Below are 71,994 nucleotides of genomic sequence, written 5' to 3' on the forward strand. Positions count from 1 at the left end.
AAGAGCTGGGGAATGCGGATTTGCAATTATACACAGACGCGGCAGGAGCGCATGGTTATGGGGCTGTTTTTGACAAAAAATGGTCAGCTGGTAAGTGGCCAGCAGATTGGTATAGAAAAGGTTTTACAAAAAATTTGACGTTACTTGAATTGTTTCCTATCGTGGTAGCGGTGGAGCTTTGGGGAGCGGAAATGGCGAACAAACGTATCCTTTTTTGGTCAGATAATGAGAGCACGGTAATGGCCATCAATAAATTGACATCGAGTTCTCTCCCAGTATTAGCTTTACTCAGGCAGTTGGTTTTAAAATGTTTATCGTTTAATGTGGTTTTCAGAGCGTGTCATGTGCTGGGGGTAATTAAAGAAATTGCTGATGCGCTGTCTCATTTTCATTGGCTTCGTTTCAGGACATTGCATCCTCGGGCGGATTAGGAAGGATATCTTTGCCCTCCGTTTCTCTGGGACCTGCCGGAGAACAACTGACACCTCTGCTACAGAATTCAATGACATTAGCAACATGGAATTGCCATGGTGTTCGGAGACCGGCGGTTTGGATGATCGGTCATTCGTATATTTACTGGGCGGCCCAGAGGGCGGCATATCGCCCTGGAGGGCTGGATCTTGGCTTCAAGCAAGCCGACGTGTACTGGAGGGGTATTCAAGGGCTAAAATGGCTCCAAGTCCTGCCAGAGGTGGTTGCGGTTAGCAAAATGTCACAATCCCCGACGGTTTTGGTGATACACGCCGGCGGCAATGATCTTTGTTCGACTAGAGTGGCCGAATTGATTTCAATAATGCGTTCAGACTTTGACCGTTTTGCGGCTTTCTTTCCGGACCTTGTAGTGGTGTGGTCCGATATTGTGACGCGGGTTTTGTGGAAAAGCGCCAGGAACAACGCATCCTTGGAAAGGACTCGTCGCCTTTTGAATGTCAGGGTATCCAGACACGTCAGAGGAAAAGGGGGTGTAGTCATAAGGCATCACCAGTTAGAAGGTGATAACCGGGGCTTAATGCTACAAGATGGCGTCCACTTGAACGACATTGGGCTGGACATATTTCTTTCCGGTTTGCAGGATGCCATAGACAGGGCTTTGTTTTTGCTCCAGGGGGTGGGTCGGAGTGCGGTGTAGCAGTACACCGACTCCGTTTGGCGTGTTCGGAGGCTCTTGTTCCGTTCGTTGAAGGGGTATTTGTAAATACGGGTCACCTGGCTAAACAACTAAGACATGCCCACCGAGGAGACGGTGGCATGGCATGCGAGGTGATAGTCATCGGAATATCAATATAATATAGAATACGCAATGAACGGACAAAGTTTCCTTTTGTTTATAAAATTGTTAATAAAAGCTGTGGCCACCCCCACTTTTTTCTTCCACAAGATGACTCTGTGTTTATTTAATAGTGTTAAGTTAAGCATTACTCAGAAGCGGTTGCAAGGTACATGCAGTCTCATGAACAGCACAAGTCCAATGGCCGGGTTGTGACATTAACCCTGTGTGTGCCTGCAAACAGTGCTGAAACGTGTCTAAAATTATTATACTCAGAGCCTGTGACAGCATAAAATAACTATTGGAGTGAGAGAAAAAAAATGAAATGAAGGCAGTACGGCCATAGAATATAATAACTATTAGGCAATAATAAGGTTTATTAAAAGCTATATAACCCCAAAAAGTTGCTGAATAAGTACAAATGCAACTTCAAGAACACGGAGAGGGGACAAGAGCTAGAGACCACCAGATGGGTGGATGAAGCCCAGAGGTGTGTACCAGCACTCAGTCCGTGTATATGACACAGATAGGTGCAGCGGCGCACACCACCGTGGATGTACAGCAAATAACCTGTTAAGTGTGCAACATGGGGACAGCCAGGGTACAAGAGGACAACGCTTGCAACATAGTAGAATATAGTCATACCAATGAGCACACCAAAATATCAGTACTTAACCCCTTCCCGACATTTGACGTATCCATATGCCAAAGTCGGGTAGGGGAAGTATGGAACGGGCTCACGGAGTGAACCCGCTCCGTACGATGCCGGTGTCGGCTATTTGTTACAGTCGAGACTTCAGAGTAATGAGCGGCATCGCTCTCGAGCGCAATCCCGCTCATTTAACTTGTTAAATGCTGCGGTCAATAGCGACCGCAGCATTTAAATCGTTAGAAAGAGGGGGCATCCCCGTCTAACAGCTCATCGCGCCCCCGCAACGCAATCGCGGGGGGCGATGGTTGCTATGGCTGCCTAATGAAGGTCCCAAGGTCCGTCATCTTTGCGCACCTATTAAGCCCTGCCTCTGGCAGGGCTTAATAGTTGCCTGTCAGAATCACGATATACTGCAATACATTAGTATTGCAGTATATCGTGTCAGCGATTTAACGATCGCTGGTTGAAGTCCCCGAGGGGGACTAATAAAAAAAGTAAAAATGAGTTAAATAAAGTTTTTTTTGTGTAAAAAAAAAACCTTTTCCCATTTTCCCCCTAGAGCATAGTAAAAAAATAAATAAATAAACATAATTGATATCGCCGCGTCCATAAAAGTCTAAACTATTACAATACATCATTATTTAACCCGCAGGGTGAACGCTGTAAAAAAAAAAAAATTGTAAACGCCAGAATCTCTATTTTTTAGTCACCTAATCTCCCACAAAAAAATGAAATAAAATGTGATCAAACCGTGTGCACCAAAATTACATTATTAAAAACTACAGCTTATCCCGCAAAAAATAAGCCCTCATACCACTTAATCGACGGAAAAATAAAAAAGTTATGGCTCTCGGAATTTGGCGACACAAAATAATTTATTTATTTTTACACTTAGGCCCGATTCACACGAGCGTTTTGCGTGCGCAAAAGGCACTTAACAGCTCCGTGTGGCAGCCCCGTATGATGCGCGGCTGCGTGATTTTCGCGCAGCCGCCATCATTATGACACTCCGTTTGGATGTTTGTAAACAGAAAAGCACGTGGTGCTTTTCTGTTTACATTCATAGTTTGACAGCTGTTGCACGAATCACGCTCGTCCCACGGAAGTGCTTCCGTGTGGCATGCGTGATTTTCACGCACCCATTTACTTCAATGGGTGCGTGATGCGCGAAATACGCACAAAGAACGGACATGTCGTGAGTTTTTCGCAGCGGACACACGCTGCGTAAAAATCACACAACTGTCTTAATGGCCCCATAGACTAATATAGGTCCGTGCGATGCACGTGAAAATCACGCGCGTTGCACGGACGAATATCCCGTTCGTCTGAATAAGCCCTTAGATTTTTACTCGTAAAAGTAGTAAAATGTATATATTTATATATTTGGTATTGCCGTAATCGTATTGACCCACAGAATAAAGTTAACATGTTGTTTTAATTGCACAGTGAATTCCGTAAAAACGGCAAGCAAAAAAACATGGAGGAATCGCGTTTTTTTGCATTTTCTACCCCACAAATAATTTTTTTCCCATTTCCTAGTACATTATATGGCAAAATAAATGGTGCTACGAAAAACTACAACTCGTCCCGCAAAAATCAAGCCCTCATAGTACTATATCGACAGAAAAATAAAGACGTTATGGCTTTTGGAAGGTGGGGAGGAAAAAACTAAAATGAAAATCTGAAAAAGGGCTGCGGCGGGAAGGGGTTAAAGGGGAGCATACCAACTAATGGAATAGAGTCTGTGTGCAGGTAACCACGGGTAACGAGGGAATAATACTGTAGTAAATAAGTAAAACTAAAATCACATCAACACATCAAGTGCCGAACAATCTGTTTTATTATATAAAGGCAAGAAAAATACAGGCTGGATCACATCTTGTGAGCAGAACCATCATCCGTTCAATAAGTGACTTTCTTCAAGTGACAAACATGATATCTGTAAAGATAAAAAAAAAAATTACAAAAAATTGTGTGTAAGTCAATTGTTATAACAATAACATAAAAAGAGATTTCTATTTTCAATCTAACAAAGTATACGGATGATTAGTAGACGGAACCACGTGTAACGGGGCAGGCGGGTCCTAATGTACATCACCTAGAATGTATTCTGCGTTTTAAGCCATTTGGTTTTAAAGTATTGAGTTTACTGATCCATTGTAATTCCCTGGTCCTCAGAGACCTGGCCCTGTCACCACCGAGACATGGTCTAGGGACATGGTCAATAAGCCAAAATTGTAACTGGTGCTCAGTGTGATTGGCTTCGGTGTAGTGTTTAGGGACTGGCAGATCAAGGCGTTTTTGCGGATTGTATAACGATGCTGATTGAGGCGGGTCATGTTGTCTAATGAGGTTTCACCCACATATAACAGACCGCAAGGGCATTGTAAAATATAGACCACATGGTCTGAGTTGCAGGTAAGGAAGTGTTTGATGGGGTATGTCACCCTCGTTATGGGATATGTAAACTAACCCCCTTTCACCTTTAGGTTACAGTTAATGCAGCTTAAGCAGGGGAAACAACCCATTTTGGGTCTGGAGAGGAAGGTCTGTGTGGATGATCTTTTTGAACCCAGGTCTGATCTGACTAATCTATTCCTAATATTGGTAGCTCGACGGTATGACGTAAGAGGGGGGTTGGCTAGTTCTGTAACAGTTTTAAGGCAATTGGAAGTCATGGGCCAATGTTTCCTCAGCACCCGTGATATTTTCACAGCTGTCTCATTACTTGTTTTGGGGGTCAAAAGACCCTCCCTATCGAGATTGTTCACTGTCATTTTATGTTTTCTGAGGAAATAACCTGGGTAACCCCTATCCTTAAATTTGTCTATAATGACATCCAGAGTGTGTTCCATTTTATCCTCCTCACTGACTATTCTCTTGGCCCTCAGGAACTGTCTGGACGGTAGAGAATTAACCATTTTGCATGGGTGACAACTTTTATAACGCAATAGGTTATTTTTGTCGGTAGGTTTGATATGTAGTTCAGTCGTGAGTTGTGAATCTACAATTCGTACAAGTACATCAAGAAACTGGTAAGTTCTCCCTGGAATGAACCATGGTGAATTTTACAGTGGGGTCAACTGTATTAAGGTACTGGTGGAAGATCAGCAGATCCTCCACGTTGCCAGTCCAGATGAGGAACACGTCGTCTATGTATCTCCACCACCTCAGAACTTGTCGGAAGTGGTGGGACACATAGTCAGCGGTCTCCTCCAGCGTACGCATATATGTATTAGTGTACGTGGGTGCCACATGCGAGCCCACAGCGGTGCCTTGCATCTGAATGTAAAACTGGTCACGGTAGAGAAAGTAATTACATGTAAGCACTATGTGTAGCAGCGAAAGTAGAAAAGTCTTACATTCAGTAGACCTGTCAGTGGTATCAAGCATACTTCCCATGGCTGCCAGACCTCTGGTGTGGTCAATAGATGTATAGGGAGATGCAACGTCAAAAGAAACAAGATAAAAGTCACCATTGGGTGGCAGTGGTGTCTCCCTCAGTTTAATAAGAAAGTCAGTGGTATCCCATATGTACGAGGAGGCTTCTGTAGCAAACCTCCTAAGAACCCTATCCAGGAAAATAGCAATGTTGCTAAAGATGGAATCAGTGCCCGATACAATCGGGCATCCTGATGGATTGGTCAGGGACTTATGTATCTTGGAAAGTACATACAGAACAGGTGTCCTTGGGTGTTTAATAGTAAAGAATTTGCATATATCCTCATCATTAAGGTCCTGCTCCCTGGCCTGTTTGACAACTAGTGTTGCTATGACGCTCATAAACACTCCCTCACTCATGTATGAGCACTTGCCCATTGATTTCTCCCCTGCACAGGTGTATTAGCACTGTAACGAGTGCTGCCTATTTACTGCTTTATATATATACAAATATACACATGTTTTTTTGTCAAAATTTTGGTGCCTTTGTTTTTTGTTTTGTATATATATATATATATATATATATATATATATATATCTACACATTGTAATGATGGGGGTAGGGAAACGGACAAGTGAGCCCTAATCTACCCGCCACTCTGTCCCTGCCTACTTGCAACGACCCGCCCTAGGCGACGGGGTACAACTGGGCGGTGGTCCCTACGCTCAGTAAGTGCACGAGACAAACAGACAAGGGTACACAAAGCTAAGGGAAATGGGGCAGTTGCCCACGGCAACACCGTGAGCAACAAGAGTGGTGAACGAGCCGAGTCAAACCAGGAGTGCACGAGGTACCAAACGCAGAGCAGGAGAGTAGTCAGTAAGCCAGGGTCAGTATGGAGCAGGATCAAAATAGTAGAAGCAGTAGCTGGGCCAGGAAACCACACGAGAAGAATCACAAGCAAAGGAGGAACAGGAAAGGCAGGTATAAATAGACAGAGGGCGGGAGCTAGCTCCGTCTGGCCAGGCTGCGATAGGCTCTCCCACTCCTAAGCCTGCCATCCTGAGTGGTGGAAGATGGATTCAGTCTCAGAGACATAGACTCAGGTGCAGACTGATTACCTATGGGCGTATCCACAGAAGTTGTGCCTGGCAGATCCTTTATGAAAAAGCAAAAGAAAGACCCCTAGTGGCTGGCAGGGATAAATGAACAATGAAACTGGGACCTTTGTGCCTTGGCACATTTTCCTTCATGGCAGATCCGTTACACACATGTTTTTTTGTCAAAATTTTGGTGCCTTTGTTTTTTGTTTTGTATCCACCTTAGAAAGTATAGAAAAGTCCAGAGCAGCACTGAAAAACAATTAATGTGCAGAGCGGGTGCAAATCCCAAGATCCAGGCCAAGGAACTTCTTACAATAGAATAAAGGAAAGGCACCACTCCAAATCTGCAAAAGTGAAAAAAGGGGTTTGTTTAATCCATATGCGATGTTTCTGTTCTGTATCAAACCTTTCTCAAATTTGTAGTGCTGCCTTTCCTTTATTCTATCCAAATAAAAAGATATCTTAAAATAATCCAGTTCTTACCCTGGCTACTAGAGCAGTCATAATAGGCTGGCACTTCCTGTTTTCTGTAACTTGCTTGTGAGTTTTGCTGTATAGATTAGGATAGCACTAGCAGTGTTATCACATTATCATGAGGATGGACAAGATAATGACAGCTCTATTGTACTGGAACAAGATAAGGCTGGATAATAACACACAGATATTGTACTGGTACAAAATAAGGCAGCCTTATCTGGTCTCTGGGCATGCCGTAACTACCATCATAGCAGCTATAGCAGCTGCTACAGTGCACGTGGCATGAGGGGGCCCGTGCCGCCCATCGGCATGGGCCCTCCATTCCTGGTGGCACTGCTAGCAGCCGCTATGGCTGCTGCAGCGGTAGCGATGCTACACTTAATAGTATTTGTGTCCTTAGAAAGCAGATACTATTGAACACTATGGCAGAGCAGGGAGGTATCTACCTACTCTGCCATTTACTAGGCTACAGGCCACATTCGGACATCACTGGACCAGGCCAGCCTACACAAGGTTGCCGTCAGCATTGAGGATGCTGTGGAGCAGCTCTGTTCATCGTGGGAACGGGGCCTAGTTATTTGTTTGGGGACGCTATCTACAAGGGGGTGGTGGGGCCACTATCTAAAGGGGTGGCTGTAGGGCACAATCTACAGGGGGGAATGTATGACATAATCTGCAGGGGGCACTATATGATTTTTAACATGTTTCTGTCAAATAATTCCCATTCATTTCAGGTGCCATAAAACACACACACACACACACACACACACACACACACACACACACACACACACACACACACACACACACCTGCTCTATCTATACAGACAATGCAGGAAGTAAGTGTGTAGCAAGTGTGTGCTTCCAATACAGCCACTCCCATGGAAGTTTTTAAAAAGAAATAGCTACAACATTAAAAAAACAAACACATTATTTCTCATCTACTGGCTTACATCTAAATAATAAAACTAAAATGATACACGTGAGACAGTCTCTTTAATGTAATAAATCTGTACAATTTTGTCATACAGGTAAATTCTGTTTGAATAATTGACTGTATAATGAGAAGAGGACAAACCATACATGAGCACTTACTTTACATATGTCTTTTCTATCAACATATTTGTCAATTGTATCTACTTTAGCTTTAGCTTAACACTGATAATTTACTTTCAGCTTCTCGTTGTGCTTGTAGGATTAAGTCTTGTTGTAAGCGGTCTTCCTGTAATTGTATATAGGGAGAAACTGGCCCCTTGTCAGTTTTCAAATGTCAAGTAACTTCCTACAGTATTTCCTTTATTCATTATGTTTTGTGTTTAATTCAAAAATGAACCCAACAGGAAAGAAAGTTTTTTCTACATTAGGAGAGAACTCTGGCTGTGGCATTGTAGAGCTGCCAGAACATACATGATACCAGCGGACTTTACTATAGTTTTATTACATAGAAATGAACATAATTACTAGGACTGGTTTGTGCATATTTCCATGACGCATAACTTATAATGCGTGCCTTCTAATTAACTCTAATTTTAATTAATAATATTTACATTTTGGATACCTTCATGTGCATATTCAGCGTGCACTGTAAAAAATGGTTCCTTTTACCACTGCAGCACATCCTATAGATGTGTCCTTCCTTGCCTTTCCTCTTATCTCAAGATATCCTAAGATGTGTGGCGCGAGATGACAAGCTTTAAAAAAGAACCTGATTTTGCGGTACTCTGTCACAAGATGTCTATTCTATAAATGTCTATGTTTGGCCACCCAGTGGCTGTGATGTGGGTAGCAGCCTGTCAATTTGTCACTGGAAAAGCAGACCCTGGAAATCCTGGTGGGCTATATGCACCAGTTACCTTGAAACTGGCTGCTTTGAGTGACTTGGGCTCTGATTACTGGGTTACCCCTTGTCTACTGCAAGGAGTTACGTACCACTTCCAGAAGCAGAGAGCTCCTGTACTGAGGCAGGTGGAGGCAGTGGGTCCCACCAGAGAGAGACCACGAACTCAGCCAGAGGAAGACTGCATTAACCCTGTGTACCGCAAGTGTTGTTCTATATTCACTAAGAGAGAGAACCACCCATTAAGAGACTGCAACTGCCAATCTCTGTATCTAATTGTGACTATACCCATTAAGCTCTGTGCCCATTTGTGATTGTAACCGGTGCACTGTATACCATATTCTGTAACTGCCAAGCTATGTGCTGTGTTATAACCACTACACTCGTTGCCTCAAGTGGAGTAAAGTTAAATTTATTTTGACAACCGCTGTGTCCGACTACATTACTTTGCCACCCTTAAGTGGAGTTACAGGTCAGCGCCAAGGGCCACACACCCCTAAAAACTAACCTTCCTACATACTACTCTAATCACCTCCTCACACTCTTCAAACCAATATCTTATTTAATATCTCACCTCCTCATAACGTTTGTCACTCTGCAACCCACTAGCTCCAAATCTTTAACCCCTTAAGGACGCAGCCTAGTTTTGGCCTTAAGGCTCAGAGCCCATTTTTTAAATCTGACATATTTCACTTTATGTGGTAATAACGTCGGAATGCTTAAACCTACCCAAGCGATTCTGAGATTGTTTTCTCGTGACACATTGGGCTTCATGTTCGTGGTAAAATTTGGTCGATATATTCAGTGTTTATTAGTGAAAAATTGCAAAATGTAGAGAAAATTTTGAAAAAATTGCATTTTTCAGAATTTAAATGCATCTGCTTGTAAAACAGACGCTTATACCACCCAAAATAGTTACTAGTTCACATTTCCCATATGTCCCATATGTCTCACCAGACACTTTTCGCTTTCCAAAATGGTGCCCTTATCTGTAACACCCGTCCCTACGCCTGAATCTACCACATACGATACTATTCCGTCAGTTATCACCACTAATCTCAAACCTAAATCATGTTTTTATCCCCTGCACCATCAGGGCTCCCTTTTAGAAACTTTTTCCACTCTTGTAGGGAATGAGTTCAGAACTCTTGGTAAACCTGCACACAAACCCGATAATCTCACCTACCAGGAAAGAAATTCCCTTAAAGCATTGGCAAAAAATGAGAATATCGTAATTCGTTCAGCTGACAAAGGAGGTGGCATTGTAGTTTTGAACAGAGACCAATATTTGGGTGAGACTTACAGAATTTTGGGAGATACTAATTTCTATGTTCCATTAACAGTGAACCCCTTACACGACCACTCATTTAAATATGCCAATCTGATTGAAACAGCCTTCCAGGAAGGTATTATTACAAAAAAAGAAAAAGGCTTTCTCCACATGCCATTTCCCAGTCTGCCATTTATGTACCATCTTCCCAAGATCCATAAATCCATCACCAATCCCCCTGGGCGCCCGATCATTTCTGGGATAGGGTCCCTGACGAGCAACCTTTCCCATTTCGTTGATCTGCATTTACAACCTCTGGTGGCTGGCCTACCCTCTTATCTCAAGGACTCCACACAAGTTATTAGAGAGCTTCTTGCCATCAATGTAACCAATCTCATGCATCCCATTAATTTTCTGACTGCAGATGTCACTGCTTTATACAGTAATATCCCCCACTCTAAAGGCCTTGAAGTCATTGAAGCTGCTTTAAACACCAAAACCGACATGCCCTCTGTTCAGATTGATTTTATTACCAAATGTGTTCATTTTATTCTCCACCATAATTCGTTTAGCTTTGATAAAAAATTTTATAACCAAATAAAGGGGTGTGCTATGGGTTCCAGGTTCGCACCATCTTATGCCAACCTCTATATGGGGAATTTTGAAGATTACTACATACACCAGGATCATCGCTTCAAAAATAATATTTTATGGTATAAACGCTATATTGACGATCTTCTCTTCATCTGGATAGGTAATGAGTCTGAAGCTGCATCCTTTATTAAATTCCTTAACCAGAACACATATGGGCTTTCTTTCACACATACTTTTTCTGCCACGTCCATTGATTTTCTTGACTTAAATATTTCTTTTGATATTGCCTCCAATAAATTTAACACGAAAACCCATTTTAAAACGGTAGACGTCAATAGCTACCTTAATTTCAATAGTGCTCATTACCCGCCATGGATAAAGAATGTTCCGTTCGGTCAGTTTAGGAGGATTAGGAAAAATTGTACTACCAACTTAGATTTTAATAGGGAATGTAATGTTTTAGAAAGAAGGTTTAAACAGAAGAATTTTCCTACCAACCTCATCAAAGGAGCTAGACGTAAAGCTGCCCTATTAACCCAAGCATCCTGTATTGAGGAAAAAGCAGTTAATAAGACTACCCAAAATTTTAGTAGTAATTTTATCACCACTTTCAATAGTGGTAATAAGAAAATTAGGGAAATCCTAGAGAGGCATTGGCATATTTTAACTAATGATCCCTATCTTAAGAATGAATTGCCCATCAAACCCGTAGTCACGTTCAGACGTTCTAAATCTCTTAAAAATATATTAGCCCCAAGTAGACTGAGTAATCCTCCGACCATTAGCACCACTCTGCTCCCTAAATTATTAGGCTCTTTCAAATGTGGCCATCAATGATGTATGTGCTGTACTGTGATCACTCATAGAGCCACTAAATATAAGTCAACAGTGACCGATGAATCTTTTAAGATTAATAATTTCCTCAATTGTGGGAGTTCATATATAGTATATATGCTTGAATGCCCTTGTCATCTACAATATATAGGCCGCACTACTCAGTGCCTACGAACCAGAATTAATAGTCACAGGTTCAATGTCACCTCTGGTTTTATGAAACATAGTGTTTCACGCCATTTCGCCTCCACACATAACAAACATTTTAATGAAATAACGGTCACACCCATTGAACTAATCTCATCAAACACTACTAATAGGTTTAATAAACTCAAGCAACGCGAAAACTATTGGATCTTTAAACTCAGGACTCTACAACCATATGGTCTAAATGATCTAACTGAATCTTCCCTTGATTAAATATCATTTACTAACAGTTCATTTATCAATATTTTTTCCATCCATGCATCTTCAATCCCTCTGCCCGTTCGTTTGGGTCCGTTTTTTCCTAACATCTGAGAGTGTTTTGCACTACCCAGCATCATGTTTTCCTTTAAATTCGTTTGTCTCATAATTTTAGGTCATTTCTATGTAACGGCAATTTTTCGCTATCATATAAGGATTATTAGTGGTATTCCCTTCCTGCTCACCATTTTCATGATACCCTATTTTTCCAATCACTCCCTTACATTTAGGCTCTATAATTTATATATTTTTTATTTTATTGTATTTGATTATTTTGATTTATCTACATATTGTTTATCCTCAGCCCCCTGATAATTTAACTTTAGATTGGTGTTGATGTTACTTGGTCCCTTTTACCCCGTGTTTTGATTTATTATTTCTTGTACTGCATCCACATCATTGTATTACATAATTGTACATCATCATTTAAATTGTATCTCATAATTGTATAGTATCCCATCAAAAGAACATCGCTATTTATATCTTTGCCCATTACAGTTGACCTTGCCCGGCTTTCAATCTACAAATGCGCTGTCCCTTATCTATTCAATTCTATCTCTTAACATTATTTTTTATACTCTTTTCAACATCCTTTTGGATGCTATCATCCAAACATCCATTTAGATGCTTTTTTCTTTTCTTGTAACTTTATCGCGGCTTATTTATACATTTATATGAGTTTACTGTAGATTTGGATGCTTTCCTTTTATATGTGGCAATTATTATTTTTATTTCAACATTTGTGCATTTTATTATTGATTATCCCTTCTGCAATTTCGTATTTTTATACCCTATGTACCATTTTTGTCATGTCGGCTATGTGCGCTTCATCTATGCACTTGCGTATGTTTGATTTTACTGCTGTCCATGGTCCTGAATGTTGTTTTTCTATCTATTGCCTCGTGTGAACTGTCACTTTTCTTCTCATTAGTGACGTCATCTGAGAACTTTGACCCCAGCCACATTGGCGGGTTTTTTAATTGGTCAGTGTGTATTTAAACTGTGCAGATGTTTTATTTTCTTTTATGGCCTGATGAAGATGCCGGTGCGGCATTGAAACGCGTAGCCTTTTGCAATAAACCACCTTTACCTGTTACCTTGCTTGCTAATTGCTTCCCCGTGCAGCAGCGCCTTGGAGACTCAATCTTTTTCTGTATACCAGCATTACATTTGCGGTCTTCTGCGGAACACCGGCACCGAGTCCTGGCAGCAGCAGCAACCTTTCTCTCCACCGTTCGTTGTCCCTTGTCTCTAGGTGAGCACCTTATTGGACTTCGGGATTTTGCATCTTTTTACCTTTGGTAATCTACACTATGTGGCGCCGTGTTTTGTGTCTCTTCTCTGCCTAGGTCAGGATGTCACTCTCCCTCCGGATCTGACGTCCTGTTGCAAAGTTTTGCTTCACCGCGGTTGTGGTTTCTCTCTCGTGTGAACCACGCCATAGAAGCTTTTCTTTCCCACTGGCTGCCACTTTTCTCTTTTCACCGAAGCAAGTTTGTTGTGAATCATCTATTTTTATCTACCTTCATCCCACTGAGGATCTGAGTTCCAGCAAGGAATTATTCAACAATCATGACTGATTTCATCAACGATAGGAGGCACTTTCGTGAACAATGGATCTTACAATCACTGGGATTGCTTTCAAATACGGATCTTACTGAAACTGTGAGTAACACCTATACTCCGGAACTCACCAAAATAATGACTGACTTGTTTCTAACACTGGAGGATCTTTTGAAAAATGAAGCAAAACAGAATATAGACTGCCTGTTTTTGCAAACATACATCACCGAAGGCATCACTCCCAGGGGATTGATGATTACGTTAACTAATCCTTATCCCTCTGACATAGAATTCAGCTCAGATTGGCAGGCACTGCTAGACCAGTGCCAATTAGGTGCCCTCAAATTGCTCCTCTCTAAGAGGACTATTGTCAGTGACTCTTTAAAAACCGAGATCTCTTTGCTTAAGGATAAATTGGTGAATTTTTCAGACCACCCTGATTTCTCAAAAATAGAAACATCCATTAATAATAGGCTCAGTACCTACGAGAAAGATCTGATTCTCCGTAAATCAAACAAATTTAAGAGAGATCGCTGTGAGCATCATCAAATTAATGTTATTGAGGATATTACTGCAGGTTCAGCACTTTTGAGTGATACTGCCATTGATTGTTCTACTACTAATAAAGGTAGAGTTGGAAAAAAGAATTTTTTTCCCCTAACGGAGGGTAGACCTCGCAGATACCCCCGCAATGAGTTTCCAGAGGTTGAATCACGTAGGTTTTCACCTCACAGTAGGACATTCAAAAACAGCCACAGAAATATGAATTCTGTTGAGCTCCATACTAACCCTACCCGCTTTGACAATTCTTCAGTAATGTCCCACACCACTGAATCTGTGGTTCTTCAAGCTAAAGTTAATTCCAAAAGTACTGCTGTCACCTGTTCCAAAGTTACTGATTATACGCCCTCCATTAATCATCTTTCAGATATTCCTGTCAATGCGTTTAGATCCTCTGAATTAGAAACGCGATTATTACAATTTCAATCTACCCTGGATAACCCTTCCACTCCTACTATTATTTCACCCTCCACAAATATCTCCATGGTACTCTCAGAGCATGATTTATCCACTTCTCTGTTACAATTATCCACCCATGATACCTCCACCCATCTTTTGGATAATTTTTTCCCTACAAATATAGAAGGCGCTGGTATTCCATCACCCTCCAATGATGCACTCCATGATAATCATGATCCCCCTACCATAGCTCCTATATCCTTTTTGGATACCACCACTTCTTTTTTAGGACTCCCCTCCCAATTAACCATGCCCCCTGTTACACCCACTTTCAACAGCGACGACCAACTTGTGACTTATCTCCTAAGCCCGAAAATCCAAACTATCACACATTTTTTCCCATTGGTACAGAAAATTTCCATAAAAAGAAAATTAGATACAGAGGAAGAAGAGGAGGTCGTAAGCGCAATAAAACAACCCCTCTCGACAACTCTAAAAAAACATCGGACCAATCATTAAAAATGAAAATTTTCAACCTGTCCTCTCACAGTTTGAATCCACATGAGATTAGCTTGCTCAATAAAGGCCTTTCATTTTGTCCAGTTGCATCTCCCAATAATTTTGATCTCTTTATGGACCTCAATAGATTCATCCGTAAACTTACTCTCACCAGACACTTTTCGCTTTCCAAAATGGTGCCCTTATCTGTAACACCCGTCCCTACGCCTGAATCTACCACATACGATACTATTCCGTCAGTTATCACCACTAATCTCAAACCTAAATCATGTTTTTATCCCCTGCACCATCAGGGCTCCCTTTTAGAAACTTTTTCCACTCTTGTAGGGAATGAGTTCAGAACTCTTGGTAAACCTGCACACAAACCCGATAATCTCACCTACCAGGAAAGAAATTCCCTTAAAGCATTGGCAAAAAATGAGAATATCGTAATTCGTTCAGCTGACAAAGGAGGTGGCATTGTAGTTTTGAACAGAGACCAATATTTGGGTGAGACTTACAGAATTTTGGGAGATACTAATTTCTATGTTCCATTAACAGTGAACCCCTTACACGACCACTCATTAAAATATGCCAATCTGATTGAAACAGCCTTCCAGGAAGGTATTATTACAAAAAAAGAAAAAGGCTTTCTCCACATGCCATTTCCCAGTCTGCCATTTATGTACCATCTTCCCAAGATCCATAAATCCATCACCAATCCCCCTGGGCGCCCGATCATTTCTGGGATAGGGTCCCTGACGAGCAACCTTTCCCATTTCGTTGATCTGCATTTACAACCTCTGGTGGCTGGCCTACCCTCTTATCTCAAGGACTCCACACAAGTTATTAGAGAGCTTCTTGCCATCAATGTAACCAATCTCATGCATCCCATTAATTTTCTGACTGCAGATGTCACTGCTTTATACAGTAATATCCCCCACTCTAAAGGCCTTGAAGTCATTGAAGCTGCTTTAAACACCAAAACCGACATGCCCTCTGTTCAGATTGATTTTATTACCAAATGTGTTCATTTTATTCTCCACCATAATTCGTTTAGCTTTGATAAAAAAATTTATAACCAAATAAAGGGGTGTGCTATGGGTTCCAGGTTCGCACCATCTTATGCCAACCTCTATATGGGGAATTTTGAAGATTACTACATACACCAGGATCATCGCTTCAAAAATAATATTTTATGGTATAAACGCTATATTGACGATCTTCTCTTCATCTGGATAGGTAATGAGTCTGAAGCTGCATCCTTTATTAAATTCCTTAACCAGAACACATATGGGCTTTCTTTCACACATACTTTTTCTGCCACGTCCATTGATTTTCTTGACTTAAATATTTCTTTTGATATTGCCTCCAATAAATTTAACACGAAAACCCATTTTAAAACGGTAGACGTCAATAGCTACCTTAATTTCAATAGTGCTCATTACCCGCCATGGATAAAGAATGTTCCGTTCGGTCAGTTTAGGAGGATTAGGAAAAATTGTACTACCAACTTAGATTTTAATAGGGAATGTAATGTTTTAGAAAGAAGGTTTAAACAGAAGAATTTTCCTACCAACCTCATCAAAGGAGCTAGACGTAAAGCTGCCCTATTAACCCAAGCATCCTGTATTGAGGAAAAAGCAGTTAATAAGACTACCCAAAATTTTAGTAGTAATTTTATCACCACTTTCAATAGTGGTAATAAGAAAATTAGGGAAATCCTAGAGAGGCATTGGCATATTTTAACTAATGATCCCTATCTTAAGAATGAATTGCCCATCAAACCCGTAGTCACGTTCAGACGTTCTAAATCTCTTAAAAATATATTAGCCCCAAGTAGACTGAGTAATCCTCCGACCATTAGCACCACTCTGCTCCCTAAATTATTAGGCTCTTTCAAATGTGGCCATCAACGATGTATGTGCTGTACTGTGATCACTCATAGAGCCACTAAATATAAGTCAACAGTGACCGATGAATCTTTTAAGATTAATAATTTCCTCAATTGTGGGAGTTCATATATAGTATATATGCTTGAATGCCCTTGTCATCTACAATATATAGGCCGCACTACTCAGTGCCTACGAACCAGAATTAATAGTCACAGGTTCAATGTCACCTCTGGTTTTATGAAACATAGTGTTTCACGCCATTTCGCCTCCACACATAACAAACATTTTAATGAAATAACGGTCACACCCATTGAACTAATCTCATCAAACACTACTAATAGGTTTAATAAACTCAAGCAACGCGAAAACTATTGGATCTTTAAACTCAGGACTCTACAACCATATGGTCTAAATGATCTAACTGAATCTTCCCTTGATTAAATATCATTTACTAACAGTTCATTTATCAATATTTTTTCCATCCATGCATCTTCAATCCCTCTGCCCGTTCGTTTGGGTCCGTTTTTTCCTAACATCTGAGAGTGTTTTGCACTACCCAGCATCATGTTTTCCTTTAAATTCGTTTGTCTCATAATTTTAGGTCATTTCTATGTAACGGCAATTTTTCGCTATCATATAAGGATTATTAGTGGTATTCCCTTCCTGCTCACCATTTTCATGATACCCTATTTTTCCAATCACTCCCTTACATTTAGGCTCTATAATTTATATATTTTTTATTTTATTGTATTTGATTATTTTGATTTATCTACATATTGTTTATCCTCAGCCCCCTGATAATTTAACTTTAGATTGGTGTTGATGTTACTTGGTCCCTTTTACCCCGTGTTTTGATTTATTATTTCTTGTACTGCATCCACATCATTGTATTACATCATTGTACATCATCATTTAAATTGTATCTCATAATTGTATAGTATCCCATCAAAAGAACATCGCTATTTATATCTTTGCCCATTACAGTTGACCTTGCCCGGCTTTCAATCTACAAATGCGCTGTCCCTTATCTATTCAATTCTATCTCTTAACATTATTTTTTATACTCTTTTCAACATCCTTTTGGATGCTATCATCCAAACATCCATTTAGATGCTTTTTTCTTTTCTTGTAACTTTATCGCGGCTTATTTATACATTTATATGAGTTTACTGTAGATTTGGATGCTTTCCTTTTATATGTGGCAATTATTATTTTTATTTCAACATTTGTGCATTTTATTATTGATTATCCCTTCTGCAATTTCGTATTTTTATACCCTATGTACCATTTTTGTCATGTCGGCTATGTGCGCTTCATCTATGCACTTGCGTATGTTTGATTTTACTGCTGTCCATGGTCCTGAATGTTGTTTTTCTATCTATTGCCTCGTGTGAACTGTCACTTTTCTTCTCATTAGTGACGTCATCTGAGAACTTTGACCCCAGCCACATTGGCGGGTTTTTTAATTGGTCAGTGTGTATTTAAACTGTGCAGATGTTTTATTTTCTTTTATGGCCTGATGAAGATGCCGGTGCGGCATTGAAACGCGTAGCCTTTTGCAATAAACCACCTTTACCTGTTACCTTGCTTGCTAATTGCTTCCCCGTGCAGCAGCGCCTTGGAGACTCAATCTTTTTCTGTATACCAGCATTACATTTGCGGTCTTCTGCGGAACACCGGCACCGAGTCCTGGCAGCAGCAGCAACCTTTCTCTCCACCGTTCGTTGTCCCTTGTCTCTAGGTGAGCACCTTATTGGACTTCGGGATTTTGCATCTTTTTACCTTTGGTAATCTACACTATGTGGCGCCGTGTTTTGTGTCTCTTATATGTCTACTTTAGATTGGCATCGTTTTTTGAACATTATTTTATTTTTCTTGGACGTTACAAGGCTTAGAACATAAACAGCAATTTCTCATATTTTTAAGAAAATTTCAAAAGCCTTTTTTTAAGGTACCTCTTGAGTTCTGAAGTGGCTTTGTGGGGCCTATGTATTAGAAACCCTGATAAAACACCCCATTTTAAAAACTAGACCCCTCAAAGTATTCAAAACAGCAGTTAGAAAGTTTTTTAACCCTTCAGGCATTTCACAGGAATTAAAGCAAAGTGGAGGTGAAATTTGCAAATTTCATTTTTCTTGCTGAATTTCAATTTTATTCATTTTTTTTTCTGTAACACAGAAGGTTTTACCAGAGAAATACTACTAAATATGTATTGTCCAGATTCTGCAGTTTTTAGAAATGTCCCACATGTGGCCCTACTGCGCTCGTGGACTAAAACACAAGCCCTAGAAGCAAAGAAGCACCTAGTGCATTTTGAGTCCTCTTTTTTATTAGAATATATTTTAGGCAGCATGCCAGGTTTGAAGAGGTGTTGAAGTGTCAAAACAGTAGGAATCCCCCAATAGTGACCCCATTTTGGAAACTACACCCCTCAAGGAATTCATTTAGGGTTGTTGTTACCATTTTGACCGCACAGTTTTTTCACAGCACGTATTTGAATTGGGCTCTGAAATGAAAAAAATACCCCATTTTGTTGCCCAATTTGTCCTTAGTGTGGCAATACCCCATTTGTGGTGATAAACTGCCGTTTGGGCCCATGGGAGGGCTCAGAAGGAAAGGAGCGCTATATGTTTGTTGGAGTCCAGATTTTGTTGGATTGGTTTTCGGGTGCCATGTCGCATTTGCAGAGCCTCAGAGGTATCAAAGCAATGGAAACCCGCCAGAAGTGACCCCATTTTGGAAACTACACCCCTCAAGGAATTCATTTATGGTTGTTGTTATCATTTTGACCACACAGTTTTTTCACAGCACCTATTTCAATTGGGCTGTGACATAAAAAAATGACATTTTTTCCAATAAGATGTAATTTTTGACCAAAATTGCTTATTTTCACAGGGAACAAAATACTCAATTTTGTTGCCCAATTTCTCCAGAGTGCATCAATACCCCATTTGTGGCAATAAACTGCTGTTTGGGCCCATGGGAGGCCTCAGAAGGGAAGGAGCGCTGTGTGTTCTTTGGAGTACAGATTTTGCTGGTTTGGTTTTCGGGTGCCATGTCGCATTTGCAGAGCCCCAGAGGTATCAAAGCAATGGAAACCCACCAGAAGTGACCCCATTTTGGAAACTACACCCCTCAAGGAATTCATTTATGGGTAATGTGACCATTTAGACTCCATAGTTTCTTCACAGAACTTATTTGAATTGGGCTGGGAATTAAAAAAATATATATTTTTTCCAATAATATGTCATTTTAGCTCAAAAATTCTTATTTTCACAAGAAATAAAATACTCAATTTTGTTGCCCAATTTGTCCCGAGTGCAGCAATACCCCATTTGTGGTGATAAACTGCCGTTTGGGCCCATGGGAGGGCTCAGAAGGAAAGGAGCGCTGTGTGTTCTTTGGAGTACAGATTTTGCTGGATTGGTTTTCGGGTGCCATGTCGCATTTGCAGAGCCCCAGAGCTATCAAAGCAATAGAAACCCACCACAAATGACACCATTTTGGAAACTACACCCCTCAAGGAATTCATTTATGGGTGTTGTGACCATTTTGACCCCATAGTTTTTTCACAGAACTTATTTGAATTGGGCTGGGAATGAAAACAAAATTATTTTTTTCAAATAATATGTAGTTTTGGCTGAAAATTTCTTATTTTCACAAGAAACAAAATACCCCATTCTGTTGCGCAATTTGTTCTGAGTGCCGCAATACCCCATTTGTTGTGATAAACTGCCGTTTGGGCCCATGGGAGGGCTCAGAAGGAAAGGACCACCATTTGGCCTACTGGGGATTTTCTAGTGCGAAGTCATGTATGCAGAAGCCCCTGAGGTACCAGTACAGTTGAAACCCGCAAGAAGTGACCCCGTTTTAAAAACTACACCCTTAAGGCATTCATCTAGAGGTGTAGTGAGCATTTTGACCGGAGATCTACACCCCATAAACTGTAATGTGGGTTCTCCCGGGTATGGCAATACCCTACATGTGGCTGTTATCAGCTGCCTGGGCACACAGCAGGGCTCAGAGGGGAAAGACGAGGGGGGATAAGCTGTGCGGAGTGCATCAGGGTAAATAAAATTGGGGTAAATTATAAACCAAGGGATGTATGATAAATTTTAAAACACTTTCATACAGAGCTCTGGTTATTCGGGACACGTGTCACATTGATATATTGTGTCATCCATTATCGCCCTCTTATAGCAGACTTTGCACCTCTTTTGACTTTTTCCCTTCTTGCCAGTTTGGGGAACTTCTCCTGTAAAGTGTTGCCCTGGTACGATGCGTGTGGGCTCGCTTCCAGAAGTACTGGGTGCCCCCCCCTTCTTGGTCCCTAAAGATTAGGTTCTTGATAATCACCTCTTGAAATTCCAGGAAAGTTCCCGTCTGGCCTGCACATCGACGTAGCATGTACGCATTGTACAATGCCATCTGTATGATGTGCCCGGCCAGCTTCTTATACCACACCGCATGGCGCTGTAGGGCTTCAGGACTTGATCTTACAAGTCCACACCTCCCATGTACCTATTGTAGTCCAGGATGCAGTCTGGTTTGGGGGTGGCCTTTCCTTCATATATCCTAAACCTGTAGGTATACCCTGATGCACTCTCGCAGCTTATACATCTTCACGCCATACCTTGCCCTCTTACCCGGCAGGAACTCGCGGAATTGAACCCTCCCTTTAAAATGTACCAGGGACTCATCAATAGAAATACACTTCTCGGGGTGTATGCTGGGGAAAACCGGGCACTGGAACGGTCTAATAGGGGTCTCCATTTATACAAACGGTCAAAACTGGGGTCATCTCGGGGTGGGCACGGCTTATTATCAGTATAATGTAAGAAGCGAAGTATTGCCTCATTTATTTATTTTTTTAGGTTCCAGTTCAGTTCTGAAGTTGCTTTGAGGGGCCCATATATTAGAAACCTCTATGAAACTCCCCATTTTAGAAACTAGACCCCTCAAAGTATTCACAACAGCATTTAGAAAGTTTATGAACCCTTTAGGTGTTTCACAAAAATTTAGAGCAAAGTAGAGGTGAAATTTACATTTTTTTTTTGTCAGAAAATCCTCTTTATACCATTTTTTTTATAACACAAAAGGATTTATCAGTGAAACGCAACTCAATACGTATTGCCCAGATTCTGCAGTTTTGAGAAATATCCCACATGTGGCGCTAGTGCGGTAATGGACTGAAGCACCGGCCTCCGAAGCAAAGGAGCACCTAGAGGATTTTGAGCCCTCCTTTTTATTAGGCACCATGTCCGGTTTGAAGAGGTCTTGTGGTGCCAAAACATTGGGAACCACCCAAAAGTGACCCCAATTTGGAAACTAGACCCCTTGAGGAATCCATTGTAGTTTTCTTGGGGTGCATGCGGCTTTTTGATCAGTTTTTATTCTATTTTTAGGTGGCGTGGTGACTAAAAAACAGCAATTGTACGATTGTTTTTTTTTTTCGTTTTTTTTTACAGCGTTCACCATGCGCCATAAATGACATATTCACTTTATTCTGCGGGGCGATACGATTACGGCGATACCAGATGTTTATAGTTTTTTTTTATGTCTTATGGCGTTTGCACAATAAAATACGTTTTGTAAACAATCATTCACTTTTTGTGTTACCTTATTCTAAGAGCCATAACGTTTTTATTTTTCAATCAATAAAGCCGTGCGAGGACTTATTTTTTGCGTAACGAACTGTAGTTTCGATCAGTACCATTTTTAGGTACATGCGACTTTTTGATCTCTTTTTATTCCATTTTTTGGGAGGTGAAGTGACCAAAGAATTGTGATTGTGGTTCGGTTTATTATTATTTTATTTTACGGCGTTCACCGTGCGGGATAAATAATGAAATAATTTTGTAGTTCAGGCCGTTACGGACGCGGCGATACCAATTATGTATAGTTTATTTGTTTGTTTATATATTTGTATTAATAATAAAGGACTGATAAGGGAAAAAGGGGGATTTTTACTTTTATTACTTTTAAATCTTTTATTTTCTTATTTTTACACATCTTTTTTTAACTTTTTTTTTACTTTATTACTTTGTCCCACTAGGGGACATGAGGGCAGGAGGCCCTGATCGCTATTCTAATACACTGCACTACATGCGTAGTGCAGTGTATTAGAACTGTCAGCTACTCACTGACAGCAAGCATAGTGGGTCCTGACGTTGTCAGGACCCACTAGGCTTCCGTCTATGGCATAGCCGGACGCCATTGTTTGGTGTCCGGTTGCCATAGTCACCATCGCCGGCCGCTATCGCGTAGCAGGCCGGCGATGGCAGCTTAACCCCTAAAAAGCCGCGATCTCTATAGAACGCGGCTTTTAAGGGGTTAATCAGCGGGGACACAGCGATCGGTCCCCGCTGTAGGAGCTGTGACAGCTGCTGAACAAGACAGCAGCGTCACAGCTCCTGTATGTGTCGGGAGGACGGCCGAAACGGCCGTTACTCCCGAGACGTACTATTACGGCATGGAGCGCGAACGATACAGCTGCCATGACGTAATAGTACGTCAAGGAGCGGGAAGGGGTTAATTCTACCCTCAAGAGTATGACATGGCCTAAGGTTTCCCTTCATCTGACTGCCCAATACTGCTTTCACTTGACAAGGTTAGAACTGCTTACTCATTCCTTCACCTCATATCTACATGCATTACTTATGGATGGTGCTCATCTCATGTATCTAGTTCACTCTGCATTTTACTTTGTTTCAACTAAGTAGTAGGATGTGTTGTCTTTATGAACTTGTTATAAAAAATTTTTATTATGCACAACACCATGGAAATGTATGGGCCAATATTATTATTATTTCCACATAAACCACTTTATTGTGCACAGTAAGTATTTGTTCACACAGTGCAAATTTGCTACAGATTTTTGATGTATTTTTTTAAGTCTAAACCTGGAACCAAACCAAAACGATCTAGGTGTGCTCTCCTGGATCCAATTCTTATTTTTGCTTAAAGAGGCTCTGTCACCACATTATAAGTGCCCTATCTCCTACATAATATGAACGGCGGTGTAATATAGATAACAACAGTGGTTTTTATTTTGAAAAACTATCATTTTTGAGCAAGTTATGAGCAATCTTAGATTTATGCTAATTCGTTTCTTAATGCCCAACTGGGCGCTTTTTAACTTTTGACCAAGTGGGCATTGTAAAGAGAAGTGTATGACACTGACCAATCAGTGACCAATCAGCGTCACACACTTCTCTCCATTCATGTCCATTTGTACTCAGCACAGCGTGATCTCACGAGATCACTCTGTGATGTCACATACACCCACATTAACTTTACTGAAGTGTCTTGAGAGTGAATAGACATCACCTCCAGCCAGGACGCGATGTGCTGAGTACAAATGGACATGAATGGAGAGAAGTGTATGACGCTGATTGAGAACATTTCTAGAGTTAGCAATTTAAAAAAGACAAAGAATCTAATTTTTCAACATACTAATCTTTGTATTTGAAGTCTTCAGTACTTTCCTTTGTAAAATTAATTGTTTTTCAATGTTATATATAGTTCAGTATCAGCTTATTTGCAGAACATTTGGTAATAAATACTAAAATTCTGCAACTGAGGAGAACTAATTACAGTGGAAATAGCACTATATCATTTCATTGTTTCTTTGTTCCGAAACATTGGTAATTCCTAGTGCTATGTCATCTTTAAACTATAAATCTGGTGTCCGTGCTCATTTTTTTTATACATCATTAGATGTAGTGATGGAGAGGAAATAGGTATTATCACTTGTGCATGGTTTATAGCAACACTCGTGACACATTCCTGCTAATTTCAATGTAGAATTAGATGCTTGGATGAATTGAGCTTTGGGACTCAAATCAAAGTCACAACTTTAGATTTGGCTTCGTAAACTTGTATTACAAGAGAACAGAGAACGGAACTAATTAGTCACTTGCAGAACATTGGCACCAGCATATTTTTTCCTCTAATTTTGAATCTTGCCTTTTTTTTATTTTTTATTTCTTTGAACAATATTTTTTAAATTTAGGTTACACTTTTAAAGATATAACATATTTAAAAATAAGTCGTACAGATATATCAATATGTCACATCTTGTTAGGCCCCATGCACACGACCGTATTTTTTCCCTCCCGTAAATACTGGTCGTAAATACGGGTCTGTTGTCACACGTTTTTAACCCGTATTTAACCCGTATGTCATCCATATTCCACCCGTATTTACGGACCCGTAAAAAAAGTAGGCTGGAAATTATGTCACATGATGGCTCAGACGCCATTTTCTCTCCTTCTCTTTATTAAAAAATGTAAATCCCCTGACGTCGCCTAACAATGCTCCCATAATTACAGGTGCACACACGTAGCCACCTGTAATTATGGGAGCCCTATAGACTTCTACGGCCTGAAATGGGACATGTTCTATATTTTTCAAAGGCCCGGGCACCTTCCTGTACGCAAACGGGAAGGTACCCGTGGCCAATAGAAGTCTATGGGCCCGTAATTATGGCTGTTTTTATGGTCATGTGCATGGGGCCTTAGATATAAGGAGATTTCTGTTACAGATGTTGGAAAACTGCCAATGTAAGTGTGAACATAGCCTTAGCTAAAGTTGGTAGTAGTAGCTTCTTCTTGTGTTAAGCAACTGAAGGGGCTGTGCTCTGGCAAGTGTTCTATCATGCATTTTAGCCCTATTCAACATTACTGTGGGATTTCTGTACTTCCAAGTTATGTTGACATTGCATGTTTAGTTGAACGCTGGCAACCTAGCTTGGAGATGCAGAAACCCCCAAGTTGTGTTGATGGGGCAAGACTCTTGGAAGAGAAGACTCTTGGATATCGGAAAACAAATATCAGTGATTTCTACTGGTGCCAAACTCTGCTAATACGACTGTGGTTTACTGCATGACAATATGCTACATTAGAGTTTAGTCAAAATTCTTTACCATACAAGTTTTTGGACTCCCGTATACATTTGCCACTGTATGTGATTTATTATACCAAAGCATCTAAAATGAAAAATTAGCCAACATTTCAAATAGACTTAATTTAACGTTTCAGCTTCTATACAGGCCTATATGTGTCCAAGGTAACAGACAACAACCAAATCCTGTGTTGTCTGATCCTGCAGTCATACTCCCTTATATCTGTTCCCTACTTTTTAATAACATACATTTAGAAGGTAAGCAAGTAGTAGGGGACAGATAAATGACAGTATGACTGCAGGGTCAGACTACAGATAGTTTGTTTTTCATCTGTTTCTATGGAAACTAATACTCCTGAATAGGACATGTAGACATAAAACGGTAGCACATTTTTAATTAAGACTATTTGCAGTTGTTTTATCTTTCATTTTAGATGGATTAGAACAATGTGAAAAAATTGGTTGCAAAGGTGTACATAGCTTTTAACGCTAAATTATGTGGTGTACTTAAATTCCTACTTCACACACTTACCACTCCTAGTACTACCACTTAACCACTACTACTTCAACTGCCACAACTACAGTTACTTCTACTACAGTTACTCATACCTCCCAATCATCTCGGATTCAGCGTGACAGTCCCGGATATCTGGAGGTCGGTGGTATGTTCCGGACTCCCAGTATCAACTGTATCTGTGTCCTCAGGACGCAGATATAGTTGAACCCAATGCTGATGCAGGGAACCGTCAGCTCCCTGCTTCAGCATTAGTACAGAGGACCACCCGGGCACAGCGCTACTTTAAGCAATGACCCCGGGATGCTCGTGACGTCACTGTCCATATATGGACGGTGACGTCAGTGGCTCCTCCGGGAGCGGAATCCCCTGGCAGAGCGTTGCCGACGCTCTGGCCGGGGATTCCGCTCCTAGAGGGAACCCCTGTCGTCATTGTCCATATATAGACAGTGACATCAGTGGCTCCTACTGACAACGCTCCGGCTGGAGATTCCGCCCCTAGAGGGAGTCCCAATGGCTACAGGGGGTAGAGCTATCTATAGGGGGTGTGGCACTATCTTTAAGGGGTGTGTGGCACTATCTACATGGGCAGTGTGGCACTATCTACAGGGAACACTGTGGCGCTATCTACATGGGCACTGGCACTTTATATGTGGGCACTGGCACTAGGAGCAGCTAAGGGGCATTATACTGTATGGGGGCAGCTAAGGTGGCATTATACTGTATGGCGGCAGCTATAGGGGCATTATACTGTATGGGGCAGCTTTGGGAGCATTAGAGAGTATGGTGGCAGATGAGGGGGCATTATACTGTATGGGTGTAAAGGGTTTGCCTGACACAGGTTCTGTGTTGACGCCCGGGGTTAATCAGCCCTCATCAGCTCAAAGGTCTGCTAGAGTGACGCGATCTGATACCACTCAGGCTTGCAGGCTGAGGAGAGGGAGAACCTATCACAGCCTGGCCTGATGGTTCTAGCTCCCGCCCTTGGTCTATTTATACCCTCACTTGCAGCATGTTCCTTGCCTGTGATTCTCTAGTTTCCTGGCTCTGCCTTTCCTGCTATTTACTTGATTGTCCGCTGTAACTTTTTGACCCTGGCTTGCCGGACTATTCTCCTTCTCTGTTTTGCTACTACGTACTCTCCTGGTTTGATTTAGCTTGTTCACCACTGCCTGTTGCTCACGGTATTCCGTGGGCAACTGCCCTTACTCCCCTTTGCTTCTGTGTGCCCTTGTCTTGTGTTGTCTGTCTTTGCACTTACTGAGCGTAGGGACCGTCGCCCAGTTGTACCCCGTCACTTAGGATGGGCCGTGCAAGTAGGCAGGGACTGAGTTGCGGGTAGATTAGGGCTCACCTGTCATCTCCCCACCTGAACCATTACAATCGGGGCAGCTATGGGGAATTACACTGTATGGGGGAATATATAGGGGCAGTATACTGTATGGGGCAGCTGTGTGGTCATTATAATGTATGGGGTAGTAGAGGGGGCATTAAATTGTATGGGGGAATTATACTGTGGGGGAAGTTATGGGGCATTATACTGTATAGGGGCAGCAATGGGACATTTTATTGTAATGGTCAGCTATGGGGCATTATGCTGTATGGGGCAGCTATGGGGCATTATACTGTATGGGGGAAGCTATGGGGCATTATACAGTATGGGGGCATTATACTGTATCGGGCAGCTATGGGGGAATTATACTGTATGGGGAATCTATAGGGGCATTATGTTGTATGGGGCAGCTATGGGACATGATGCTGTATGGGGAAATTAGTTTGGCCATTATACTGTATGGGGGCATCTGTGTAGGCATTATACTGCATAGGGGCATCTGTGTGTTCATTATACTGTATGGGGCATTTGTGTGGGCATTATACTGCATAGGGGGCATCTGTGTGGTGTAGCAGTGCAGCTACCGGACAGTGCAGAAACTGTCAGGTTTTAAGCAACCAGGGAATATATACAGCAGAGAGGGTTTTTTTCTCCTATTGCTAGGGTGTAAAACCCAGAATAGGGCCTGGTTTGTTGGAGTGTGAAGAAGGGCGGGCTTCCACTCCATACAGACAGTCCGAGTTAGGCATTTAACTGAGACGGCTCTTTAATTCAGGTGTGTGCTGTTCACACAGGGCTCTCAGTCTGGGGAAGACAGGCCTGCTAGCCTGTGAGAGTCACCACCGTGTAAGGTAAAGCTGTGAAGGTTTCGAGGTACTGGGCAAAAGGCTCAGCGTCCACTAGTGAGGGAGACTTAATGTTTAGTTAGAGGCTGAACAGCCTAGGGTTTACTTTGTATGGTATTTGTTGTAACACTGCTTGCTGTGTTGAAGACAATAAAGCTAACTGCGGCTGGTTTAAACCTTTATTCAACGAGTTGGAGTGAACTTTCTACGTGTGCCAACCATCTCACCCTGGAGATGGCAATCTTGTGAGCTAAGTGGTCCTCAAGTTGTCACAGTGGGTATTATACTGTATGGGCCATCTGTGTTGGCTTTATACTGCATGGGTGCATCTATAAGGGCATTATACTGTATGGTGGCAGCTATGGGGCATTATACTGTATGGTGGCAGCTATGGGGCATTATACCATTATACTGTTTGGTGGCAGTTAGAGGGCATTATACTGTGTGGGGGCAGCTATTTGGCATTATACTGTGTGGACGCCACTATAGGAGCATGATACTGTGTGGGTGGGGATTGGGGGGGAATAGAGGCGTGGCTTAAAAGGCAAAAAATTGTTGTCCCTTTTTGCGATACTTGAAAGTTGGGAGGTATGCAGTTACTGAAGATGCCAATGCTGCTCCTATTACTAATAGTAACTATCATCACCATTGTCATTAAAAGTATTTACAACCAAAAGAGTGTCTTTGCAAATGAATGGGACATTCCTTACAAAGATGTAAACATCTGTGCAGCCTAACCTGTTAGCTTCTATACTGGTTTGGTTGCTGTATTTCCCCTGTAGTTTCATTGGACAACATTCCTTACAATATGTTCCCTGTGATGTGCGCTGGGGTTCCCTGTGGTGCTCCTTCATGTTTTCTCACATGCTTATACCGAGGAATTTATATCCGTTTCACATTTTAATCTACTTTTTGTCTAAGCATCCTGAGTACGTTATAGGACCTGCTGCTTTATAATGAATGCACTTGGTAAGATCGGGATACGCTGCAGCCCAAGCTACCATCCTCTATGTTGTCTTTGTTTTTATTTCGAATTTTTTCTTTCTTTCATTCATTGAAAGGACTCCATCCAGTATTGAAAAACAATAAGAGAAACTGAACATCCAGAAAATTGATACCATACTTAGAAATAAAATAAAACATCTAACTGCTTCCCCTCTACACATTAAAGGGAATTACAATTTTTTTTTTTTGTTGAACAGTTAGTATATAAATGATTACACATTGTTTTAAGTTTTTTAAGTTTTTCACAAGTCAGGAAATTTTATAAATTAGATTCTAATTTATAACATTTCCATGTGCTGGTCACTAGAGTGAGCAATTCCCAAAATTGCAGCATTGGCATGTGGTAAAGCAACCTCATTGCTTTATGCTGCAAAATTGGAAAAAGACACACTCGCTTGAGTGTCCTCACACAATCCCCCCTCCTTTATCCTGGCTAGTGCCAGGAGAAAGGAGGGGGTTGAATGTTCAAACTTCCTACACTGTGTGCCGCCATTATTTGAGCGAATGCACAGTGTATGAGGATTAGATACAGTGGTAATCAGACAGTATAACACGAACATACACACACATCACATACACAAACATAACTTACCTGCTCCTGCCGCCACCACTGCCTCCGCTCCTAGTCCTTGCGTCTGAACATATGGCCGGAAGCCACGACCGGAAGTCAACATCTTATTGTCCGGCCGCGGCTTCCGGTCCACATGAAAAAGGCGCCGTATGTCGTTCTGCCAAAGACCTTCCTTTTGGTCTGTGTGGGAGTGGCGCATGCATAGATGAAAAAAAATGGCAGCCCCCATAGAGAAGTAAAAGAGAGAAAAAAGAAAAAAGTACAACACAAAAACACAAATAAATAAAATTAATTTTAATGACATACTAAAAGCAATAATTTTATTTTTCCATCTATATAGCTATATGAAGACTTGTTTTTTACTGGATGAGTTGGAAATATTTAGTGCACCATCTATTGTACAATATAATGTAGTGGGGAAACTGGAAAAAATGTCCTTGTGGGATGGAATGGGAAAAAAACGGCTATTCCTCTATTTTTTGGCGGTTTCGTTTTTTTGGCGTTCACTGTGTGGTAAAATCGGCATGTTAACTTTATTCTACTGGTCAATACGATTATGGTGATAACAAATTTATATCGTTTTTTTATGGTTTACTACTTTTACAAGGAAAAAAATTTGTGTTTTGTCGCAATATTCTGAGAGCCATAACTTTTTTTATTTTCCGTCAATTGAGCACTATGAGGGCTTATCTTTTGCAGGGTGAGCTGTAGTTTATATTGGTACCATTTTGGGATACATGAGACTTTTTGAGCACTTTTTATTCTATTATTTGTGAGAGATTAAGTGACCAAAAAACCAGCGAATGTGATTTTTTTTTTATAGGGCGTTCACTGAGTGGGTTAAACAATGTTATATTATAATAGTTCAGACTTTTACAAACGAGGTGATACCAGTTATGTTATTTTTACAATAAGAAAAAGTTGTTTTTTTAACTTTTCTTATATATATATATATATATATATATATATATATATATATATATACAGTGAAGGAAATAAGTATTTGATCCCTTGCTGAATTTGTAAGTTTGCCCACTGTCAAAGACATGAACAGTCTAGAATTTTTAGGCTAGGTTAATTTTACCAGTAAGGGTATGTTCACACGGCCAAATTTCAGACGTATACGAGGCGTATTATGCCTCGTTTTACGTCTGAAAATACGGCTCCAATACGTCGGCAAACATCTGCCCAGTCATTTGAATGGGTTTGCCGACGTACTGTGCAGACGAACTGTTATTTACGCATCGTCGTTTGACAGCTGTCAAACGACGACGCGTAAAAATACAGCCTCGTCAAAAGAAGTGCAGGACACTTCTTTGGACGTTTTTGGAGCTGTTTTCTCATAGACTCCAATGAAAACAGCTCCAAAAGCGGACGTAAAAAACGCCGCAAAAACGGCGCGAAAAATGCCGCGAAAGATGCGAGTTGGTAAAAAAACGTCTGAAAAGCAGGGTCTGTTTTCCCTTGAAAACAGCTCTGGATTTTCAGACGTTTTTGTTGACTACGTGTGAACATACCCTAAGAGATAGATTATATAAAAAAAAAAAACTGAAAATCATATTGTCGAAATTATATATATTTATTTGCATTTTGCACAGAGAAATAAGTATTTGATCCCTTTGGCAAACAAGACTTAATACTTGGTGTCAAAACCCTTGTTGGCAAGCACATCAGTCAGAGGTTTTTTGTAGTTGATGATGAGGTTTGCACACATGTTAGATGGAATTTTGGCCCACTCCTCTTTGCAGATCATCTGTAAATCATTAAGATTTCGAGGCTGTCGCTTGGCAACTCGGATCTTCAGCTCCCTCCATAAGTTTTCAATGGGATTAAGGTCTGGAGACTGGCTAGGCCACTCCATGACCTTAATGTGCTTCTTTTTGAGCCACTCCTTTGTTGCCTTGGCTGTATGTTTTGGGTCATTGTCGTGCTGGAAGACCCAGCCACGAGCCATGTTTAATGTCCTGGTGGAGGGAAGGAGGTTGTCACTCAGGATTTGACGGTACATGGCTCCATCCATTCTCCCATTGATGCGGTAAAGTAGTCCTGTGCCCTTAGCAGAGAAACACCCCCAAAACATAATGTTTCCACCTCCATGCTTGACAGTGTGGACGGTGTTCTTTGGGTCATAGGCAGCATTTCTCTTCCTCCAAACACGGCGAGTTGAGTTAATGCCAAAGAGCTCAATTTTAGTCTCATCTGACCACAGCACCTTCTCCCAATCACTCTCAGAATCATCCAGATGTTCATTTGCAAACTTCAGACGGGCCTGTACATGTGCCTTCTTGAGCAGGGGGACCTTGCGGGCACTGCAGGATTTTAATCCATTACGGTGTAATGTGTTACCAATGGTTTTCTTGGTGACTGTGGTCCCAGCTGCCTTGAGATCATTAACAAGTTCCCCCCGTGTAGTTTTCGGCTGAGCTCTCACCTTCCTCAGGATCAAGGATACCCCACGAGGTGAGATTTTGCATGGAGCCCCAGATCGATGTCGATTGACAGTCATTTTGTATGTCTTCCATTTTCTTACTATTGCACCAACAGTTGTCTCCTTCTCACCCAGCATCTTACTTATGGTTTTGTAGCCCATTCCAGCCGTGTGCAGGTCTATGATCTTGTCCCTGACATCCTTAGAAAGCTCTTTGGTCTTGCCCATGTTGTAGAGCTTAGAGTCAGACTGATTAATTGAGTCTGTGGACAGGAGTCTTTTATACAGGTGACCATTTAAGACAGCTGTCTTTAATGCAGGCACCAAGTTGATTTGGAGTGTGTAACTGGTCTGGAGGAGGCTGAACTCTTAATGGTTGTTAGGGGATCAAATACTTATTTCTCAGTGCACAATGCAAATAAATATATATAATTTTGACTATGTGATTTTCTGTTTTTTTTTTTTTTTTTATATAATCTATCTCTCACTGGTAAAATTAACCTAGCCTAAAAATTCTAGACTGTTCATGTCTTTGACAGTGGGCAAACTTACAAAATCAGCAAGGGATCAAATACTTATTTCCTTCACTGTATATATATATATATATATATATATATATATATATATGAAAATAATTATTCAACTACAATACACCTTTATTCACAAGTCCCCCTCTGTTCTCCGATGACGCAGGGCTTCATAGGAGTACAAAGCAAATATGGCAGACCTGGGGGCCTGTATTAAGCCCCCAGGCTGCAATACCAACCATCGGCACCCCGCAATCGCGTCGCTGGGCGGCTGATGCAATGTCACGGAGGGCTGTCCCCTGTTTCTAACTGCTTAGATGCCGCGGTTGCTCTTAACCGTGGAATCTAAAGGGTTAAATGAGCAGGATCCCGACACCCTCGTTACACACAGGGAAAGAGTTAAATATGAGCCAGTGGATTGTAGATTGTTAAGGTCCGTTGATCGGCGCTTATTTGCTCCTGTCACATGGAGCTATGGATGGGACGAGCGCTCATTACTCCGATCGCTTGTCCCCAAACATTAATATCATATCGGCAGCACATCTCCTTGCTTACACGGGAAGATGTGCTGCCGACAACGATAATATTTTTCATTTTTAAAATGAAACAATCAGCAGATGAACGTCCATTACACAGGGCAATCATCGGGAACGAGTGTTCTATGAGCGAGCGTTTGCCCGATAATTTGCCCGTGCAAAAGGGCCATAAGACCTCGCGGGCAGGGTCCTCTCTCTTTCTATACCAGTCTGACAATTATTAACCCCTTCAGGACTGAGCCACTTTTGGACCAAATGACAGAGCCTCATTTTTTAAATCTGACGTGTGTTACTTTATGTGGTAATAACTCGGGAATGCTTTTACCTATCCAAGCGATTCTGAGATTGTTTTCTCGTGACATATTCTGCTTTAAGTTAGTGAAAAAATGTGGTCAATATATTCAATATTTTTGTGTGAAAAACACCAAAATTTAGAGAAAATTTGCAAAAAATTAGCATTTTCTAAATTCAAATGTATCTGCTTGTAAGACAGATAGTTATACCACACAAAATAGTTACTAGCTAACATTTCCCATATGTCTACTTTAGATTGGCATCATTTTTTGAACATCCTTTTATTTTTCTAGGACATTACAAGGCTTATAAGTTTAGCAGCAATTTCTCAAATTTTCAAGAAAATTTCAAAAGCCCATTTTGTTAGGGAACAGTTCAGTTGTTAAGTGGCTTTGAGGGCCTTATATATTAGAAACCCCCACAAATCACCCCACTTTAAAAACTTCACCCCTCAAAGTATTCAAAACAGCATTCAGAATTTTTTTTTAACCCTTTAGGCGTTTCACAGGAATTAAAGCAATGTATTGGGGAAATCTACAAATTTCATTTTTTGGGCAGAAATTCCATTTTAATCCATTTTTCCTGTAATACTGAAGGTTTTTACCAGAGAAGCACAACTGAATATTTATTGCCCTGATTCTGCAGTTTTTAGAAATATCCCACATGTGGCCCTAGTGCGCTACTGGACTGAAATACCGGCCTCAGAAGCAAAGGAGCACCTAGAGCCTTTTAGGGCCTTCCTTTTCTTAGATAATATTTCAGGCACCATGTCAGGTTAGAAGAGGTCTTGTTGTGCCGAAACAAAGGAAACACCCCAAAAAATACCCCATTTTGGAAACTAAACTCCTTGAGGAATTCATCTAGGGGTGTAATGAGCATTTTGACTTCACAGGTGTTTCATAGATTTCATTAGAATTGGACAGTGAAAATGAAAAATTACATTATTTTCCAATACCATGTATATTTACCTCAAAATTTTTAATTTTTTCAACAAATAAATGATGAAAAGCACCCCAACATTTGTAAAGCAACTTCTCCAGAGTACGGAAATACCAAACATGTGGTCATAAACTGTTGTTTGGGCAAGCGGCAGGACTCGGAAGGGAAGGCACGCCATTTAGCTTTTGGAGCGCTGATTTTGCTGGATTCATTTCTCTGCAGTATGTCGCATTTGTAAAGCCCCTGAGGTACCAGTACAGTGAAAACCCCCAAAAGTGACTCCATTTAGGAAACTACACCCCTTGAGGAATTAATCTAGGGGTGTAGTGAGCATTTTGACCCCACAGGTGTTTCATAGATTTCATTAGAATTGGGCAGTGAAAATGAAAAATTAGATTATTTTCCAATAAGATGTAGCTTTACCTCAAAATTTTTATTTTTTTCAACAAATAAATGATGAAAAGCACCCCAACATTTGTAAAGCAACTTCTCCAGAGTAAATAAATACCCAACATGTGGTCATGAATGGCTGTTTGGGCAAGCAGCAGGACTCAGAAGGGAAGGCACGCCATTTAGCTTTTGAACTACAGATTTTGCTGGTTTGATTTCTCGGCACCATGTCGCATTTGTAAAGCTCCTAAGGTACCAGTACAGTGGAAACCCCCCAAAAGTGACTCCATTTGGGAAACTACACCCCTAGAGGAATTAATCTAGGGGTGTAGTGAGCATTTTGACCCCCCAGATGTTTCATAGATTTCATTAGAATTGGGCAGTAAACATGTTAGGTAAAAATGTTTCATTTTCTCATCAAATAAAGGAGAAAAAGCACCGTAACATTTGTAAAGCAACTTCTCCAGAGTACGGAAATGCCCCATATGTGGTAATAAAGTACTGTATGAATACACATCCGGGCTCAGAAGGGAAAGAGCGCCATTTGGCTTTTGGAGAGCAGATTTTGCTGGATTGTTTTTTTCTGCGCCATGTCGCTTTTGCAAAGCCCCTTAGGTACCAGTACAGTGGAAGCTACCCAAAAGTGACTCCATTTGGCAAACTACACCCATTGAGGAATTCATCTAGGGGTGTAGTGAGCATTTTGACCCCACAGGTGTGTCATATATTTTATTAGAAATGGGCAGTGAAAATGAAAAATTACATTATTTTCCAATAAGACGCAGCATTAGTTAAAAAATTTTCATTTTCTCAACAAATAAAGGAGAAAAAGCACCATAATATTTGTAAAGCAACATCTTCAGAGTACGGAAATACCCCATATGTGGTCATAAGCTATTTGGACACACAGCAAGGCTCTAAAGGGAAGGAGCGCCATTTAGTATTTGGAGTGGAGATTTTACATGATTCGTTTTTTGACACCATGTTGCATTGAGCTATAGTACCAGTACAGTGGTACCCCCCAAAAAATTACCCCATTTTGAAAACTAGATCCCTCAAAGAATTGATCTAGGGGTGTAGTGAGCATTTTGACCGCACAAGTATTTTGCAAAAATGAGTAAACAATAGATGTTGCAGATTGAAAATTGCTGTTTTCCACAAATATGCCATTTCAGTGCCCAATGTGTTGTACCCAGCTTGCACCACCGTAGACACACATCCCATAAATTGTTAAGCGGGTTCTCCAGAATACCCCATATGTGGTCAGAAATTGCCGTTTGGGCACACTGCCAGGCTCAGTTGGACCACCATTTGGCTTTTGAAGCGCAGATTTTGCTTGGTGTATTAGTGGTATTTCAGCTTATAATGTGGGGGCATATGTGAGCTGGGCGGAGTACATCAGGGTATATGTAAGCTGGGCGGAGTACATCAGGGTATATGTAAGCTGGGCGGAGTACATCAGGGTATATATAAGCTGTGCGGAGTACATCACAGTATATGTAAGCTGGGCGGAGTACATCAGGGTATATATAAGCTGGGCGGAGTACATCAGGGTATATATAAGCTGTGAGGAGTACATCACAGTATATGTAAAATGCGCAGAGTACATCAGGATATATGTAATCTGGGTGGAGTGCATCAGGGTATATGTAAACTGTGGAGTACATCAGGGTATATGTAATATGTGCGGGTACATCAGGATATATGTAAGCTGTGTGGAGTACATCAGGGTATATGTAAGCTGTGCGGAGTACATCAGGCTATATGTAAGCTGGGCGGAGTACATCAGGGTATATGTAATATGTGAGGAGTACATCAGGGTATATGTAATATGTGAGGAGAACATCAGGGTATATGTAATATGTGAGGAGTACATCAGGGTATATGTAATATGTGAGGAGTACATCAGGGTATATGTAAGCTGTGCGGAGTACATAGGGGTATATGTAAGCTGTGAGGAGTACATCAGGGTATATGTAAGCTGGGCGGAGTACATCAGGGTATATGTAAGCTGGGCGGAGTACATCAGGGTATATGTAAGATGTGAGGAGTACATCAGGGTATATGTAAGCTGGGCGGAGAACATCAGTGTATATGTAAGCTGGGCGGAGTACATCAGGGTATATGTAAGCTAGGCAGAGTGCAACAGGTCATAATAGGATGATGTAATAATGGGGTGAATGAATAATCCATGGATTGGTGTGGTCGCTTGGAACCAATCCTTTATACACAGGCCGGGTTTATTGGGTATTATACAAAATATCTGCGCTCCAGTGTTGCCTTATATTTGACTTCTTCACTAGCCCTATAAGCCGCACAAGGCCCTAAAGTTTCCTCATCTCCGCTGCGTCAACGGGGTCCACCTGTGGGGTCCAGCAAATGACGATGTGGGGTATTTAGTGAAATTCTACTGGACCTAAAAATGAGTCTGGGCCGTCATTTAGCATCATTTTGCACCATTGCATTTTGAGAGTCATAACGTGTTATTTTTCCGGTGGCGGAGCTGTGTGAGGGCGCGTTTTTTGTGGAACGAGCTGTAATTTTTATTGGTTTCATTTTGGGGGACATGCGATTTTTTTATCACTATTTATTCCATTTTTTGGGAGATGAGGAAACCAAAAAACAGCCATTCCAGCACGTTTCTTTTTTTTTTTTTTTTTGACAGTGTTCACCGTGCAGTATAAACAACATGTTAACTTCATTCTGCGGGGCGATACGATTACAGCGACACCAAATTTATATTGTTTTTTTACGTTTCACTACGTTCCCACAATAAAAATACTCTTCTAAAAAAATCATGTTTTAGTGTCGCCATTTTCTGAGAGCCGTAACTTTTTTTTTTTTCGTTGATATCGCTGCGGGAGGGCTTGTTTTATGCGTGGCGAACTGTAGTTTCTATTGGTACCATTTTGCGTTACTTGCAACTTTTTGATCACTTTTTATGACATTTTTTTTGAGACAAGATGACCAAAAAATAAAATGCGGTCATTGTTTTTAATTAAAAAATTTTACGGTGTTCACCGTGCAGTAAAAATAATGTGATATTTTTATAGATCAGGTCGTTCCGAACGCGGTGATACCTATTATGTATAGTTTTTTTTCATATTTTCATTTTTTTTCTAATAATAAAGGAGTTGATCAGGGAAACAGGGCAAGTGTTGTTTTTATTATTTATTTATTATTTATTAACTTTTATTTATTTATTTTTCTTTCACATTTTTTTTTACATTTTTTACTTTTTCTTTTACACTGACCTGGGGACTTGAAGATCTGGTCTTCTGATCCCCGATACGATGCACTGCACTACTTATGTAGTGCAGTGCATCGTAACTGTCATTTTTCATTTGACAGTTAGCCGATTAGGTCCTGCCTCGGGCAGGACCTAATAGGCTACCGTACCTGGGCAACCAGGAAGCCTAGTAACGGCTTCCTGGTTGCCATAGCAACAATCGCCACCCGCGATCCACCGCGGGGGGCCCGGGGGTTACAGAGGGAGCTCGCTCCCTCTGTAAACCACTTCAATGCGGCGGACGTCATTGACAGCCGCATTGAAGGGGTTAAATGGCTGCGATCGGCGGTAACAGCCATCGCAGCCATTGCAGCGGCATGTCAGCTGTGTATAACAGCTGACAGCCGCTGAAGATAAAGCGCGCACAGCTCCTGTGCTCGCTTTATCTGCAGGGCGTAACTGTACGCCCGTCTGCGGGAAATCACTTTGATTTCGGACGTACAGTTACGCCAAATCGCGGGAAGGGGTTAAGCTCATGTTTATTGCACTTGTTTTTATTGTTTCATGCCATGCACTTAAACCACTTTTGATATGTTGACTGGAATTCATGGGGCTTTAACCCCTTCCCGACATTTACCGTATGGATACGTCATGGAAAGCTAGTGCTTCCCACATTTTGCCGTATCCATCCGACAAATACATGGCACAGGCTCAGAAGCTGATTCGGTGCCATCATCGCCGGATGTCAGCGGTGTATTACAGCTGACATCCGACTGTAATGGTGATCATTGCATTTAAGTTGTTTGCGGCTCATCGGCACCCCAGCAATGAAATTGAATGGCAACCGGAGGCCTAATACTGGCCTGGTCTGCCTGGCACGGAAACCTTCTGAAAGGCTTCCGTAGCCGACGGCAAGATGTCACCGGCTCGGGAGATGAACCGATGTCATCAGCGGTGGATGTCAGCTGTATGTTGCAGCTGACAACCACCTGTAAAGGCAGGAACCAGAGCTAGCGCCGTTTCTTGCCATAAACCCCTTAGATGCAGTGATCGAAAGCGATCACTGCATCTTAGAGGTTGCTAGTAGATCGGAAGCCCTGCCATGCAATCAGGGCTGCCAACTGCTTCTATGGCAACAGGAGGTCTAACAATGGCCTCCTGCTCTGCCATTACGGAAGCCGACTAGGCCCCGCCGGGAGGCGAAGCCTAATCGGCTTGCTATCAGTGAATGACTGACAGATCGAATACATTGCACTACATAGTAGTGCAATGTATTAGAAAAAAAACAGCCGCGAAGAAGTGCAGGACACTTCTTGGGACGTTTTTGGAGCCGTTTTCCAGAGACTCTATTGAAAGAAGCTCCAAAAACGCAGCGAAAAACGCAGCGAAAATCGCGAGTGGCACAAAAAACGTCTGAAAATCAGGAGTTGTTTTCTCTTGAAAGCAGCTCCGTAATTTGAGACGTTTTTGACTCTGCGTGTGAACATACCCAAAGGGGGATAAGGAAGGACATTTATCAGTGCGACACTGGCCTGTGCATAAAGGATTGCTTCACAGCGTAACACATATCTATGGATTATTTTACTGTTTTTTAATAACTCAATTATTATACCACCTGACTATGCCCCTGATGTACTCTGCCCAGCTTACATGTGCCCCACATTATAAACGGAAACACCAGCAATACTCAATCAAATCTACTACCAAGCAAATCCACGCTCCAAAAGCCAAATGGTGCTCCCTCCCCTCTGAACCCTACAGCATGCCCAAACAACAGTTTACCTCCATATATATATGGCATCGCCATACCCGTGAGAACCCTTTTAACAATTTTTGGGATGTGTGTCTCCAGTGGAAATAGCTGGGCACTACATACTTGCCACTGAAATGGCATATCTAGGGAAAAATGTTAATTTTTACTTTGAACCATCCGCAGCATAATCATTTATGGAAAAGTCCTGTAGGGTGAAAATGCTCACTACACCCCTTAATAAATGCCTTGAGGGGTGCAGTTTCCAAAATGGGGTTACTTCTCAGGGGTTTCTTTTATTATTTCACATCAGAGCCTCTACCATTGTGAACCAATACTTTGTAAATCACCAAATTAGGCCTCAATTTTACATGGTACTCTTTCACTACTGAGCACTGCCAAATGTCCAGGCGAAAGATTAGTGCCCCATGTAGGGTGATTCTAAAACTGGGAAACACAGCATAATAATTAGATAGCTGTTTTGTTATGGTGGCACATGCTGGGCACCACATATTGGCATATCTATGGGAAAAAATCAAATTTTCACTCTGCAACATCGAGGGCACACTAATTTCTACAAAACACCTGCGAGGTTAACATGATCACTACACCCCTAGGTGAATACCTTGAGGGGTGTTTCCAAAATGGGGTCACTTCTGGGGGGGGGATCCACAGTTTTGGTCCCACAGGGGCTTTGCAAATGCGACATAGCGACCAGAAACCAATCCAGCCAAATCTGCACTCCAAAAGCCAAATGGCGCTCCTTCCCTTCTGAGCCCTACTGTGTGCCCAAACAGCAGTTTTTGACCACATATGAGGTATTGCCGTACTCAGGAGAAATTGCTTTACAAATGTTGGTTTGGGGTTTTCCTTTATTTGTTGAGAAAATGAAAACATTTTGAGCTAAAGCTACGTCTTTTTGAAGAAAAAGGACTGTTTTTATTTTCACTGCCCAATTCTAATAAATTCTAAGAAACTCCTGTGGAGTCAAAATGTTCACTACACCCCTAGATTAATTCCTCAAGGGGCGTAGTTTCTTAAATGGAGTCACTTTTTGAGCGTTTTCATTGTTTTATCCTCTCAGGGTGTAAAGGATCTGCCAGGCACAACTTCTGTGTATACGCCCATAGGTAATCAGTCTGCACCTGGTTCTATGTCTCTGAGACTGACTCCATCTTCCACCACTCAGGATGGCAGGCTTAGGAGTGGGAGAGCCTATCGCAGCCTGGCCAGACGGAGCTAGCTCCCGCCCTCTGTCTATTTATACCTGCCTTTCCTGTTCCTCCTTTGCTTGTGATTCTTCTCGTGTGGTTTCCTGGCCTTGCTGCAGCTCCTAGCTATTTGACCTTTCTTCATACTGACCCCGGCTTTCTGACTACTCTCCTGCTCTGCGTTTGGCACCTCGTACATTCCTGGTTTGACTCGGCTCGTTCACCTCTCTTGTTGCTCACGGTGTTGCCGTGGGCAACTGCCCCATTTCCCTTGCTTGTGTCCCCTTGTCTGTTTGTCTGTCGTTCACCTACTGAGTGTAGGGACCGTTACCCAGTTGTACCCCGTCGCCTAGGGCGGGTTGTTGCAAGTAGGCAGGGACCGAGTGGCGGGTAGATTAGGGCTCACTGTCTGTTTCCCTACCCCCCTGTCATTAGACTGGGGCTTTGCAAAATGTGACATGGCCTCCGCAAACCATTCCTGCTAAATGTGATCGCCAAATGGAGCTCTTTCCTTTCTAAGCCCTGCCGTGTTTCCAAACAGCCGTTTATGACCACATGGGGGGTATTGTTTTACTCGGGAGAAATTGCTTTACAAGTTTTGTGGTGCTTTTCTCCCTTTAGTCCTTGTGGAAGTTAAAATAATATTAGCTACACCTACATTTTCTTTGAAAAAATGTAGATTTTAATTTTCACTGCCTAATTCCAACCTGTGGGGTTAAAATGCTCACTATACATCCAGATAATTTCCTCAATGGGTGTAGATTCCAAAATGGATTCACTTGTGGGGCGTTTCCACTGTTTTGTCCCCTCAGGGGCAGTTCCGCACCTGGCATGAGGCGAGGTGAGAAGACAGCCTCAGGCGGCGCCACCGACCCGAAAACGGGGGCGGCATTTTCAACTAGGGACGGACTGGACCGGGGGGAGGGGGCATGCAGACTTAGCAGACGTGCCGAATGATGGGCACGTGTGTAACACTCCTCCTCCTCACTGTACGCAACACGCGCCGCCAGAGAGGAGCAGGACTGCAGGAGGAGCGGTCGAGTGATGAGAATTGACGAGACGCACGAGGTACGTTCCTGCCTTAACTCGGTCGGCCGAAGCTGCTGGGACCGGGACCTGGGAGTATACTGCAAGTGGGGGTCTGGGCATTTTACCGACAGCGAAGGGCTCCATGGGGCTGGAATAATCCACCCCATAGAGCCCTCACATCACTATAATGGAAGAATAGGGGCGTCTGACTTACTGCAGATTGCTCTTTAGTGGGGGATTCTGCCCCCCCTTTAGAGCAGTCAGTCAGATGCTCAGACCCCCCTAACCTTGCAGTATAGTAACTAGTCAGGGCTCTATGGGGGGGATAATTCCCCCCTATAGAGTCCTCTGCTGTCAGTAAAACGCCCAGACCCCCTTTGCAGTGTACTCCCGGCCCCCCAGCGTTGGCCGACCCCTTTTAAATTAGATGGGGCAGGAAGCTGAGCGCAGTATAAGGGCCTGTTCACATCAGTGTTGGCTTTCAGTTCCGGGGTTCCGTCTGAGGTCTCCGTCGGGTGAACCCCACAACGGAAAGTCAAACTGAAACCACAGCTTCTGTTTCCGTCACCATTAGCGCAGTCGACTGCACTATTGATTCTGTTGGAAAAACGGAAACCTGACAGAATGGTGACGAACGGAAACCATTAGCAATGTTTCCGTCACCATTGATATCAATGGTGACGGAAACGGAAGCTCTGGTTTCAGTTTGACTTTCCGTTGCGGGGTTCACCTGACGGAAACCTCAGACGGAACCCCGGAACGGAAAGTCAACGCTGATGTGAATAGGCCCTAATCCTTCCCCATAAACCTGCCCCCGCTAATTCAAATATATATATATGTATATGTATAATGTATATAGCGCTGAATCCTGTATCCGTCAAGTCAGCGGCAACTGACTGATTCAGTGTCAGCAGGTCCTGCAGGATCGAGCTGTTACCGATTACATCTAAGTTCATAATAAAATGTGATCAATAATAGGCGACCTAATGGACTCAGGTCTCAGCGCTATATACAGCTGCTCTGTAGACAGGATACAAAGCAGCTGTATCTCAAAAAGTAACAATAATTTTCAATAAAAAGTAATTAAAACTTGCACCAATCGCATTGAGAGATATCTTTATATATATATATATATATATATATATATATATATATATATATAATCCAAAAATCAGGCAGCACTCCAAGGTATAAGCAAGGTAGAAAAAGGTGCTTTATTGGTCCATATACACACAATGGACCAATAAAGCACCTTTTTCTACCTTGCTTATACCTTGGAGTGCTGCCTGATTTTTGGATTCTACTACAGCAGGTCTGTTAGCCCTGACCTGGGCAGGTCGGCACCCACCTATGATTTACAAGGCTGTGCGGCTGACATTGTATTTGGACACATATATAAAATAAGTTTTTAAAGGTGTACATAGCCTTTAAACTGTAACTAAACTTTTATCATGTCATAGTGACATGTCCGAAGTTTTCATCGGTGGGGAACAGAGCACTGTCACGATTAACGCTGCCAGCATTAAGTCGGATATGGCTAGATTTGCAGCCTTTGATTTTCTCGGCCGGGTTGAAGCTGACATTTTGCTTTTGCAGGAGACCAGACTGTCACTTTTGGCAGAGGTCATGAAAGCTAGGAGGGAGTGGCGACGTGGGCCCTCCTACTGGTCTTTTGTGGCTAAGCCACATAGCGGGGTGGCGGTACTTTTTACCGCATCGGTCAAATGCCGGCGGATTATCGATTTAGAAATGGGGCGGTGCTTGATCTTAGATGTCCTCATGAGGGGACAAGAATTAAGACTTATCAACATCTACTGTCCCCAGACGAGGTGGGACCGAAAAAGTCTCTTCATGAGGATTACGCCTTTCCTTTTTACAGGCCGACAAGTCATTTTTGGAGGGGACTTTAACACTGTCGTTAAGCCCCAAGACAGAGGAGGTTCCAGAAATGTACTGGCCTATGATAATGTCGAGTTGAATAGAATAGTTAGTGATGCTTGCCTCGAGGACATCCACATTTGGTAAACCCCAGGCAACTCGGGGTTCACCTATTACAGTGGTAGTCGTAGGTCCAGAATAGACAGGTTTTTTTTAAAGGAGGACGCCATCTCATCGGCAGTGTCCATCATTGAGGTGGAGTTCTCCGATCACTGTATGATTATGTTGAGGTGGAGTTCTCCGATCACTGTATGATTATGTTGAGGTGGAGTTCTTCGATCACTGTATGATTATGTTTTCTTTGAATGTTGCAGAGTCCCTCCAGATAGGAAGAGGTAAATGGAGGCTGAATTCTACTCTCCTGGAAGAAGCAGAGATAAGGCATGCCTTCGAGGATTTTCTTCAGAGCCAGGTACCTTTATTGGATCTAGGTGGTACTAAGTCTGAGTGGAAATGCGAAGATAGAGAGCGACGAAGTTCAGGGGATCACAGATGGAGCGGGAATGATAATAGACAAAGCAGTCGGTACAGGGAGCGTAGCCCCCCCTGTTGTCTGATATGGAAGATTCTCCACCTCCAAGCCTCAGCGAATGAAAAAGAAAGAACGTCAGAAAAAAAGGAAAGCATATGAGTCCAAGCTCACTCCAGAGGAAATTATGGACTCATCCACATTTAAGAGTTTTTCAGCAGCGGTGGAAACGATATTAGAAAATTTAGAAGATATGGACTTTAGCACTTTCGGTGACGACTAAGAGATCCCTGCAGACCTTCTTTTAGGGAAACACCAATTGAATGAGCTTGGCAGCGAGTCAGCAAAAATAAAAGCTATGGGTATCATGAATAAGATTTCTTCAGAACAAAAGGTCAAGTTACTTGGTATTCTCGAGAAGAATATCCAGGATGGTTCCAAGCTTACCACCATGCTGAACCACAATAGTGATATGGAAGACGAGGAAAAGCTATGGCGTGATCTGATCATGGAGCGTGTTACTAAATCTGCTGATGCCTGCTTGACTGCTATCAACATCATGACATCCCCCAGTATGCCTAAGGCAGTTTATATTGAGGATGTTATCAAGCGTATTCTCCAGTACACTAAATTTCATTTACAAAACACACTTTTTCCACAGTATGATCCACGGAGGGGGATTGATGAGCTCAAAAGCAAAATGTGCAAAATGTTCAACCCACAAGCAGAGGGTAATTTTAATGGTGTACAACAAAGTGTGAGACATTGTGGCCAGTCTGTCAGAGCTCCTAGAGATACAACTACTTACTTACAGCACAACCATCCTGCAGGTGTCCTCAATGCGGATTACGCCTTTCTTTGTGGAAAGTGTCAGCAGTTGCAGTTGTGTGCCATCAAGCTAGTTACTGCGGTATTTTCGAGGTAAGAAAAACACAGGCAGCTGATTTTGGAGGAGCAGTTCACCTCTCTTGCAAGACTGCCAACAAGTAAAAGAAGCCTAAGGAATTTTAGGTTAAATAGCAGTGATGATGATGGGGAAGCCATGTACATACAAATGGTTACCGTACTGGTCTTACAGCTGATACAACGTGTTACATAGTTACATAGTTACATAGTTACATAGTTAGTACGGCTGAAAAAAGACACATGTCCATCAAGTTCAACCAAGGGAAGGGAAAAGGGAAGGAAAAATTTCTACACATAGGAGCTAATATTTTTTTGTTCTAGGAAATTATCTAACCCTTTTTTAAAGCCATCTACTGTCCCTGCTGTGACCAGCTCCTGCGGTAGGCTATTCCATAAATTCACAGTTCTCACTGTAAAGAAGCCTTGTCGCCTCTGCAGCTTGAACCTTTTTTTCTCCAGACGGAGGGAGTGCCCCCTTGTTTTTTGAGGGGGTTTTACAAGGAACAGGATTTCACCATATTTTTTGTATGTGCCATTAATATATTTATATAAGTTAATCATGTCCCCCCTTAGTCGTCTTTTTTCAAGGCTAAATAGGTTTAATTCTTTCAATCTTTCCTCATAACTTAAATTCTCCAAGCCCCTTATTAGCTTTGTTGCTCTTCTTTGTATTTTTTCCAACTCCAGGGCATCCTTTCTATGAACTGGAGCCCAGAACTGAACTGCATATTCTAGATGAGGCCTCACTAATGCTTTGTAAAGTGGCATTATTACATCCCTGTCCCGCGAGTCCATGCCTCTTTTAATACACGACAATATCCTGCTGGCCTTTGAAGCAGCTGATTGACACTGCATGCTGTTATTGAGTTTATGATTTACAAGTACACCCAGATCCTTCTCAACAAGTGAATCCGCCAGTGTAGCGCCCCCTAGGACATATGATGCATGCAGGTTGTTGGTACCAAGATGCATAACTTTACATTTATCTACATTAAACTTCATTTGCCAAGTGGACGCCCAAACACTTAGTTTGTTTAAATCTGCCTGTAATTCATGAACATCTTCCATAGTCTGAACTATATTACATAGCTTGGTGTCATCTGCAAAAATAGAAATAGTGCTATTAATCCCTTCCTCTATATCATTAATAAATAAGTTGAATAATAGTGGTCCCAGCACTGAACCCTAGGGATCATATAGAAGAGGAGTCAAACAAGAAAATCGTCCAGGGTGTTTTTATCACCAACTCATATGAAACTGCCATGCGGACAGCACAGAATTTTCTATCTATTTTTCTGAAAAAGTGCGGAAGTAAGCAGGGAGAGGAGGACTACAGGCCACTGTTTGAAAACTTTGTACAGGATCTTCTGTCTACTGTTAACAAGCCTGAGTGGCCAGCGGCTGAACTCTTGCTGAGTTTGCTTGGTCGACTCTTGGTTCATCAGTTTAGTAATAAGTCCACAGAGATGGCGCTACGTGTGGCTTCCTTGGACTACCAGCAAGATGGACCAAGGATCAATAGACCGAATACTAAAGCAGTCTGTATCATTACAGGCCCCTGAGGGTGAAGATGAGATTCAGCAGCTCCAGAAGGCTCTATTAGATTACCTCGAGGAGAATACGGAGACTGATCCGTCTCTAGTGTTTTCTCAGAAATTTTATATAGCTCAGTCGTTCCGTAACACTAGAATGGAGACAGAAAAAGCCATGACATCCCAAAAGGATGAGGACTCTGAAGGAGCACACCATGCAAAAGAGGTTGTACACAGGCGAGATTATGCAGCGAGCAGAAAAACGCTAAAAATTCCGCCGCAGCATCATTAAAACCACACCATCATAGTTTAGCACTTTGAAGTCAAGTTCTGACACTGTTGACTATGATGATACTTGTGTGATTGTGCGATACTTGGCCTCTATGAGGCCGTTTGCCCAGAGTTTTGATATTTATTTAACCCAGATTCTGCGGGTACTAGGGGAGATTGAAATTGCTGTCCGAACGAAGACCATGAAGTGTTTGTCTGAAGTTGTAACCGTAGATCCAAGCATCCTTGCAAGTCTGGATATGCAGAGAGGAGTTCATGGGAGACTGATGGACAACTCAACCAGTGTGCGAGAAGCTGCAGTGGAGTTGTTAGGATGTTTTGTGCTCTGCAGACCCCAGCTTGCTGAGCAGTGTTATGAAATGCTTGTTGAGAGGATACTGGACACTGGTATTAGTGTGAGGAAGAGGGTGATAAAGATCTTGCGAGATATCTGCTTGGAGCAACCAACCTTTCCAAAAATTACAGAGATGTTCGTGAGGATGATCTGCAGAGTCAATGATGAAGAAGGCATTAAGAAATTGATGAATGAAACATTCCAGAAACTCTGGTTCACACCAACCCCCCAAAATGATAAAGCTGCGATGACCCGAAAAATCCTGAACATAACAGACGTGGTTGCCGCTTGCAAGGACATGGGTTATGACTGGTTTGAACAACTGCTTCAAAATATTTTAAAAATCGAAGAAGATGCCTCATACAAACCTGTAAGAAAAGCCTGTACACAGTTAGTGGACAACCAGGTGGAGTACATCATCAGGTATGAGGAGTCCATGGCTGAATCGGACAATAAAGGTGGGAATTCCGGACGGCTGGTTGCCTGCATCACCACTCTGTTCTTATTTAGTAAAATCAGGCCTCAGTTGATGGTAAAACATGCCATAACCATGCAGGCGTACCTCACCACTAAATGTAGTACCCAGAAGGATTTCATGGTAATATGCAATGTAGTTAAAGTCTTGGAGCTGGTTGTGCCACTAATGGAGCATCTGAGTGAGACTTTCCTCGCCACTATAGAGGAGGACCTCAGGTTGTGCAGCATTGTGTAAGCTGTCTCGGGGCTGTTTTAAACAAAGTAGCGCAGAATTATAAGTTTGTTTGGGCCTGTTTTAATAGAAATTATGTTGCTCTTATAAAGTTAAATACTGAGCATCAAGAAGACCCAAACAGTACAGTCCTTGTAATGACAGGGATAGGGAAACAGACAAGTAATCCCTAAACTACCCGCCACTCAGTCCCTGCCTACTTGCAACGACCCGCCCTAGGCGACGTGGTACAACTGGGCGATGGTCCCTACACTCAGTAAGTGCACGACAGACAACCAGACAAGGAAACACAGAACAAAAAGAAATGGGGCAGTTGCCCATGGCAACACCGTGAGCAACAAGAGTAGTAAACGAGCCGAGTCAAACCAGGAGAGTACGAGGTGCCAAACGCAGAGCAGGAGAGTAGTGTACAAGCCGAGTCAAACCAGGAGTGTACGAGGTACCAAACGCAGAGCAGAAGAGTAGTCAGTAAGCCAGGGTCAATACGAAGCAGGAACAAGTAGTTCAAGAAGCTGCAGCAGGGCCAGGAAACCAACAGAGAAGAATCACAAGCAAGGAGGAACAGGAAAGGCAGGTATAAATAGACAGAGGGCGGGAGCTAGCTCCGTCTGGCCAGGCTGTGATAGGCTCTCCCACTCCTAAGCCTGCCATCCTGAGTGGTTGAAGATGGAGTCAGTCTCACAGACATAGAAGCAGGTGCAGACTGATTACCTATGGGCGTGGATACAGAAGCTGTGCCTGGCAGATCCTTAACAGTACCCCCCTTTTATGAGGGGCCACCGGACCCTTTCTAGATGGACCTGGTTTATTGGGGAAACGAAGGTGGAACCTCCTGACCAATACCCCAGCGTGAACATCCCGGGCGGGTACCCAAGTCCTCTCCTCAGGCCCGTATCCTCTCCAATGGACCAGGTACTGGAGGGAGCCTTGGACCATCTTGCTGTCCACAATCTTGGCCACCTCGAATTCTACCCCCTCAGGGGTGAGAACGGGGACAGGAGGTTTCCTCGAGGGAGCCAAGGACTGGGAGCAGCGTTTAAGGAGGGAGGCATGAAACACGTTGTGTACTCGAAAAGATGGGGGCAACTCCAGTCGGAAGGAGACAGGATTGAGGAATTCAATGACCTTTTACGGCCCTATAAACCGGGGAGCAAACTTCTTGAATGGGACTTTAAAGCGCAAGTTCTTTGACGATAGCCACACCAGAACCCCGACCATAAACAAGGGGTTAGCAGAACGTCTTCTATCTGCCTGAGTCTTTTGTATGCTCTGGGACGACTCTAGGTTCTTCTGAACCTGGGCCCAGACTGTGCACAGTTCCCGATGAACGACCTCTACCTCGGGATTGTTGGAACTACCAGGTGAAACTGAGGAGAACCGTGGATTAAATCCAAAATTACAGAAAAAGGGGGAGACCCCTGACAAGTTACTGACCCGGTTATTAAGGGAAAATCCGGCGAGGGGAATGAATGAGACCCAATCATATTGACAGTCAGAGATAAAACAACTTAAATATTGTTCTATAGACTGATTAGTCCTCTCGGTTTGGCCATTAGTTTCAGGATGGAAGGCAGAGGAGAAGGACAGATAAATCTCCAACTTTTTACAGATGAATCTCCAAAACAAAGAAACAAATTGTACCCCTCTGTCAGAAACAATATTGACAGGGACCCCATGGAGACGCAGGATGTGTTTGACAAACAAGGTAGCTAATGTCTTAGCATTGGGTAGTTTTTTGAGGGGCACAAAGTGGCACATCTTACTAAAGTGGTCTACTACAACCAACACCACCGACTTGCCTTGAGTTGGAGGTAAATTGGTGATAAAATCCATGGAGATATGGGTCCAAGGTCTCTGGGGAATGGGAAAAGAACGTAGTAAGCCCGCTGGTCGGGACCTGGGAGTCTTGGACCTAGCACAAACCTCACAAGCGGCGACGTAGGCCTTAACGTCTTTAGGCAACCCAGGCCACCAATAGTTTCTGGCAATGAGGTATTTGGTACCCAGGATGCCTGGATGACCAGATAGTGCGGAGTCATGATTTTCCCTAAGTACCCTTAGCCGGAATTGCAGGGGAACAAACAGCTTGTTCTCAGGAAGGTCCCGGGAGCTGAACCTTGATCAGCAGCAATTTCAGAGACTAAATCAGAATCAATAGAGTTAATGATTATACCTGGAGGCAAAATACAAGCAGGATCTTCCTCCGAAGGAGGGCTGGCCATGAAGCTACGCGACAGTGCATCAGCCTTAATATTTTTAGACCCAGCCCTAAAGGTAACCAAAAAATTTAATCTGGTAAAAAATAACGCCCATCGAGCTTGTCTCGGGTTTAGCCTCCGGGCCGATTCTAGGAAAACCAGATTCTTGTGGTCGGTAAGGACCGTTACCTGGTGCCTAGCCCCCTCCAGGAAGTGGCGCCACTCTTCAAATGCCCATTTAATGGCTAAGAGTTTGCAGTTGCCAATATCATAGTTACTCTCAGTGGGCGAAAACTTCCTGGAGAAGTAGGCACAGGGACGGAGATGGGTGAGGGACCTGGTACCCTGGGACAAGACAGCCCCCACTCCCACCTCGGACGCGTCAACCTCCACGATAAATGGCTCCATTTGGTTGGGCTGAACCAACACCGGGGCCGAGATAAAGCACTTCTTAAGGGCCTCAAAAGCCTGGACAGCCTCAGGAGGCCAGTGGAGGAGATCAGCACCCTTGCGAGTGAGGTCTGTAAGAGGCTTAGCGATGACCGAGAAGTTAGCAATAAATCTCCTGTAATAATTAGCGAACCCCAAGAAGCACTGTAACGCCTTCAGGGAGGCAGGTTGGACCCATTCCGCCACAGCCTGGACCTTGGCGTGGTCCATGCGGAATTCATGAGGAGTGAGAATTTGACCCAAAAATGGTATCTCCTGCACCCCAAACACACATTTTTCGGTCTTCGCAAACAGTTTGTTTTCCCGAAGGACCTGGAGCACCTTCCTGACATGCTCAATGTGGGAGGACCAGTCCTTGGAAAACACAAGTATTTCATCAAGGTACACTACAAGAAATACCCCCAGGTAATCTCTTAAAATCTCATTTATGAAATTCTGGAAGACCGCGGGAGCATTACACAACCCAAAGGGCATGACGAGGTATTCGAAATGACCTACGGGCGTGTTAAACGCAGTCTTCCACTCATCCCCCTCTTTGATGCGGATAAGGTTATACGCCCCCCGTAGATCAAACTTAGAGAACCATTGGGCCCCCTGAACCTGATTAAAGAGATCAGGAATCAAAGGAAGGGGATACTGGTTCCTTACAGTGACCTTATTCAAGTTACGGTAATCAATGCATGGCCTAAGACCACCATCCTTCTTCCCTACGAAGAAGAAGCCAGCACCTACCGGAGAAGTAGAGGGGCGAATGTAACCCTTGGCCAGGCATTCCTCGATATACTCTCTCATGGCTTCACGTTCGGGACAAGAGAGATTAAATATCCTACCCTTAGGGAGCTTAGCTCCTGGTACCAAATCGATAGCGCAATCGTATTCTCTATGAGGAGGTAACACTTCGGAGGCCTCCTTAGAGAAAACATCAGCGAAGTCCTGAACAAACTCAGGTAGTGTGTTCACCTCCTCAGGGGGAGAAATAGAATTAACAGAAAAACATGACGTCAAGCATTCATTACCCCATTTGGTAAGATCCCCAGTATTCCAGTCAAACGTGGGATTATGCAACTGCAACCAGGGAAGGCCTAAAACCAAATAGGACTATAATCCCTGCATCAACAGTACAGAGCATTGCTCCAAATGCATGGAGCCAACAAGGAGTTCAAAAACAGGGGTATGCTGTGTAAAATAACCATTAGCAAGAGGAATGGAGTCGATACCCACTACCGGGACAGGTTTAGGCAAATCAATCAAAGGCATAGCAAATTCCACAGACATGATATTAGCAGACGACCCTGAATCCACGAAGGCACTGCCGGTAGCAGACCTACCACCAAAAGAGACCTGAAAGGGAAGCAAGATTTTATTACGTTTCATATTTACGGGAAATACCTGTGCGCCCAAGTGACCTCCCCGATGATCACTTAGGCGCGGAAGTTTTCCTGTCTGCTTATTCTTACGCCTAGGACAGGTGTTCACTTGATGCTTGCCATCCCTACAATAGAAGCAGAGACCATTCTTCCTGCGGAACTCTCTACGTTGTTGGGGGGACACGGAGGCCCCGAGTTGCATAGGTACCTCCGAGTTTTCCGTGGAAGAACGAAGCAACGGAACCTCGGGAGGCATCATGGTGGAGTCAGAGGAGAAAACACATAAACGTTCACGTTGTCGTTCCCTGAGACGTCGGTCAAGTCGTACTGCTAAAGCCATAACCTGGTCCAGGCAGTCAGAAGAGGGATAGCTAACTAGCAGGTCTTTCAGGGCGTTCGACAGACCCAACTTAAACTGGCACCTTAAGGCAGGGTCATTCCACCGAGAAGCTATGCACCACTTCCTAAAGTCAGAGCAATACTCCTCAACAGGTCTCTTACCTTGACGTAAGGTCACCAGCTGACTCTCGGCAAAGGCAGTCCTATCAGTCTCGTCATAAATGAGTCCGAGAGCAGAAAAAAAAAGATCAACGGTGGAAAGTTCAGGGGCGTCAGGAGCCAAGGAGAAGGCCCATTCTTGGGGCACTTCCTGGAGCCGGGACATAATTATACCCACCCGCTGGATCTCAGAACCTGAGGAGTGGGGCTTTAAATGAAAATAGAGCCTACAACTCTCCCGAAAGGAGAGAAAAGTCTTCCGGTCCCCTGAGAACTGGTCAGGCAACTTGAGGTGGGGTTCAAGAGGTGAGGTGAGGGGCACTACCATGGTAGCATCAGGCTGGTTGACCCTCTGAGCCAGGGCCTGGACCTGTAGGGAGAGACCCTGCATTTGCTGAAGCAGGGTCTCAAGGGGGTCCATAGTGGTGTGAGGGACCAGGGTAGAGTAGGTATATGGGCTTGTGATTATGTAATGACAGGGATAGGGAAACAGACAAGTGAGCCCTAATCTACACGCCACTCAGTCCCTGCCTACTTGCAACGACCCGCCCTAGGCGACGGGGTACAACTGGGCGACGGTCCCTACACTCAGTAAGTGCACGACAGACAACCAGACAAGGAAACACAGAACAAAGGGAAACGGGGCAGTTGCCCACGGCAACACCGTGAGCAACAAGAGTAGTAAACGAGCCGAGTCAAACCAAGAGAGTACGAGGTGCCAAACGCAGAGCAGGAGAGTAGTGAACAAGACGAGTCAAACCAGGAGTGTACGAGGTACCAAACGCAGAGCAGAAGAGTAGTCAGTAAGCCAGGGTCAATACGAAGCAGGGACAAGTAGTTCAAGAAGCTGCAGCAGGGCCAGGAAACCAACAGAGAAGAATCACAAGCAAGGAGGAACAGGAAAGGCAGGTATAAATAGACAGAGGGCAAGAGCTAGCTCCGTCTGGCCAGGCTGTGATAGGCTCTCCCACTCCTAAGCCTGCCATCCTGAGTGGTGGAAGATGGAGTCAGTCTCACAGACATAGAAGCAGGTGCAGACTGATTACCTATGGGCGTGGATACAGAAGCTGTGCCTGGCAGATCCTTAACAGTCCTGACCACAAGCAAGCTGGCTCTCCTGCGGTTGCTTCTTACTGTCGGGGCTCTCTGTTGACATTTTGATTTTGATCAAGAAGATTTCAAGGGTAGCAGCAAAGTCAACATTAAGGACAAAGTTTTGGAGTTACTGTTATATTTTACAAAACTAAAGCCATTATTGGTCTTGGGTTTTCATTCATTCAGCATCCAATTCTTATGTTTGAAGTGGAGGTGAAAAATTTGCATACCGATATTCTCTGCGACAAGAGCTGCTTAGTGAACTTAAAAATTCAAGTTCTGAAGAACCTCCAGACCTACCTACAAGAGGAACACACTCGGATGCAGCAAGCGGACAGAGACAGGAAAAAAGTTTCAAAGAAGGAAGACCTGAAAGAGATGGGAGATATTTCCTCAGGCATGAGCAGCTCCATTATGCAGCTTTACCTCAAACAGTTTTTGGAGCCGTTCTTTCACCATCAGTCAAGTGTCCGGCATTTTGCGTGCCATATCTTATTGCAATGGGGACAGATCCGAAGGCATCCATGCGGAACAAATCAGATCATCAACTTGTTGAGATAGAAAAGAAATACACTGGATTTATCCATATGAAAGCGGTAGCTGGCATCAAGATGTCCTACCTGGTGCAGCAAGCTATTATTTCCGACGCCAAGCGTGTCGTGCGTGGGTTCCGGCAAGACGAGGCCAACAAGACGAGGCCAACGCGGCCATTATTTTCAATGAGCTCGTACCGCATAAGAAGGCCGTAATAAGACATGTCCGTTGTTAATGCGGTACGGGCTCCCGTAAAAACTACGGTCATGTGCATGGCCCCATAGAAATGAATGGGGCCGCAATTCTCCCGTGGATTTTTGCGGGAATTGCGGCCGCAAAAGCACGTTCGTGTGCATGGGGCCTTAGAACTTTAGCAGGAATTTCTCAAATTTTTAAGAAAATTTCCAAAGGCTATTTTTTCAGGGAACAGTTCAGTTGTGAAGCGGCTTTTAGGGCCAAATATATTAGAAACCCTCCCAATAAGTCACCCAATTTTAAAAAACTTTACCCCTCAAAGTATTCAAAACAGCATTTATAAAGTTTCTTAACCCTTTAGACGTTTCACAGGAATTAAAACAATGTAGAGGTGAAATTTACAAATTTCATTTTTTTTTGCAGAAATTCACTTTTAATCTTTTTTTTTTTGTAACAAAGAAAGTTTTACCAAAGAAATGCAATTCAATATCTATTGCCCAGATTCTGCAGTTTTTAGAAATATCTCACATGTGGCCCTAGTGTGCTAATGGACTGAAGCACAGGCCTCAGAAGCAAGGGAACACCTAGTGGATTTTGGGGCCTCCTTTTTATTAGAAAATATTTTGGGCTCCATGTCAGATTTGAAGGGGTCTTCCTTTGCCAAAACAGTGGAAATCCCCCAAAAGTAACCCCATTTTGTAGGAAATTATCGTGAGCATTTTGACCCTGCAGGTTTTATTTGCAGAAATTATTGGAATTAGGCCGTGAAAATGAAAATCTACATTCTTTCAAAGAAAATGTAGGTTTAGCTAATTTTTTTCCACAATGACTAAAGGAGAAAAAAGCACCACAACATTTGTAAAACACTTTCTCCCGAGTAACACAATACCCCACATGTCTCATTTGCAAAGCCCCTGAGGGACCAAAACAGTGAAAACGGCAAAAAAGTGACTCCATTTAGGAAACTACACCCCTTGAAGAATCCATCTAGGGGTGTAGTGAGCATTTTGACCCCACAGGGGTTTCATAGATTTTAGTAGAATTGGGCAGTCAAAATAAAAAAAATCCTTTTTCTTCAATAAGACGTAGTTTTAGCTCAATATTTTTCATTTTCTCAACAAATAAAGCAAAAAAAAAAAAAAAACAACACTTGTAAAGCAATTTCTCCCGAGTACGGCAATACCCCATATGTGCTCATAAACTGCTGTTTGGGCACACGGCAGGGCTCAGGAGGGAAGGAGGGCCATTTAGCTCTTGGAGTACAGATTTTGCTGGATTGGTTTCTGGTCGCTATGTCGCATTTGCAAAGTCCCTATAGGACCAAAACAGTGAATTCGCCCAGAAGTGACCCCTTTTTGGAAACACCCCTCAAGGTATTCACCTAGGGGTGTAGTGAGCATGTTAACCCCGCAGGTGTTTGGCAGAAATTGGTGTGCACTCAATGTTGCAGAGTGAAAATGGGATTTTTTTTTCCATAGATATGCCAATATGTGGCGCCCAGCTTGTGCCACCATAACAAGACAGCTCTCTAATTATTATGCTGTATTTCCCAGTTTTAGAAACACCCTACATGTGGCCTTAATCTTTTGCCTGGACATTCGACCAGGCTCAGGAGTGCAAGAGTGCCATGTAAAATTGAGGCCTAATTTGGCAATTTACAACGTATTGGTTCACAATTGCAGGGCTCTGATGTGAAATAATAAAAGAAACCCCTGACAAGTGATCCCATTTTGGAAACTGCACCCCTCAAGGCATTTATTAAGGGGTGTAGTGAGTGTTTTCACCCCACAGGTCTATTCCATAAATGATTGCACTGCGGAAGGTGCAAAGTAAAAATGTAAATTTTTCCCTAGATATGCCCTTTCAGTGGCAAATATGTTGTGCCCAGCTTGTTAAAAGGGTTCTCCCGGGTATGGCGATGCCATATATGTGGAAGGAAACTGCTGTTTGGGCACTCTGTAGGGTTCAGAAGGGAGGGAGCGCTATTTGGCTTTTGGAGCATGGATTTTGCTTGGTAGTAGTTTTGTTTGGAGTCTTACTGGTATTTCAGTTTATAATGTGGGGGCATATGTGGGATGGGCAGAGTACAACAGGGGCATAGTCAGGTGGTATAATAATAAGGTAAAAAAAAATAATAAAATAATCCATAGATGTGTGTTATGCTGTGACACAATTCTTTCTGCACAGGCCAGTGTCGTATTGATAAATGTCCTTCCTTATCCCCCTTCTGGTCTACAATTCGCACATTTGCCGTTTGGGGAATTTTACTAGAAAAGTGTTGTCCTGGTATAATACGGGCGCCCTCGCTTCCAGCAGATATGTTTGAGTCCTCCCCTTCCTGGTTCCCTAATTTTAGGGCCTTGATAATTCGCCTCTTGAAACAGTAGAAATGTTCCCTTCGGCCTGCACAACTGGATATTTTTATTTCCTGACTTATTGGAGCCGTAACTTATTTTATTTTTTCATGGACGTAGTGGTATGATGGCTGTTTTTTTGCGGGATGAGCTGTAGTTATTATTGGTACCATTTTGGGGTAAATGCAACTTTTTTATCACTTTTTATTCTTTTTTTTTGGGAGGCAAGGTGACAAAAAACAGCAATTCTGGCATATTTTTTAGTTCTTTTTATATAGCGTTCACCACGCATAATAAATTACATGTTAACTTTTATTCTGCGGGTCAGTCCAATTCCAGCGATACCTAATTTTATATGTTTTACACCTTTTTGCACAATAAAATTACTTTTGTAAAGAGAATGTATTTTTTCTGTCACCTTGTTGTAAGAGCCATAACTTTTTTATTTTTTCGTCGACGGATCTGTATGAGAGCTTTTTTTTTTGCGAGATAAGTTATAGTTCTTATAGGTACCATTTTTGGATACATGCGACTTTTGATCACCTTTTTATTTAAATTTTTGGAAGACAAAGTGACCAAAAAAACAGCAATTATGGCAGTATTTTTTTTAGGTTATTTTTTTTACGGTGTTCACTGTGCGGGATAAGTAACATAATATTTTTATAGTTCAGGTCGTTACAGTCGCAGCGATACCAAATATGTATGGCTTTATTATTTTTTTCAATAATATATGACTTGATAAGGGAAAAAGGGTGATTGTGTTTTATTTTATTACTTGAAACTTTTATTGTATTTTTTACAACTTTTATTTTAACTTTTTTTACAATTTTCTTTAGTCCCACTAGGGGACTTGAAGCTCCAACTGTTTGATTGATGTTCTAATATATTGCACTACCTATGTATTAGAACTGGGCGGGGCCTAATCAGTTTCCGTAATGGCAGACAGGAGGCCATTGTTAGGCCTCCTGTTGCCATAGTAGCAGTCGGCGGTCTTGCTATCGGATGGCATGGCCGCCGATTTGCTACAAACCACTAAGATCGCTTTTTATGGGGTTAATGGTAGAGATCGGAGTTAGCTCCAGTTCCTGCCATTACAGTGGGGTGTCCGCTGTAACATACAGTGGACACCCACTGCTTCTGAGCCGGAAGCTGAGCCGGCGCCATCTTGCCGATGGTGCCTGAAGCCTTTTAGACCCGTCCGGCGAGTGGGGCATAGTCGTCTTCCGTTGCTGGTTGACCGGGAGGCCAATATTAGGCCTCCGGTTGTCATTGCAGCCTCCGGCAACCCAGCGATCACGTTGCTGGGGTGCCGGTGGCTAAAAACTCCTCACATGCTGCGATCTCTATTGAACGCAGCATCTGAGGGGTTAATCGGCCGGTTCAGAGGCTAGCTCCGGTACTGGCCATTACATTAGGGTGCTAGCTGTAACATACAGCTGGCACCAGCGGGTGATGTTGCTGGCTCAGCTCCTGTGCTAGCTCCATCACCTGTACGTGATTTTTCGGGAAGGGGTTAAATATATCTAATTGTTGTATATACTAGGACAAAGGGAGTGTCTAGTTTAGAGAAACTATTGTGTTTTAAAATAGCCTATTATTACATTCTGACTTAAAGGGGTTGTCCAGTCATAATAAATTGATGGCCTATCCTGAGGATAGGCCATAAACATCTGCTCGGTGGGTGTCTGACACCCCCGCCAATCAGCTGTTTTAAAGGGGCTGCAGCGCCTGTACGAGCGCTGCTTCCTTTTTATTAAAGAGAACCTTTCCCCTCCCCAAACATGTGCAGCATGTTATAGGAAAGACTTCACAAACCCTGTCTCACGTAAAATTATTTTTCAGTGTCAGGGCGGCTTGGGCGGTGTTCTCTCCCGCGAGAACACACACAGACTTGGTGGTTGTGCTGCAGATAGCGTGGGCACGCACGCACGCGCACACGGCCGTTCGCGCGCACATCGACTGATGTAAGTAGATCTCCTGCTCCTCATCTCTGCTTCTTCTCCTCCTCGTCTCTTCTCGTTCCGTGGCGACGTCGATGTGCGAGCGAACGGTTCTGAGCTCATGAGTGAGGGCGCGCGCACGCTAACTGCAGCACAACCACCAAGTCTGTGTGTGTTCTCGCGGGAGAGAACACAGCGCAAGCCGCCCTGATTGGACAGTGTCAGAGCTAAGACATCACGTCCCCTTGCCTTTTCGTTAGTTAGAAACGCCCCATTGACAGTTCAGGGGCTTATTTACATATCGGGCGCCAAATATAATGGCAACGATACGTAAATAACGGAGGGAGTTAGAATAATAATTTTACGTGGGACCGTGTTTGTGAAGCCTTTCCTATAACATTCTGCACTCAGCTGCACATGTTTGGGGAGGTGAAAGGTTCTCTTTAATGTCACATCTCATACTTTGAATCATCACTGCTTTTACAGGTGTGTCAGCGATTCACAGTACAAGCAGATATGAAATGAACGGGAAGCAGCACTTGGACGAGCGCCGTGGCCCCTTAAAAACAGCTGATCGGCAGGCGTGCTAGTAGTTAGATCCCCACCTAACAGATATTGATGGCCTATCCTGAGGATAGACCATCAATTTTGTTATGACTGGACAACCCCTTTAATGAAGGGGAGTCCATCATTTGGCACCTCCATTAATTAGCCACAGTGGATATGAGTTACTAGAGAATTTCTGTCTCTGGCGGCCCTTGAGTTCAATGGACACCATTCCCCTTCCCATCTCCCCTGTGGTTGCAATGCAGAGGAGCTGGTCATTTGCTGCCAACTTCACCTGTGGAAACCAGCTGATTTCTGGGAGTCTCAACAGCGGAAATCCCAGTGATTGGCTTGTTTTTTTTAGATGCCCTTTTCAAATGAATAGCCCTTGCAGGCAGGATATTTTCTCCTTCTGTAAAAAGAGAGAATAAATTAAATAGAAAAATCATACATCAAAGTACATAATTATAAAGTTATTTAACGTAAAAATATAAGAAGTTTCATATTTTAATAACGTAAATTATTCTGTAGGTTACACAATTGATTTACAGGATCAGAAATTTGGAAATTTCCAGAAATGGATGTCTAAAAGAGCAGCATTCAGTGAGTGAATACTTTCTAGAAAAGTGTATGGAGATGCATACTTGGATTATCTGCATTCCTATCTTAATGATATGGCAATTACTGTAGGTCACATCTGCAGAAGTTTATCCCTCATGTATTATACAACATTATATTAACATATAAATGTATACTTTATACTAAAGTATGCTGAAGAACAATAAGAACTATACTCTTCTATCTCAAATACTCCACAGATCTGTTACATAATGCACCACGAGTAACAACAGTCACCTGTAAAAACAGACACAGAGCGGGTTGCAGCAATTATAGATTCCTGCGGTTAGTAGAACAGTTAAGTATAAGAAACCTCTCCACCTAGAAATGTATGAAATATGAAAATAATTGCAAATATTATCGCCTTCCGGTCTGCAAATGGTAGACAAGTATCTCCTTGAGAGCAGCATATTTAATTCTCAATCTTCCTTGCCAACTAATAGAGAGGGTGCAACTCACAAGACCCCTGTTGGGTTCTAATTACAGAATACATTATAATGTGGCAGCTGAGGAATAGAGGTAAAATATCTGTGCTAGCTAGAAACAAGGTATATTCAATACATTTGTCATCTCTGAACACTATTTTCTTGTTTACATATATATTGAGTACATTTGTAAATATATTACATTACGTATCTAGTAGTGATACTGGCAAAAAGTTTGTATAATATACCAGAGCTAAATTCACAATTCTGCCAGTAGCTATTAAAAATAAAACAGCGTGCAGATACAGTGTAAAGAACATTGGGGAGATTAATTAATGTTGGCACACCGTATGAAGGGTGTGCCACTCTTTCTACCAGTGCAGCATGTGCAGATGTATCAACAGGCCGCATGTCCTGTTAATGAGTCTATTCAACACGTGTCAAGCAATAGGAAAAATCTGGTAAATTTTCAGGGCACCACTGCTGTGATCGATACATGCAGGTGAGGTCTCTCTGCCCTCAACACCAATTATCAAAGGAACAAGGCAGTACGATATATATATATATATATATATATATATATATATATATATATATGCATAAAAAAATATGTTTCTTTTATCATTCCAGTACAAAAAACGAGACCGTACAAAAAGATTTCATATTCACAATAAATATGAAAGTCCCAGCAGTGGTAAAAAGTGCCTTATTTCTTATAGGTTCTGGTCTCAGTAAATGCATGAGATGATGTCATTCTTTAGAAAAGTCTGTTTTACTTACGATAAAATAAAAATATTTACGGTAAACTACTGTTAAGTATGATTATAATAGAGATAAATTGGGAATATAAAGATCCTTTTTTACCTTTCTAGGGATGGTGGTTTTAAATTTTTGTATCACATGGGTGTTTGTAATAGGCTTGATTGTATCATGATGTCAGGTATTTAACCCGGTACCAGAGTACAGCACGCATTCTTTAGAAAAGGGTGGTCTCCCGAAACGTCGCGTTCAGTGTGAATCAACGCCAGTTCTCCTCCAGCAATGTCTCTCCATTGACTATGGACTCTATTTTAAATTAGGCAATTTTTGCCACTGCTAAGACTTTTATATTAATTGTGAATATTGCATCTTTTTGTACTGTCCAGTGTTTTATACTGGATTGTTAAAAGAAAAAGTTTTTATATACAGATCGTACTGCCTCATTTATTTTACTATTAATGAGTCTCCCATAGGCGATATCCAATACCGGAATGGAAAATTTTGATAAATGTGTCCCACTGGAATTGATTATGCAATGCGTGCCCTTATGTTGTGGTCTGTCACTATAACAGGTAAACTAATTTACTTATATTACACGTTTTATGCTATGAACTTATTTCCAATCGGGCTTAAGAGATGTATTTTTTTTTTCGAAATTTTTTGCATAATACTAATAAGTGGATGATTCTATTCATACTAGTGCATTGAGTTATTTAAAGGGGTTGGCCACTTTATAAATATTCATAAATACTTATGAGATACTACCAGAATTTAAGAACAATTTCCATATATGTGGTCAGCATGTGCTTTACTGATAGGCTGCAGTCTAGCGGGCTGTGAACATCTAGTCAGCTATGCTTTGTCAATAAACATACTACATCTTTTATTTCATTCTAATGAAAAATTCATTTTTCAAACAATTTCTTCCATACCTTAAAGGAAACCTGTCACCAGCATTTCACCTATTAGGCTGGGTTCACACGTGGCGGAATTTCACTTGAATTCCGCTGCGGACACTCCGCAGCGTTAATCCGCAGCGGAGCAGTTTCTCCATTGACTTCCACTTAAATTTAGAAGTGTTCGTTTAGACGATGCGTAAAATTCCGCTGCGGAGCATAGGCTGCGGAGTGGAATTTGGTGTCCGCAGCATGCTCTGTCTGTTGCGGAGCAGTGGCGGACTGGTTGCGGACTCATGGCAGAATTTCTCCATTGACTTCAATGGAGATTCTAAATTCCGCAATGAAGTCCGCAGCTGTCATGCACATGTTATGTGTGCTGCGGATGCGTCTTGCTTTTTTAACATGACATTTCTTCATTCTGGCTGGACCTATGTATTTCTAGGTCTACAGCCAGACTGAGGAAGTCAATGGGGCTCCCGGAATTACGGGAGCGTTGCTAGGAGACGTCAGTAAATAGTCACTGTCCAGGGTGCTGAAAGAGTTAAGCGATCGGCAGTAACTGTTTCTGCACCCGGGACAGTGACTACCGATCCCAATATACAGCAACCTGTCAAAAATTAGAAGTTCATACTTACCGAGAACTCCCTGCTTCTGTCTCCAGTCCGGCTTCCCAGGATGACGTTTCAGTCTAAGTGACGGCTGCAGCCAATCACAGGCTGCAGCGGTCACATGGACTGCCGCGTCATCCAGGGAGGTCGGGCTGGATGCCGAAAGAGGGACGCGTCACCAAGACAACGGCCGGTAAGTATGAAATTCGTTTACTTTCACTAGGGAAAGTGCTGTCCCTTTTCTCTATCCTGCACTGATAGAGAGAAGGGAAGCACTTTTTCCGCAGTCCGCAGCAGCTAGTCCGCATCAATTTACTGCACATTTTGGGCAGATCCGCAGCCGTAATCCGCAACCCGGATAAGGTGCGGCATTGATGCGGACAGTTGCGGAGGAAATCCGCCACGTGGGGGCATGCCCTTAAACCAGCAACACCTGGTGGAAGTGGGTGAACAATAATCTTTATGTAACCTATAATTATCTTCTAAGTAGGCTCTGTACTTTTACTATTCAGTTTTTTTTGTGTTCCTGTGCCATATGCTAATGAGCATAAAAGAGTCATATATTAGTTTGAAGAGTCATATCTTTATTCCTCAAGCCTTTCCAAGTTAACCGCACTTTCTTACTTTTGATTGACAGCTTCTCGCCTCCCCCTAGCACACATGGAATTCCATGCTTGGGCATCAATGTCCTATTCTGGTGCGTGCACACAACGAGACACCATAGCGGCACATGCACAGTAACTAGATTTGAGGCCTGGATGAAGCAGGGTGTCAATAAATCACTACTTGAGCAATTCCCCAAAGGCAGCTGGAGACTGTCAGGATCAAGCATACAAGTAAATCAGCTACCTCAAGTCCGTCACCACTCTGGTCAGCGGAGTCTAAGGCTACTCTATGGTCTTCACCAGAGCCTGCCGCAAGGCAGGTTGGATTTGGCCGCATAGAACCCAGGTTGCTTTTACAGAATAAGGTGTTGGAGATGAGATGCACTTGCAGGCGATACAAGAACGGATAACCAGAATGTCAGAGGGGTGGTCAACAAGCAAAGTTCAAACCAGGAGAGACTTAAAGTCCAAATTGCAAAACAGAAGAATACCAGGAGTTTGCAGAGGTCGAAACCAGCTGTCAGCAGAATATCCAAATCAGTGAGCAGAGGGTAAATTCAAAGACAAAGCTGAAGTCCAATCCGAAAAAGCAACATGAATCTACATACCCAAATGAAGAGCCTATCAAGAGTGAGATATATATAGCTCTGTGGGTTGATTCCAGGGTGTTATACCCTAACAGCATCAAATTTAAATAGATAGAACCAGAAGAGAATATAAATGCTGAGAGACAAGGAGGTAATGAAAATTACAAAAATGCTTTATTTGACACAAAATACACTATATAATGATAAAAGAATCCATAAACCAACAATAAAAACACGGATACTCGGCTGAAAATTTAGTAGGATATGTATAAACGGTACATGCGGATTTCCTATATGAATGTTTTTTGAGACATATGTACTGCCATAATAGATAAACCAAGTATATATATATATAGTTGCAGATGCATGTAGATTAACTAGTGCCATAAGCCAGGGTCGCAGCCCACAGATAGTTAAATAATGTTCATATTTCAATCTTGGTCTACTGACCTCAACATTATATGTGTCATGATGCAATCGAAGTAAATTTAGGCATGTAAAGACAAGGATTAGATCACATCAAAAAGGAAAAACTCACGTACCCATAATGAACAAGAACAATAAATACAGCCGGTATCCTCCCCAACGCGCGTTTCAGCGCTAATGCCTTCATCTGGTTCTATCAAAGCTGAAGTCCAGTTCAAGAAGTCCAAGTAGTCAAGGTGATTCAGGGTGTAACCAGGAGCTTGATCAGGCACATGCTTTTACAAAAAAATCACAAGCAGCAAAGAAAATACTGATAAGTTGCAGACAGAGAAATAAGATTGGCTCTGAATCTCAAACCAGGGCCACCCAGAAGCTTGGCAAGTAGTCATGACAACCTAGTAACGGACGTTTCCTAAGACAGGGAAGGGTGTTGAACCATACATGATGAGTACATGCACGCTATCTCAGACAAGATTTCGGCATTCAGGGTAGGCCAGTTTTGGATGGTGCAAAACAAGAGGCATGAACGAGAATGCTGGATTATTACCATAAATGGTGTGAAATGTTTGCAGACCGTTATTTACAGTCATCGGAGGAGTTTAGGAAGGGGATAACGGTAATAAACTCTTGGCCAGAGAGGGATGAGTAGAGTTCATTAGGTGAAATGATGGTGACAGGTTCCCTTTAAAGGAGTTGGCCACTTTATAAAAATATTTACTAAAAGGCCCTAAACTGTATTGTTTTACACATACTGCACACATATGATCCTCAGACATTATGTAATGGCAGGAAGGAGGTGAAGGGAAAGTGAGCCCTAATCTACCCACCGCCCTGTCCCTGCCTACTTGCAACGACCCGCCCTAGGCGACGGGGTACAACTGGGCGGCGGTCCCTACGCTGTCTAAGTGCACGGGAGAACAAACAAGGAACACGCAAGGGAAGGGGCAGTAGCTCACGGAACGCCGCGAGGAAACGGAGCGGTGAATGAGTTGTCAGGACCAGGATGAAGTGGGGTATACCCAAGTTAGCACGGAGGAGGAAGCAAGCCGGAGGCAAAGCAAAGCGGGTTAAGCAGAACAGCAGCAAGGCAGAAGCACGGCAGAAGCAGGCTGGAGCAAGCAGCAGTGGGGCCAGGAATCCAAAAGAATTACAAGCACTGAGAAGGAGAACACAGCAGGTAATAAAGGACAGGGGGCGGAGCTAACTCCGACTGACCAGGCCGCGATAGGCTCTCCCACTCCTGAGCCTGCCACCCTGGTTGGTGGGAGATGGTGTCAGTCGAACAGGTCTGGACTCAGGTGTGGATTGATTAATCCCAGGAGTATACCTAGACGTAGTACCTGGCAGATCCCTAACAGTACTCCCCCTTATATGAGGGGCCACCGGACCCTTACTAAGAGGACCCGGTTTAGTAGGGAAGAGAAGGTGGAACCTCCTGATCAATACCCCAGTGTGAACATCACGGGCAGGTACCCAGGTCCTCTCCTCCGGCCCATACCCTCTCCAATGGACCAGGTACTGGAGGGAGCCCTGGACCATCCTACTGTCCATAATCTTGGCCACCTCGAATTCCACCCCCTCAGGGGTGAGAACGGGAACAGGAGGTTTCCTCGAGGGGGACCAGGACGGGGAGCAGCGTTTAAGGAGGGAGGCATGGAAGACGTCATGTATGCGAAAGGATGGGGGCAGCTCCAGACGGAAGGATACAGGGTTGAGGACTTCAATGATCTTATAAGGCCCAATAAATCGGGGAGCAAACTTCCTGGACGGGACCTTAAGGCGCAAGTTCCTGGACGACAACCAGACCAAATCCCCGACGACAAACCGGGGGTTAGCAGAACGTCTACTATCCGCCTGAATCTTTTGTGCGCTCTGGGACGCCTCTAGGTTCTTCTGAACCTGGGCCCAGACAGTGCACAGTTCCCGATGAACATCCTCTACCTCAGGATTATTGGAACAACCAGGGGAAACGGAGGAGAACCTTGGGTTAAACCCGAAATTACAGAAAAACGGGGAGACCCCTGACGAGTTACTGACCCGGTTATTCAGGGAAAATTCAGCAAGGGGAAGGAATGAGACCCAATCGAATTGACAGTCAGAGATGAAACACCTTAAATATTGTTCCAGGGACTGGTTAGTCCTCTCCGTTTGGCCATTAGTTTCGGGATGGAAGGCGGAGGAGAAGGACAGATCAATCTCCAACTTTTTACAAAAGGCTCTCCAAAATAAGGAAACAAATTGTACCCCTCTGTCAGAAACGATATTGACTGGGGCCCCATGGAGACGCAGGATGTGTTTCACAAACAAAGAAGCTAACATCTTGGCGTTAGGTAGCTTCTTAAGGGGCACAAAGTGGCACATCTTGCTGAAGCGGTCTACTACCACCCACACCACCGACTTGCCCTGAGATGGAGGCAAATCAGTGATAAAATCCATGGAGATATGGGTCCAAGGTCTCTGGGGAATGGGCAAGGAACGTAGTAGGCCCGCAGGTCGGGACCTAGGGGATTTGGACCTGGCGCAAACCTCACAAGCGGCAACGTAAGCCCTAACGTCTTTAGGCAACCCAGGCCACCAATAGTTTCTGGTAATGAGGTGTTTGGTGCCCAAGATGCCAGGATGACCAGATAGAGCGGAGTCATGGTTTTCCCTGAGTACCCTTAGCCGGTATTGCAGGGGAACAAACAGTTTGTCCCCAGGGACGTTCCCGGGAGCTGCACCCTGATCAGCCGCGATATCAGAAGCTAAATCAGAATCCGTGGCAGAAACGATTATACCAGGGGGTAAAATACAAGCAGGATCCTTCTCGGAAGGAGGATTGGCCATGAAACTACGTGACAGGGCATCAGCCTTAATATTCTTGGACCCAGCCCTATAGGTAACCAAGAAATTAAATCTGGTAAAGAATAGTGCCCACCGAGCTTGTCTAGGATTAAGCCTCCGGGCCGATTCTAGGAAAACCAGATTCTTGTGATCCGTAAGGACCGTTACCTGGTGTCTGGCCCCCTCCAGGAAGTGCCGCCACTCTTCAAAAGCCCATTTAATGGCTAGAAGTTCACGGTTGCCAATATCATAGTTACTCTCCGTGGGCGAAAACTTCCTAGAGAAGTAAGCACAGGGGCGGAGATGGGTGAGGGAGCTGGTACCCTGGGACAAGACGGCCCCCACTCCCACCTCGGATGCGTCAACCTCCACAATAAATGGCTCCTCTTGGTTGGGCTGAATCAGCACGGGGGCCGAGATAAAGCACTTCTTGAGGGTCTCAAAGGCCTGGACGGCCTCAGGGGCCAATGGAGGACATCAGCACCCTTGCGAGTAAGGTCCGTAAGAGGCTTAGCGACGACCGAGAAGTTGGCAATAAATCTCCTGTAATAGTTGGCGAACCCTAAAAAACACTGTAACGCCTTAAGGGAGGCAGGTTGGACCCATTCCGCCACAGCCTGAACCTTGGCGGGGTCCATGCGGAATTCATGAGGAGTGAGGATTTGCCCTAAAAATGGTATCTCCTGTACCCCAAAGACACATTTTTCAGTCTTAGCAAACAGATTATTCTCCCGAAGGACCTGGAGCACCTTCCTGACATGCTCCACGTGGGAGGACCAGTCCTTGGAAAACACCAGTATGTCATCAAGGTACACAACAAGAAAATTACCCAGGTAATCTCTCAGGATTTCATTAATAAAATTCTGGAAGACAGCAGGGGCATTACACAACACAAAGGGCATGACCAGGTATTCGAAATGACCCTCGGGTGTGTTGAACGCAGTTTTCCACTCATCCCCCTCTTTGATACGGATAAGGTTATATGCTCCCCGTAGATCGAACTTGGAAAACCATTGGGCTCCCTGAACCTGATTAAAAAGATCCGGAATCAAAGGAAGTGGGTACTGGTTCCTTACGGTGACCTTATTCAGGTTACGATAATCAATGCACGGCCTAAGACCACCATCCTTCTTCCCCACAAAGAAGAAGCCAGCACCTACAGGAGAAGTCGAGGGGCGAATGAAACCCTTGGCCAGGCATTCTTGGATATACACCCTCATAGCTTCACGTTCAGGACATGAAAGATTAAATATCCTACCCTTAGGAAGCTTGGCACCAGGCACCAAATCGATGGCGCAATTGTAATCTCTATGGGGGGGCAACACCTCGGAGGCCTCCTTAGAAAACACATTGGCGAAGTCCTGAACAAACTCAGGAAGCGTGTTTACCTCCTCCCGGGGAGAAATAGAGTTAACAGAAAGACATGACATAAGACATTCACTACCCCATTTGGTGAGATCCCCAGTATTCCAATCAAACGTGGGATTATGCAACTGCAACCAGGGAAGACCTAATACCAGATCAGACGATAATCCCTGCATCACCAGTACAGAGCACTGCTCCAAATGCATGGAGCCAACCAGGAGTTCAAAAACAGGAGTATGCTGAGTAAAGTAACCATTAGCAAGGGGAGTTGAGTCGATACCTACTACCGGGATAGGATAAGGCAAATCAATAAAAGGCATTTTTAGAGACATAGCAAATTCCACAGACATGATATTAGCAGATGAGCCAGAATCCACGAAGGCACTGCCAGTGGCAGACCGGCCAGCAAACGAGACCTGAAAGGGAAGCAAAATTTTATTGCGTTTCACATTAACGGGAAATACCTGTGCGCCCAAGTGACCTCCCCGATGATCACTTAGGCGCGGAAGTTTTCCGGCTTTTTATTCTTGCGCCTGGGACAGGTGTTCAGAAGATGCTTGTCGTCCCCACAGTAGAAGCAGAGACCATTCATTCTGCGAAACTCCCTACGTTGTCGAGGAGACATGGAGGCCCCGAGTTGCATAGGTACCTCCGAGTCCTCCGTGGATGGGCGAGGAGACGGGACCTCGGGGGGAATCGCAGAAAGGTCAGAGGGGAGCACATTGAAGCGTTCAAGCTGACGTTCCCTGAGACGTCGGTCAAGTCGTACTGCTAGGGCCATAACCTGGTCAAGGGAGTCAGAAGAGGGGTAACTAACCAGCAGATCCTTCAGGGCGTCAGATAATCCTAACCTAAACTGGCACCTTAGGGCCGGATCGTTCCACCGAGAAGCTACGCACCACTTTCTAAAATCAGAACAGTACTCCTCAACCGGTCTCCTACCCTGACGTAAGGTCACCAGCTGACTCTCGGCTAAAGCAGTCCTGTCAGTCTCGTCGTAAATTAGTCCGAGGGCAGAGAAAAAGCGATCAACAGAGGAAAGTTCAGGGGCGTCAGGAGCCAAGGAGAAGGCCCACTCTTGGGGTCCTTCCTGGAGTCGGGATATGATGATACCCACCCGCTGGTTCTCGGAACCTGAGGAGTGGGGTTTAAGGCGGAAATACAGTCTGCAACTCTCCCGGAAGGAGAGAAACGTCTTACGGTCCCCTGAGAACCGGTCAGGTAGCTTGAGGTCGGGTTCTAGAGGTGAGGTGAGGGGAACTACTACGGCAGCGTCACCCTGGTTGACCCTCTGGGCGAGGGCCTGGACCTGTAGGGAGAGGCCCTGCATCTGCTGGGTCAGGGTCTCAAGGGGGTCCATGATAGCGTAGCGTAGGGGAAATGGTAGACTAGGTAAGGGGCTTGTAATTATGTAATGGCAGGAAGGAGGTGAAGGGAAAGTGAGCCCTAATCTACCCACCGCCCTGTCCCTGCCTACTTGCAACGACCCGCCCTAGGCGACGGGGTACAACTTGGCGGCGGTCCCTACGCTGTCTAAGTGCACGGGAGAACAAACAGGGAACACGCAAGGGAAGGGGCAGTAGCTCACGGAACGCCGCGAGGAAACAGAGCGGTGAATGAGTTGTCAGGACCAGGATGAAGTGGGGTATACCCAAGTTAGCACGGAGGAGGAAGCAAGCCGGAGGTAAAGCAAAGCGGGTTAAGCAGAACAGCAGCAAGGCAGAAGCACGGCAGAAGCAGGCTGGAGCAAGCAGCAGTGGGGCCAGGAATCCAAAAGAATTACAAGCACTGAGAAGGAGAACACAGCAGGTAATAAAGGACAGGGGGCGGAGCTAACTCCGACTGACCAGGCCGCGATAGGCTCTCCCACTCCTGAGCCTGCCACCCTGGTTGGTGGGAGATGGTGTCAGTCGAACAGGTCTGGACTCAGGTGTGGATTGATTAATCCCAGGAGTATACCTAGACGTAGTACCTGGCAGATCCCTAACACATTACCCCAGCTTCTCAGAAGACGGCCTGCAGAGCCTTTGTCACCACATTCATAGGGCGCAGGATGGCGGTGGTCACGTGATTTAGCCTCTGAAGGCAGTTTTCTTTTGTGCAGGCGCTGAATGGTAACTGAACACGTTTAGCACATTCACAGATACAAGTGATTCTGCTGTCTGCTGTTTGTCTGTGTGAAGCTGTTGGTCTGAGCTGAAGTTAGACCAGGACCTGGTTGCCACTGATAGACATCTTGTCCTTCAGCATTAATGTGGGGGAGACAGGAGACTGCAACTGCAGGAGTAGTTAGACCAGAGTTTGGGTGAAGTGATGCAGGCCCATGCAGAGCTGACAATGAGGTCGCACTTTAGGGTATGTGCACACAATATCGACCATTACGTCTGACTTTACGGAGCTGTTTTCAGGAGAAAACAGCTCCGTCATTTCAGACGTAATTGCTCCTCCTTGCATTTTGCAAGGCGTCATTGACGGACGTAAATTTTAGCTGTTCTTCATTGAATTCAATGAAAAACGGCTCAAATTACGTCCAAAGAAGTGTCCTGCACTTCTTTGACGAGGCAGTCATTTTACGCGTCGTCGTTTGACAGCTGTCAAACGACGACGCGTAAATTACAGGTCGTCGGCACAGTACATCGGCAAACCCATTCAAATGAATGGGCAGATGTTTGCCGACGTATTGGAGCCGTATTTTCAGGCATAAATCAAGGCATAATACGCCTCGTTTACGCCTGAAAATAGGTTGTGTGAACCCAGCCTTAGGGAAGCAGTACAGTTGCGTTGTCGAGTGGAGTCTGGAGCATCTGTCACAGAGTGGACAAAGAGATAACAAAGTAACCATTAGTGGTCTGAGGATGATGGGGTCAGGCTTTCGGTGAGGGTGATTTCTGAAGCAGTGAAGGCTGCAGTGCATTGTCGGCCTGAATGTGTTGCTCAGGGGAGTTTGCTGAGGCTGTAAAAGTGATCAGTGTGGGAACCAGACAGAGGGTTACCCAATGGAGACTGTAGGCAGGTCCTGGCGGGATCCAGTGGAATCCATGTTCTGATGGGCCGCTTATATTACTACAATAAAGACTTGTAGCCTTGTAGGCCTTTAACGTGGCCTAATAGTGCATTCTGGGTTGAACTGGCCTGGGTGGAGTACTAAGTCGGTGGTGTAGCATGTAGGAGCCTATACGAGTTAGGGATCTAGAGATAAAGGTGCCATATTCCCATAGTGA

At 43.3% G+C, this 71,994-nt stretch overlaps 1 pseudogene; it reads left to right on the plus strand.

Moving 5' to 3' along the window:
* The first annotated feature begins 8,657 nt into the window (after positions 1-8,657).
* LOC142721630 (nipped-B-like protein) lies at positions 8,658-54,838 on the plus strand (annotated as a pseudogene).
* The last annotated feature ends 17,156 nt before the right edge of the window (positions 54,839-71,994 follow it).

This window comes from Rhinoderma darwinii, chromosome 1, assembly GCF_050947455.1.
Source record: "Rhinoderma darwinii isolate aRhiDar2 chromosome 1, aRhiDar2.hap1, whole genome shotgun sequence".
Classification (NCBI taxonomy): domain Eukaryota; kingdom Metazoa; phylum Chordata; class Amphibia; order Anura; family Rhinodermatidae; genus Rhinoderma; species Rhinoderma darwinii.